Source organism: Podarcis bocagei (assembly GCF_964188305.1).
Source record: "Podarcis bocagei genome assembly, chromosome: Z".
Classification (NCBI taxonomy): Eukaryota; Metazoa; Chordata; class Lepidosauria; order Squamata; family Lacertidae; genus Podarcis; species Podarcis bocagei.
Window position 1 is genome coordinate 49529666 of NC_138140.1, and position 69204 is coordinate 49598869.

Genomic DNA, 69204 nt, shown 5'->3' on the forward strand with positions numbered 1-69204 from the left:
AGGCAGCAGCTTTAGAACGAACAAAAAAAGGAGGGGTATTAAAAATTTGCAATTATATCCTGTCTTTTGTGCAAGAAGCTTAATGTGGCACCATAGTTCTCTCCCCCCTGCCCTCCCCACTTTTACTCTCACAACAATGCTGTGACTTAGGTTAGGTTGAGATAAGTTGACTGGCCCAAGGTCACTCATTGCAGAATAAAGATCTGAAAACGAGTTTTCCCAGGCCCTAGAACCAAAACTCTTAACTACTACCTCTCTCTTCCAAAGTGCAGTTAGGTTGCAGAATTTTAGGTGGTGTGATCCTGCGGGACTTGACATCCTTCCACAGGGCCTGCAAGATAGAGCTGTTCCGCCTGGCCTTCGGTCTGGGCCCAGTTTGATCCCCCTCCATGGGTCCCTGTAGGTTATCTCTTTGCCCTTTTATCAGCTCATGTGGGACCAACATGGACAGCTGGCCCTGATGAATACTTGAGGTTCCCAACCCCTAAGGTTGTAATTCGTGGTCAGTCATTTAAGTTTATCCTGATTCTAATTTTTAAGCTATATTTTAATCAGTTGTTTGATTGTGTTTTAATGTATTTGATATTTGATGTTAGCCGCCCTGAGCCTGGTCTTGGTCAGGGAGTGCGGGGTATAAATAAAAATTTGCTAACTTACTACTTATTTACTTAAATGAGAGGAAAAAAATACAAAAACGAACAACCAGTGCTTATACACGTACAAGTTACCAATTGCTTTTATGTGAAATTATTAATACATAGGCAGTGGGTTTAACTGCAGGTTGGAAAGCTAGCGGTAATACTTGTAGGTATTAGACAAGCATGAAAATGGCTGCACACTTCTTGTATATGACCACAGCCAAATAGAAACTGATGAGGAATGTCAGGGAGCATCCATCACTTTTACCGTTCTTCCCCAAGGAAAAGGACCTCAATCGAGTCTCCTTTTTAAAAAAAAGAGAGAGAGAGAGAGATTCCTGTGTATAACTAGGGTCAATGGGCTGTGTGTGGCTTCCTTTCCTACTGTCCTGACGGGTTTGCCTGCTCTTGGAAAAGTGATGGGGCTGGGCTGGGGGCGTGGGGGTCGGAGTTCCTAGCCAGAAGTCCCACGGTATACTGTCAGTGTGACAGCCTTAGATAGCTTCAGCTGCATGTACACCATACATTTAAAGTGTATGGCTTCTCCCAAAGAATATTGGGAACTGTAGTTTGTCAAGGATGCTGAGCTTTGTAGCTCTTTGCACGGTTGCCTGCAGATCCTAGGATTGGTTTTTTGGGGGGTGGGGAGCAAAGGTGCTTTAAATGTGTGGTGTGTATGCAGCCTTCCTAATTGTTCACTTTACTCCTCTCCTGCTGGGTGGGTGCATGGCTGGTGCTAGCAATTGCCCCGTGTTGTTGTGGGTGGGGGCACACACTCTCCTAGCAGGCCAGTGCTCTAAAGCAGGCAACACCAGTCAGGGCTGGATATTCAGCTGACCTGACCAGGTGAGGTAGTTCCCACGGTATTAAGGACCACAAGGGAGACCTACAGTGTAAAATGAAGAAGGCAGAGAAGCAGCCGTGTCCTTTTCCCACTTAACTGATGTGAATGATGCACAAGAGTGCCCCTTGCATCTATAGGGCTTTGTTGAGAAATGGAATTCAGAACTTAAGGGGTGTTCACTGTAAACACGACTAGGGGCATTTTCACAGACACTAAAATTGGCTCTTGCCCCCACCAGCTGCATTGCCTGCACCCACAATTCAAATGCACCGCCTTTGTTTGGTTTGGGCTGGAAATGCACAACCTACAGTGAGGGGGGAAAGTATTTGATCCCCTGCTAAATTTGCCCATTTGCCCTCTGATGAAGAAATGACCAGTCCATAATTTTAATGGTAGGTTTATTGAAGCTGGGAGAGACAGGGTTTTGCCAACAAGTACTAAGTCATCTTTTGCAAAGGGATCAAATACTTATTTCACTCAGTATAATGCACATCAATCTCTGACTTTTGTCTTCTGGTTTCTGGGGGTTTACCTGTTGTTATTCTGTCTCTCACAGCTACAATAAACCTACCATTAAAATTATGGACAGGTCATTTCTTCGTCAGAGGGCAAACGGGCAAATTTAGCAGGGGAGCAAATACTTTTTCCCTTCACTGAGCTTAGAGATCCTTGCGGGGAAAGGTGGGGCACAATAAATGCATAAATAAATGAATTAATAGTTTCAATTTTCTGGAAAACATCATGTCTCAAGGAGTGTGTGTGGACAGTTCCTTGGGGGAGTCGTGGGTGGCAGGATACGATTGATATAAGAGACAAACCCCAGATGAAGGTAGTATGGGATTGAGATGAGACTTTTGAGGGGAGAGAGGCTTTTGTGGCCGAGAGGGAAATGGGGTGTGGGAGGGTGTGGGCTTTTTGTGTGTATGTTTTTGCACGGGGCCGGATTTCTCAGGACCGTGAGGTGGGGGGAAGTGGGAATCAAAAATATACGCAAAGCAGAGCATGTTCCGAAGGGGCACGGACCGAATGCGCGTGGGGCATCCGTGGGGAGGAGGTAAGGATAACGCGGAGTTGGGGCTCCTGTCTTTTTGTTCCGGGGAAAGGGGGACCTGGTCTTGCTAGGGGCGCCCTCCCCTACACATCTGGGGTTGTTAGAGGGGGGCATTTATGCAGGGGAGAAATATTGTGAACTTGGGGATCCTGGATCGTGCCTTTGGGTGGGTGGGTGGTGGGGGTGGGCGTCTGGCTCCGCAGTGTTCCACCACGGGGCAGAGACCACCCCCCAGGAGGGGAAATAAGAGGAACCTCCAGGGGAGGGCGCTCACAGATACGGTCCGGATGGGGGGCGTTGCAAGGGGGCGGGCCCTTCCCTAAGGCGGGAGGGAGGATAAAAGGTGGAGGGGTCCTCTGGCGCCGGATCCCCAGCACCCGTCCCTCCCTCCGTCCGTCCCGGAGGCGGTGCCCGTGCCTGCCCCACCCTGGACGCGCGCTCGCTCTCTCCGTCACTCGCCTCCCCGGGAGACGCTGCGGCGGGGCTGCTGGTGGCGATCGGGGAGCCGCGCAACCTGCGGGAGAAGAGGTGAGGGGGCGCCGGAGGACCCCGGAGGTGTTTTATGCGGCGGGTAGGAAGAAGGAAGAGGAGATTCAACAGGGGCAGCCCCACTTTCATGTGTGTGTGTCTGGTGGGGTGGGGTGGGGGGTGGCGGTGCTTGGGGAGGGGGCGATTTCTTTCCTCGCGACCCCTCCTTGGATTTCGGAGGTAACCGTTGTGCTTGTTGTCGTTGCTCGAGATGGGGGAGGCCGGAGGGACCCCTTCCCGTACCTTCCCTCCCCGACCCCCCAACCCGCACCAACCCCCGGCGCCGTTCCGCGTTTCTGCCGTTCCGCGTTTTCCATCTCGCCCCCCCGCTCCGGGCAGCCGTGTAACTCCGCGCCGGGTTTTGCGCGCCGCCGGGCCGGTCTCGCGAGCCCGGAGCCCCGAGCGGCCAATCGGGGCGCGGGGCCCGAGCGCCGGCGGCCAATCGGGGCGCCGCCCTGGCTCGCGCCGCGGCCAATCGCAGGCCTCCCCGGACCGTCCCCCCTCGCTCGGGCTGCGGCGCGCTGAGGGCTCCGAGCGGCGCCTCCATTTAAAGGGGCCGCAGCAGCCACCCGAACCTTGGGCGGGCTCCGAGTTAAAGGCAGGGCTGGCGGGCAGAGAGAGGGAGGGGAGCTCGGGGAGGCCGGCGGCGGCGAAGCTCGGGTCGGGGAAGCTGCGGCAGGTGAGGGGGCGCCGGGCGGGGCGTGGGGGAGGGGGCAGCCATCGTGGGCTGGGGGAGGGGCGGCGGCGCGGGACCTCGTGACAAAGGGCGGGGCCTGGCTTGGTTAGGGGGGCCCGAACCCGCACTGGTGGGCGGGGCCTGTAGCGATTGGGCCGCGTCACGGGGTGGGATCCTGCAGGTACTTGCTGTTCATGGGAAGGAGCCAGGCCAAGTCTCACCTGGAGCCCTTGGAGGGAAAGGGAAAGCGAGGGAAGAGGGCACTAAAAGGAGGCGGGCCTGGGATTGGCCAGGCCTGCAGTGGTGAGGTCAGGATCCTGCAGGTACTTGCTGGGCAAAGGGGAGGAGGTTGTGGTCGAAGCTGGTGGCAATCCTGGCCAAGTGTCACCAGGCGTGGGTGGGAGGGTAGCTTAAGATCTGTGCAACAAGGCAGGTCCGGGATGCACCGAAAGGGTGGGATTCTGCGGGTACTTGCTCAAGGAGAGGAGCTTACTTGTGGGTAAGGCCATCAGGTTGCAGCAGCAGGCCGAGATGTGCTTGGCATGCCACTAGAGTGTGCAGGGAAATGCAGCGGTGTTATGCTTGTTAGGCTGCCTCTGAAGTGGGTTGGAAACTTCAGCTGGTGCAAAATTCGGCAGTGACACGAGAACGGGCCTTTTGTGTGGTGGCTCCCTGATTATGGAATGCTCTCCCCAGGAAAACTCGCCTGGCACCTTCCTTACATATCTTTAGGTGCCAGGCAAAAGTGCTCCTCTTCTCCCAAGCTTTTGGCCAATTAAACAATCTATGGCTTTTAAAATGTGTTTGTTGGAAGGGGTATTGGTTTGCTTTATTTTATTGTGCATTTTGTGTTGTCATTTTTTATTTTATGTTGTGAAAAGCTATGTTGTGAAAATCATGAGGGATTCTGCAGGTACTCGCCTTGCAAGGAGAGTTCTACTGTTAGCAGGGATGGACTACAAGCTCAGCTCAGAGAATTGTAGACTTTGAGGTAGTTTTGTAGGCTACAGGGTAGCCGTTTTCCTGTCTAAGCCAACATTGGGGAATCTGTGCCCCTCCAAATGTTGTTGACTGCAACTTACATGTGCCCCTGACAGCATATCCAGTGGTCAGGGATTTGTAGTCAAAAAATATCTGAGGAGTCAAGTTGGCAACCTCAATTGTAGGCCCACCTATCTTAGCCTATTGCTCAAATTGGGGAAACCCTGGTCAGATCTCACCTGATACTTAGAGGACAGGGTAGTGGTTTGCCCTGGGATGTATTTACACTACGGAATAGTCATTCATGTCTTTGCTGTGAAGGGGAGGAGCAAAACCCCTGAACTGGGACCAGTTCAAGCTATAGTAGCTGATTGGCTTAAACCAAGGTACCTGGAAAGGACCATAGATTGCAGGTTTGGGTGTTGGACTGTACTAGGAGAAAGGATCCTGTAGTTACTTGTAGAAAACAGAGGCAGTAATTGGATTGAGCTGCACCAAGTCTTAAGGAGAGAGAATGGCTTAGAAGGTTTGGGGGCAGCGGGGGGGGGAGAATCTTGGAGGTCTGAGCTGGGACAAGGCAAGCATGACTAAGTTGTACTTGTGGAGGGAGGGGAGCTGGTCTGCAGAAAGGCAGATTTGGTTTGAGTTTGGAAGACATCAAATAGCATGCAGATATTTGCAGAGGAAAGGGGGAGTGATGGCTTGAACTGGACTAGTTTTTGTTTTGTCTAACATCAAACGCTGGATTGTGCTGAGGAGTGACCAAGGCTTGTGGGAGGTGTATGTCCCACAGCCCTTATCCTTGGGAAGAGCTTTTTTCAGTAGACAACATGCTTAGGTTTAGAGTAACCAAGGAAGGAATCCAACATGAAATTGTTGAAGATTAAAGAGCAAATGGCTTCAGCTCTGTTAGCTGTTTTTATCGTACCACTGAAATACTGCTGCTTTGAACTTCTCTGAGATGCCTGTCTGAGGGAGAGCAGTTATTTTGAGTTCTTATGAGCAGGATGCAATTAAAACATTAAAAAGATGAGTTGCTTCCCTAAAACCCAGGGGTCTTGTTCTGGTGCAGATTCTCTACAGCTTCCAACCCATTGGGTTTAATCCTGGCTCTGTGTGTAGGTTCACCAGCCAAATAGGAAGCCTGTAGAATGTGTGGCTTGGTTATTGCATTTGGTCTTTTGTCCTCCCCACTGCCCCTCCAACTAAATGATTGGCAGCACCTGGCTTGATGTCAGCATTCAGAGTCCCAATGACTGAATATTAAATTGGACTGTTGATTGGATTGGACCAAGGAACCTCTGCACCCTGCATTCTGATGTGGGTTCAAAGCTAGCGAAAGGCAAGAACTACACATTAACACTCATTCTCTGCTCCAATGTTGGGATGGGACTTTTGTAATATTAGCTGTTCTACTTGATTTGGAGAATTAAACTGTGGCGTGGAAAGGTTCCAAAGGAGTTGCAGACAGAGGGAGAGGAGGTTTTGCTTGTGATGTATTCAGAAATAAGAAGCGTGGAAAAGCTGTTATATGTCCCCATGGGGGGAAGTAGTAGTGACTTCTGTTATTAGCCCATAGAGTGGGCTAGAAGACTGTGGTGGGTCCCTTCCTGACAGGGGATAGAGCAAACAGTGAGGGTGTGTGTGTGTGTGTGTGTGTGTGTGTGTGTATACCTCTGTGTAGAGCAATTATTAAGAGACATACATTTTCTCAAAGGATGGAATCTTGTTCCTAGGAGGTTTAAAAAGACTTGAGACCACTGAATGCAGAGTTTCAGAAAATCTGACTAGGTGACCTTTGGGTCCCTTTTGTGTCTGTGTATCAGCCATTCTTGCAATGCACTTAGTGCTCCTTGTGTGAGAGGCCCCTAGCTGAGAGAAAGAGGGGGGGGGGATTCTCTTGCTACAATCTCCCACCATTCCCAGCCTTTTTACTTTCCTCCTAAAAGGGACATTTGCTTTTTTCCTAGATCAACACATAGCTTGTGTTTCACAGACTGTTCCTGGAAATAGATGCCCTGCAAACCTGTGTGTCCTCAACATCACCTGGCACACGCTGTTGGCTTGTTGTCTCAGAAGTGGCTTTGCTTTTTCCTTGTGGCTGGGTTTCCAGGGTGGGCCTCCGTGAGCAAGCCCAGAGAATTGCTAAGTGGGGCCACTTGAGTTGTATACTGACTGAGCAGGAGGCAGATCCACAGGAAGTTGTTTGTCTGTCTAGGACTTCAGAGCCTTCCCTAGGTTCAGATAGTCCACCTGTTCCCAGACTAAGGAATAGCTGGTGTTGTAATTGCTCAAAACAGAGATCTTCACTTGGAGAAAGCTCATAAGGTCTGCTGCAGATTCAGTACATGTAATATATTGATAACCCAGGCGACCTCTGTAAGGAAAATGCACCCGTTTTACAGATAGGGGAACTGCCCATTGCAGGTTGGTCTTCAGTATACCAACATGTTTTTGGACAGCTGCCCCATCATCCCTGACCATTGGTCATACTGGCTGGGGCTGAAGGGAGTTGGAATCCAACAACACCTGGAGGGTCTCATATTGCCTGCCCCTGTTCTAGCTCATAGCTGATGTACCCACAGTGCTGTTCAAAGGAAACCAGGGTTAACTGAAAGGCGATGGGAGAGGTAGGAGCTTCTGATTTCTTGCAGATGTTTGCTTGCTAAAGAGCCTTTGTTAATTGTCCAAAGAAGCATTTGGGCTTTTTTATTTTTTCCTGAGTCCCACTAACACAGGTGCTGATTGGTTCACATCCAGCTCTGAAGTCTTCCATGAGGCTGTGGCTACCTTGCCTTTTTCAGATTTACATATTTGGATTTGTAGCCTTGTCTCTCCTATGCCTCAGAGGTAGCAACAGGATTTAGAAACAAGCAATCAAAATGCTTAATTGGATAGCTGCTGCTTCTTTTTTGACCCAGTCATTAGAAGTCCAGTGTTCCTGATCACCAAAAACCAAACCCAGATTTCTGTGAAAAAAGGCTTTCTCAGGCATGGGTTGCTGTAAAGCTGAAGAATTCGGTCTGGGAGGAACAGCTTTTGCAAGGGCCCCTCTCTGCCTGGCTTAGCTGTGTAGAATTGTCTGGTGGTAACACTAAGGGGCTATTCTAGACTAACTGGATCCTAATGGTGTCTATCATCCTGAGAGCACCTTGCGTACTTGGAATGTGTATTGTCTGTTGATCTTTTTAATAAACTGAGCAAGTGACAGGCGCTGGTGGAAAAACATGACACTTCACTGAGACTTCAGGGTTGGTGTGGGGTAAGGTCAGGGACACAATTTCAAATTACAGTATACCTACTCATCACCTGATTCCTTTTGTGCGAACATAAATTTTCTGAACCCTGACTAGTTCAGAATTGCTCCCCTGAGTGTGAAAAGGCCTAAGTTGTGTTGTGTGGGGTTTTAAGGATTATGTGTCTACTTCTCACAATGCTTAAAATATCTTCTGTCTTCTGGACCACTTCCAACGGATTCCCAGTATTTGCCATGAATGAATCAGTTGAATTTGAAGTTAGAAATTTTTGGTTTGTGTTAGTTCTGGTTCACGAGGGGAGGCACCCTTCTGAGCCAGTTTTGGGGTCTGATTCAGTTTGGCTCCTTGTTGCTGGCAGCTGATCTCCAAGGCCTCACACGGTTAGTTGCTCAGAAGAGCTACATCCCTTATATTCCCATATGTGCTTAAACTTGCTAACATTCTATAATCTCCCCTTTCTGCCTCCTTGTTTTAAGCCTTTTTCTGAATGGAGTCGAATGAATTTCCTGGCTCCTTGGGGCCAATGTCGCTGCCTGATAAGCCACTGATTGGAGACCTTCCTGCAGACATGGAGTATGGAGAGGATCTGCTAGCGTCCCAAACAGCCTCCATCCCACAGGCTTCAGCTCAGCAGCCCCAAGAGATGGAGTGGGAAGCACCTAAGCAAGCAACTTCAGATGCAGACCTGGACCCGGGCTTGGTAAAAACAGCCGGATTGTCTGATCTGAGCAAATCCAACAGTCTGACCCTCAGCAAGTCTGGTGCTCTAGATGTTACAGAGAAGCCCAGTCTTCTTGGTAGCTTGAGCAACAATGACAACCTGGTGGACCTGGATAAGTCTGAGGACCTGGACAACGTGTACAAGACACAAGGTTCTGCAGATCCTGTGCCAGGAACCGAAGCCCTTGTGCCAGAAGCATGGAAAGAAGCATCAGCATCGAAAGTAGACTTCAAAAGCACAAAGGATGATGGAGAGGAGAGTGCAGCCTCCCTTCCCGACAGCCATGTGGTGAAGTCGCCTGACGTGGTGGAGATGAGCAGCACTTCCTCCTCACAAGAACCAACAGAATATTCCGAGAACTCACCGAAAATTCCGCGACCGGTTAAGAAAGCCCGATTGAAAGCCCCAAAGAAAAGTGCTCCAGTGCAGAAGGAGGAAGTGGCGACATCTACAGATGAGGGGAAGGAGCCTGTTCTCAACAGTACTCCAGCTCCAGCTCCTGAGCCCATGAAAGAGGGTGTGACTGAGGCTGAGAAAGACAGCAGTGTCAGCCAGAAGGACCCTGCTGAGCCCAAAGCACAAGAGGCTGAACAATCGCTCCAACCTCCAGGTGGGTAAGCAGGAAGGCGGGCTCTCCCTAGAGCATTGCCCCAGCCCCACTTTTGCTTCTGCTCTGAGGCCAAGCGTGGGGAGGGGTGCCAGGAGCTGCTCCCACTGTTCTTCTCTTGGGTAAAAAGCTGTTGCAACTCGTTTCTGTTTATAACTAGCCAAACCTAGAGAATGTGATACCTGGCCAATCAGGAGATATAAAATCAACTATATATAATGTTGATTATTTTGTTGTTGCTGTATATAAATCTTTGCTTATCTAAATTAATGAAATTATGTTCATTTAGTACCTTTATTTATTCTTTTGCATCTTTTGTAAATAGCCCCTGCTTTGACTTTGCTCGGCAAACAACAAATTAGAGGTTATGTTATGTTAATATTTTATTTATCATTTTCAACAAATTAGATGTCTGGCCATTCTCCTGTTCCTTGCAAGATTATACGATTACAATTCACATTTATACCCAACCTTTTCTCCATTGTTCTCCTCCTTCATTTCATCCTCACAACAACGTGCCATAGTAGTTTAGGCTGAGAGACTGTGACTGACTCCAAGGTCACCCAGCGTGCTTCATTGCTGAGTGGGGGTTTGAACCCTGGTCTCTCAGGCCTAGTCCAACACTCAGACCACTACATCACACTGGCTCCTTTCCTTTCTTCCCCAGCTTCTTCCCCAGACAGAGCTAGAGAGCTTGGTCAGCTGTCTGAATGTTGCGCCAGTTGTAAAGGTGTTTCTACTCTCTCTTCCTCTCACCAGCTATACACACCCATAGATGGTTCATTGATAGCTTTCAAGCAGCACCTTAACTCAGTGATGCTTTCGGCATTAGTTTGTTCCATTCCTGACCCTCGTTAGAGTGTAAGACCATAAGAAGATCAGGCCAATGTCCCATCTAGTCCAGCATAGTGATCCCAGAGTGGCCGACCAGATGCTCTAATGGGAAGCCTGCAAGCTAGCCATGAGCACAAGAGCTCTACCCACCTGTGAGTCCCAGAAACTGGCATTCAGAAGCACAATGCCTCTGACAGTAGCCGTAACAGCTAGTACTAATTGATAATAGAATTACAGAATGGTAGAATTGGAAGGGATCTCAAGGGTCGTCTAGTCCAACTTCTAGTCTCAACATGCAGTTCCCCCATCCAATTTGAAACCATACTGAACCCTGCTTAGCTTTGCAGATGTGCGAGCAGTTTTCCTGCTGCACCACTGTTCTCCCTGAATTTGTCCAGTCCTCTTCTAAAGCCACCTAGACTGGCAGCCTCACAGACAGCTTTGAGGTCTCTCTTGTGTTTCTCTTGCAGGGGAAGACCCTGGCGCAAAAGGGAGCGAGAAGCCAGTTGTGAAGGTAAGGGAGGAGGCAGCTGAAGCAGCCGCCACCCAGTTGAGTGTTTGTCTTTCCACTAAGACCCTCCTAACACTTTCCTCGATCCCCTGGTTTTTGTTTTTTTGTTTTTTCAGCGTGGGGGAAATTATTGACATGTTCTGTTCATTTCAGGCTTAAAGTTTCTTGCACTGTACGTTTCCTTCCTCCTCCTTCTCCTTTGTGAGTGGGTGTGCATCACTAAACCAGTGTCCCCCAACCTGGTGCCCTCCAGTTGTTTCGGAATGTGATGTTCTGGGCTTGGTCAACAACATCTGTATGGCAGCAGGTTGCAGGAAGTTGGTTTAGACTGTGGACCTGTGGGCAGGGGTTACTCTCAACCATACCTGCCATTCTTAGGTGTTCAGTAAACAATTTCAGAGATGGGGGTTTCCCTGGGCTGCTTGCCATTGTCTGTTTAGATGGTTCCTTGGTTCGTTCCAGGAGCAGAAGAGAAGCGAGCGTGCCAGGAGGGCAGAAGTGTCTCGGCCTGAAACAGTGAACTCCTCTGAGAGCAGTAAGTTACCTCCTTGACTGTAAGAGGACCATGCTTTACATATGCTTTACGTATTATAAGAAGCTGTGTTATTCCAGGTTAGACCCTTTCTTCATCTAACCTGTTGTTATCTACTGTAACGGGCAGCAGCTCTCCAGAGTTCAGGCAGAAGAGGGTCTTGATCAACACTTGCTTCCCTGGAATATTTTAAATCTAGGCGTACTGGAGCTTTCTGCATTCAAAGTGAGCACTCTGCCACAGAGGTGTGGCCCTTCTCCCAGAAGAGTAGGCCATTTTGGCGTGGTGGGTAGAGAAAGGTTTGGAGGGGAGACTCCTGGGTTCAAGTCTTGCTCAGCCCTGCAGCTCAGTGGGCCGTTGACTACCTCTTAGGATGGCCCACCTTGCAGGGTTGTTGTGTGGGTTAAAGAATGGGTTGAGGAAGAAGTATGTGCAATGCCTTGAGCTCTTCAGTGAAATGGGAGAGCGAAACATAGCAAATGTAGTCAGATATGTGTAAAGAAAGGGTGGAATCTGCCTTCTGTAGGATTTGGAGGCAAGGCTTAGTAACGGATCTAGTTGCACAGTTAAAGAGGATCCTGCTCCAGTGTGGGAGTTGACAATCCTTGTTGTCTGTTTTGTGTATGTGGAAACTGTGCAGGCAGGATCTGCCCTTCTCTCGCTCTTTCCCCCCAGTTTCTAGACCCCTCCTGTGCAGCAGTGGCCAGCAAGAGCCAACAACCTCTTGTTCTCTCTTGTGCTCCACAGTCCCCGTCTCGGATGAGGATTCGGATGCCATGGTGGATGACCCCAACGACGAGGACTTCGTTCCCCACCGTACCCGGCGCACCACACGCCTGTCCCTGCGCAACCAGGCAGCCCAGCGAGCTGCCCGTTCCACCGTCACCAAGATGACTTGCGCCAACTGCCGGACCCCACTGCAGAAGGGCCAGACGGCCTACCAGCGCAAGGGGCTGCCCCAGCTCTTCTGCTCCAGCTCCTGCCTCACCACCTTCTCCAAGAGGCCTCTCAGCAAGAAGTGCTGCACCTTCTGCAAAAAGTGGGTGCCCCAAAATCAACCAACCCTCCCTCTTGCTGTAGCCAAGTGCCCTTTTCCCAATCTGTCCCTTCTGCTTTGGCAGGCCACAACTCTGCAAGTACACTTTGCCCTCTTCTACTTCCCTACCGCTTTCGTTGCTCTTGGGCCCCCATGTCACCTCTTGCCCACACTTACTGGGATAGTCCAGGGCGTGGCCTCCAGGCCCTAGTCTGACCAGTGTCTTTCTGCCCCTTAGGGAGATCTGGAATGCCAAGGACTCTGTGGTGGCTCAGATTGGCTCAGGCAGCTCTTTCCACGAGTTCTGCTCTTCTGTGTGCCTCTCGCTGTACGAAGCCCAGCAGCAAAGACCGACACCACAGTCGGCAGAAGCCTCAGACACTGTCCGTTGCAGTGTGTGCTATAAGGCTGGAGAGGTGAGCGCGTCGGCTGTCTGAAAAAGTATTGCAGGGTGGAGGGGAGATTGGAATCCATGTGAGTAGTTGAAAGCTGCCAGGCAAGCAAGAGGCCAGTTGAGGAGTGCAAGGGACAGACAAAAGGGTGCAGATCTTTGCTGAGCACATGGTTAAGCTATGGAATTAACGTTCACAAGTGGCAGTGATGGCCAGCAGCTTGAACTTGAAAAAGAGTGCTAGACAAAGTCATGTGCTACTAGTCACAATGGTTATGCTCTGCCTCTGCTGCCAGAGGCATTATACCTCTGAAGGCCAGTAGCTGGAAGTCACAGGTGGGGAGAGTGCTGCTGTTGCCCTCATGTTCTGCTTGCAGGCTTCCCAGGAGAGGCTTCTGGTTGGGCCACTGTGAGAACAGGGTGTTGGCCTGGTCCAGCATCCTGGCTCTTCAGATGTTCTTCAGGGACAGGCCACAGAGGACTATTTGTTTCGCATGCAGAAAATCCCAGATCCAATCCTGTTGGTAGTATTACATTTCAGGTAGCAGGACTGGGAAAGGCTGCTGCCTTCAGAGTCCTGAGTCCCAGTAGGTGGTGTGGACCTCTATAAGGACCTGTTCATATCTGTAACTTGTATATCAAGTAAGGTGATGTTGGTGGATGTGTGGGAAGAGACAAGTATACTGGACAGATTCCAGAAAGGTAGCCATGGGGCAGATGGGACCTTGGAGACTTTAACAGATCCATTGAGTGATGGATTGCACGAGCATTTACAACCTGGTTCACTTTGTTCCTGAAAGACAATGTCAGGGGGAAAAGGGAGAATGGAGTAGATTATATGGGGATGTTCTGAACCAGAAAAAAACGTGATTTTTGGGAAGGAAGATCTGTTAAATAGAGGTTTCTCAAGTAGCAAAACAATCATATACTAGTATAGGGTGTGGATCTAGACTAGAGATTCGTCCCGCCTGACAAGCTCACTGAGAACAGAGAACTAAAATTCAGCAGCACGTCTTCCAAGATGCTGCAATTCCTGGTGCAAAGTGGAACGTCAATGCAGGATATTATAAGGTTGGCTGCTAGGTACAGCCTCCCCCACCCACAAAACGTTCAGCTGTTTCCTTGCACCTGGGCCCAGCCACCTCCAGTCATTACTTAGGGGCTGTAGAGCACCGCTGCTCTCTGGGGATGGAAGCTAATGCCAGCCCTGGTGACCCACAGTTCTGCTTTGCCTGCAGATCCAGCACGAGGTCAGCAATGGGAATGTGGTGCACCGCATCTGCAGCGATGCCTGCTTCACCAAGTTCCGTGCCACCAAGGGTCTGAAAACCAACTGCTGTGACAACTGTGGCCTCTACCTGTACAACAAGGGCCTGCCACTGGAGTACCTCTTCCACGAGGGGCAGCAGAAGCGCTTCTGCAATACCACCTGCCTCAACAGCTACAAAAAGGTGCGAATGGGTGGAGGGGATGTCCCAGAGCTTGGGTCCAGACCCTCAAGTGAACCTCTCTTTGAGCCAGGCCATGTGATGGACCTTGCCCTGTCTCCCCTCCCCAACGTGAGATTGTGTAAAAAAGTTATTGTGGGAAAGGTGGTAAGGATAGCTTGGCTTGGGTGACTGAGTCTCGTGTGTGTGTGTGTGTGTGTGTGTGTGTGAGAGAGAGAGAGAGAGAGAGAGAGAGAGATGTTTGATGGGGAAGGAGATGCTTGTGAGGGAGAGAGGTGTGTGTCAGAGAGAAAGACACACACACACACACGAGTGCAATATCCGTTAAAATCCAGGGGGGAGTGGGACATAAAGGGTGCCCTGCAGTGAAAGAGCCTGCGTGGCAGCTGTCCCTGCACTGTGTTTCTGCAGAAGAACACCCGGGTTTATCCATGCATGTGGTGCAAGACGCTCTGCAAGAACTTCGACATGCTGTCCCACAAAGACCGGAACGGGAAGATGGGCCTTTTCTGCTCCGTCTGCTGTTCCACCTCCTACAAAGTCAAGCAGGCTGGCCTGACAGGTAAAAGCAGAAGGGTGGGTGAAAGAAAGAGCTCCTTGGATTCTGCTTAACCAAGGGTTGCTAGTCCATTAGCGCAAATGGGACACTGCCCCACCAACCTCAGCTTGCCCTCACCTGGCCTGGCTTCTTAACAAGCAGCCTAGGAGGTGGCACCACCAATCAGCTTCCTCCTCTTCCTCCTTCTCCATTTCAGTGTTGCCATTTTATAACTTAGCAAGGCAAGAGGATGAGGACAAATCTAGAATTAGTTGGCTCTGCCTGCCGTTGGCTCTGGCTTCACCTATTGTTGGGCTCCTTGACTTCTGTCCCAGCTCTCTGATAGCACCATTAGGTTTACTAGCACTTGGCCAGTCTCAGAAGGGTGGTGGTTGGCCACAAGTGTGGCAATTGCTAACCTTAGCACGTGGGGAACGGGAGGCAGCTGGATCTGTGCTTCAAGACACACGAGTTTGCTCCACCTGACTTGCTGCAAAATTCCAGACCAAGATGAGACCCCCAACTCCCATTGGGGTGGACTGTGCTACATGGGAGTGGAGAGAGAGAGAGGTTAGGTCTCTCCATGCTAAATATTGATTGCCCTGCCTGGGGTAAGAGTAGTTTGGACCAGGCGGAGGAGAGCATTTCTACTCATTTTCTCTGCTTAATGTTACATCATAGAACTGTAGAGTTGGAAGGGACCCTGAGGATCTTTTTAGTACAACCCCCTGCAGTGCAGGATTATGCAGCTGTCCCTTATGGGGATCGAACCTGCAACGTTGGCGTTATCAGCACCATGCTCTAAAACCAACAAGGCATCTTCTCTCACCAACCTCTGCCTCTCCTCTTTTCCCCAGGACCCCCTCGGCCTTGCAGCTTCTGTCGGAAGAGCCTGTCTGAGCCCTGCTACTACAACAAGAACGAGCAGGTGGTGTACCAGTTCTGCAGCCCCAGCTGCTGGACCAAATTCCAGGTACATAAGGAGGCTCTGCCGCCGTCACAGTGACGGGACCAAACCCAGGAACGTGGGTTTTCTGCATGGCTGAGATCTGGTGCATCCATCAGACTCCTGAAAGTCTCTTTCTCTTTCTCTTTCTCTTTCTCTCTGCTGTCATATTTATTTTTAAAAAAGGGGGGGGAAGCATCTAGCTCGTTGTTTGCCAAGAAGAGTGTTGGAAGGCAAAAGGCATGCCTGCCAAGGGCTCTAAGGCTAAAGAAGACATGGGGGTGGGGGAGTGGGCTTCTGTTGGCCAGGAGGAGAGGAGAGGAGGGGTCACGTTGCACTTCACAGTTGTCTGCTCCCTGCCAGGATTCCATGCACTTTTTTTAACCCTGCCCTAAATTGCTAAAGTAAAGACATCCATGGCTTGTGATGTAAAATTCATCTTCTCGACCTTTTGGCACTGCTTAGTAAAAAGGAGCCCATTCTGCATCCCTCGTTCTTGGGTCCCGTATATGTGTGTGAAGATTTGCCACCTTCCTTCCTGGACCTGCAGCCCGCAACTGCCTTGCCTTCCAAGCTCCAACTCTCCTTAGCTGCCCAGTCTGCACACAGCTCCTCCTGTCTTAAGGCTTGTGTGAGAGATTCCAAACCACCACCCTCCTCCCAGATCAACCTCCCTTCTCAGCAGCTGCCCTGTATATCAGCACTGTATGGCCTCACCTCTCCCTTCAGAACTTAGAATGTCCACCAGCACAACGCTCTGACATCACAGAAGCCCAACCAATGGCCAGAGGATGGGGCAGGGCACGTTGGTGGAGCTGGTCGGGGCAGGGGAGGGAGGAGGGCGTGTAAAGCTTGCACACATCTACTTACCTTATTGATATATCTCTATATATGATGTCAAATCTATCGTGGGGGTCATTGTCTCGAATAAAACTGTTTCTGCTTCTGCTGACGTGGAAGAGAGTTTGTGTCTGCTATCCAATAAATAGTCAAATTTATAACATTTGTGTGATTTGCATAATTTATTCTACTCGCAGAGTGTTGGTCTTGTACTGCCACTGTCCAATGGCCAATCCCTGTTCCCTCCCAGGAGCAGCTGCAGTAGCTGGACGTCCCCTGGGAAGAACCTGTATGGGGTGCCTACTGGTTACTGTCCCCCTCTTTGTGGAATGGGGTTCAGTCAGCCCTCTGTGTTGGGGGAAGCAGCGGGGACTTGTGTTTTACACTCAGTGGGTTGGGGTCATGGGCAGGTGATGCTGCTGGGGGTATGTGGTGAGAGGGTGGATGTGGGCTGGGGGGGTAACGCACGGAGAGGGTCAGGAGCGTGGTGAATGCTGTGGGCAGTGCTGGTGGCGGTGGGGAAGTGGCAGGCAGGGATGTGGTTGTGAGTGTGTGGCTTGGGAGTGTGCAGGTGGTGGCAGGGTCGGTGCCTCTGCTGAGTAGTTGTGAGCCTGGGCAGCTGCAGGCCAGCCAGAGTGGGCAGAGGTTGATCCTGTGTCCCCCTACCCACCCCTTCTGAATCTTTCCCCTTCCCTCAAAATGCAGCGCACCAGCCCAGAAGGTGGAATCCACTTGACTTGCCATTCCTGCCACAGCCTCTTCACTGGGAAGCCTGAGATCCTGGATTGGCAGGTGAGGGGGCCTGCAAAACAAACAGCAGAGGCAGAGGGATTGCCAGGGAGGGAGACGTGGAGATGAGCAGGACATGGGACCTCACAGCCACTCCTACAGAAAGATAGTCTGGGGTTGGGCTGGGAGTTGCTGCTGATTTTTGCTTTGTATGTATGTGTGCGTGCAGGGGGTGGGTGGGTGGGCAGGAATCTGGAGCCTGCCCTTTGAAAGCAGTGGGGGTCCAGTCCAGCTGCGCAAGATCCTGTCTCGCTGCTGTGTTGCCCGATGGCCGAGCGTGGCTTCCTCCTCCTCCTCCTCCTTCTCTCTGGCAGGACAAGGTCTACCAGTTCTGCTGCCGAGACTGCTGTGAGGACTTCAAGCGCCTGCATGGGGTGGTGTCCCAGTGCGAGCACTGCAAGCAGGAGAAGCTGCTGCACGAGAAGATCCGCTTTTCTGGGGTGGAGAAGAACTTTTGCAGCGAAGGTACCTGGGCAGCTACGGGGGGAGCAGGGCCCTGTGCTGGAGAGGAGGAAGAAGGGGGCCTTGTGTGTGGCAGAGAGTCGTCCAGGGGCTGAAGGCAGGGCGGGGGGAAGGCGCCCCTTCTTGGAGGGGCCCTTCCTGCTGTGCTGGCGACCAGCTGGCCCTGCCACACCTCTGGGTCCTTGCATGCGGTGGGCGATCGTTTGGTCACTCGGAGCAAACTCTTCTTAGAACCAGAGAGGTGAGCGATTGGTGAGTCCCCACCACCCACCCCTGTTGTCAATTCCCGACCCCCGGGGGCCAGTGCAGGACACGTTTTGCTCTCAGGAATATCTCTCTCTCTCTTTCTCTCTCTCTCTCTGTCTCTGCCTTCCTGTGCTTCGCTTGTTCCTCCAAGCCTTCGCTCTAGGCTTCCTGCTGGCATTGGTGTGCCCACACGTTGCTCACTCTTTCTCTCCCTGCTCTGGGAAGGTTTCACCCGTCTCGTTTCTCCGCAGGGTGTGTGCTTCTTTATAAACAGGATTTCACCAAGAACCTGGGCCTGTGCTGCATCACCTGCACTTACTGCTCCCAGACGTGCCAGCGAGCCGTCACCGAGCAGCTGGAGGGCAGCACCTGGGACTTCTGCAGCGACGACTGCAAAAGCAAATACCTGCTCTGGTACTACAAGGTCAGTGCAGGGGCTCCGCTGGCCTCAGTGCCCACCTGCCGCTTGGCCCGCAAGGGGCCGGAGCGGAGCCCTGGAGCCCAGGTGGCCCCCTCCGCAGCCTTGTCGTATTGTTTGTTTTTCAGGCGGCTCGGTGCCACGCCTGCAAGCGTCAGGGCAAGCTGCTGGAAACCATCCATTGGCGGGGGCAAATCAAACACTTCTGCAACCAGCAGTGTCTTCTGAGGTTTTATAACCAACAGAACCAGCCCAACCTGGACACCCAGAAAGGGCCTGAGAGCCTGCTGAACAGTGAGTCGCTGGGTGCTTCGGCTAGCTGAGAGCTTCAGGGGTCTGGCTTGAGCGCTAGGGAACGATTCTGCACTGGCCCCGGGGGGTGGGGGGTGGGGGTGGGACGGGACCTGGCGGGGAGACCCCTTCCCCCTCCATCGCTAACCTCTCTGGTTCTATGACACACAGGGCCAGCCACGAGAAGCCGGCGCTGCCTGTAGCTCCCAGGCTGTTTCCGTGGGTGGCTCCCCTTCTCCAGCGGACAGTTCCATGTGTAGGGGTGGGGCCTGGCCTGGCATGTGGCTTGCCCATGCCGCTCCCCAGAGTCCAAAAGCTAAGCCAGTGTTGGGCCAGGTCAGTTCTGGGATGGGAGACCCAGAAATATGAGCAGGAAGGGAAGATCCTCCCGTGGCAGGAGAAGTGTCCAAGGCAGGTGCTGGAGGCCGTGGTGTTGCCAAAAGGTCTGCTGCTGGGAACAGGCAAGAAGCCCAAGGACGACTCCTCCTCTCCCATTCCAGTTTTCTTTCTTTCTTTCTTTCTTTCTTTCTTTCTTTCTTTCTTTCTTTCTTTCTTTCTTTCTTTCTCTCTCTCTCTTTGTCACGCTCTCAGCATCACTTTCTGTCCTTTGGGTTTCTGCTCTCCCCTCCTTCCTCCTGGTCCACCCACCATCCTCTTACGGATTTCCTAGGCAGTGATCCTCAGCCGACATCGGGGCGGCAGATGCCCTGTTGAGAAGAACCAACCTTTCGTTTATTTTCATTTTTATTTTACAGCTGTTGAGAGCGGGATGCTGTGACTGTTGTGTCCAATAGATTACGCATGTTTATCTGAACTCATTAGCCATGAGGGCTAGGAACGTGTTTTGTTTCTGTTTTTAAGGAAAGGTGGGGTTCTTGGATGCTGCATCCACAGTGAATATCAACTTCTGTGTAGGGGGCTTTTGCACTTGCGCAGAATAGCAGAATTCTCATGTGGGTGCTGACTTGCAGAGAGTCCAGCGAGTAAAGGTGGGTCTCCCTTAGAGGCAGGCAAAGGCAGCAACTTGGCAGTGCACAGACAGCACTGTTTTCCTCCCGGTTTTTTGTCCTGACTGCACTGCCCTGACTTGCACCCTTCCTCTGGAATAAGTCACATCACTCCCCTGCTTGGCCTGTTAATGGATTTGCCTGAGCTTCAGTGGACGGCTCTTGCAGGGGAGGGGGCTTGTCTAGTTCCTCCCTACCCCACGCCAACACTTCTGTGATATTCCACATATCTGCTAAGACCTGGGAGCCTTGCCTCAAACGTACTACCTGAGCCCTGATGAACTCCTCCTTGCCTAGGTCTTTCTGTGGCTTCTCTGCCGGCAGACGGGCCAGGCCTTAACTCTCCAGTGGCGAAGACTTGCCAGACTGAACCTGGAGGAATGGGAGATAATGAGGAAAGCTCCCCTTTATCCCTTCGGCACCAAGCGAAAGGTGGCCCGCAGGACTGCCTGCCTGCCAGATCTGGGCAGGTGGCGACAAGGGGGAAAGCATCTCACTCCCCAAGCCCTTTTTTCTTTCCAGGTCAGACCCCCGAGCCAAAGCAACCCTCCTCTACCACCACCTCGCAGAAAGCAGAGACCAGCACGGTGAGTGGCCTGAGCAGGGATTTCCCACTGTTTGCTGGGCTGCTCCATGGAGGGAGGTGGTTGGCAGTGTGGGGCTTGGAGGCTAAGATGGGGGAGGAGGGCAGCATTTGACCCCCAGGCAGCAGGTTGGTCTCTGTCCCTTCCCCCATGCCCTGCATTGCTAACATAGCCTGGCAGCTTGCAAGGAGTGGGGGCCCACGAGTGGCCCTGCCAAGACGCGAGATGTACAGCAGAATGCCTTGCAGGAGCGAGGGGTGGGTGGGGCACCATCTCCCTCTGGAGTGGCTTCTGACACACGTATGGATCTGCCCAGGTACCTGCGAAGAACAGCTCTGCCCCGGCAGCCGCCACCTCTGCTGCTGCGTCCCAGCCGTCGTCTCAGCCAATCACCCCGCGGAAGAACAAAGCCGCAATGTGCAAGCCTCTCATGCAGAACCGAGGGGTCTCATGCAAGATAGAAATGAAGTCCAAGGGCTGTCAGACAGGTGAGGGGGCACAAGGGAGGCCGGGGCCAACACAGCAACCTGCTGGGGAGATGACTGGTCAGGCGTTCTCTCAAGTGGCTTGGTCCTGGACTGTGTGCAGGGCCCGTAGATGTTAGCCCTGCAGCTTTAAACTTGGCCCTGCTGCAGATTGACAGCCAATTCGGTTTGCACCCCATGAGCAGCGTATTTGCTGTGCATCTGGGGACTGGAGGACCTGATCCAACACCTTTGGGAGCAAGTGGCATCCCTGTCCTGGAGGGCTGTGGAAGCCAGGCAAGGAGAGGCTCTCCTGACGGTGTGTGCTTATCTTTCCTGACAGAAGCCGACTGGAAGCCCCAGGTGGTTGTGCTGCCCATTCCTGTGCCCATTTTCGTGCCTGTGCCTATGAACATGTACTGCCAGAAAGTACCTGTGCCTTTCTCCATGCCTGTCCCGGTAAGTGCGGTTCCCTGTGTCTCCCGCACACCGGCCCATTCAAGCTTTCCTGCATCCCCACCACCGCCACCACGTTCGCCTTAATCCCCCTTCCCTGCTGCTCATAGGTGCCTGTGCCAATGTTCCTGCCCACCACGCTGGAGAGCACGGAGAAGATTGTGGAGACCATAGAGGAGCTGAAGGTGAAGATCCCTTCCAACCCTCTGGAAGCCGATATCCTGGCCATGGCTGAGATGATCGCAGAAGCAGAGGAGCTGGACAAAGCCTCTTCGGACCTTTGTGGTAGGTTTCATGATTGCAGTTCTCTGGGAGCAACAGCACCTACTTCTACTAGAAGGGTCCCTAGCTCAGTGACGGATCATCTACCGTATTTTTTGCACCATAACACTCACTTTTTTCCTCCTAGAAAGTAAGGGGAAATGTCTGTGCGTGTTATGGAGGGAATGCCTACGGGTGGCATGCCTACAGATTTTCCTCCTCTAAAAACTACGTGTGTGTTATGGTCGGGTGCGTGTTATAGAGCGAAAAATACGGTACCTTGCATGTAGAAGGTCCCAGGGAGGGTTGGGAATGGCCCTTTCCTAAAACCCTGGAGAGCTGCTGCCAGTCAGAAAAGGCAGTCCTGAGCCGGATGCACCCAACAGCTTGGGCTCCTCCTCTGTATCTGCTCGTTGCAGCAGCTGGTACTACGATGTTAACATACCCAGGGCTGGGAGCTAGAGAAGCAATGGTTTGCCTAGGCCAACTTCAATGAGTTCAAGGCAGAGATTTGAAGCAGCGACTTCTTTGTTCACATGCCTGACCCGCTTTTTGTATTCTTAGACCTAGTGAGTAACCAGAGTGCAGAAGGCCTCCTGGAGGACTGCGACCTCTTTGGGCCGGCAAGAGACGACGTGCTCGCCATGGCGGTCAAGATGGCAAATGTCCTGGATGAGCCGGGTCAGGACTTGGAGGCTGACTTTCCCAAAAGTAAGTGCCAAGGCAAACTCGAGGTGTTAGGCATTTGCTGGTGCAGGTGGTGGTGGTGGGGGATGCAGCACTGGTCTCCTCTGAGCTCTGGCAGGTGCCAGTTTGGTGGTAAGAAGGATTGCTTGTGTCATGCTTGTCTCAGATCCTTCCTGGGCGCCCCTAGGGCAGGCGTGGGGAACCTTTGGCACTTTAGGCATTGCTGAACTGAGCATGACCAATACTGGCTGTCTGCCATTTTCAGTTATGTAATATGTTGCAAGGGCCCTCAGTTTCATCTCTGCCTCCTCAGCTGGGAAGAGTGGCTGGGTAACAGGTGCAGGGCTTTCTGAGTGGTGGTTCCACCCTCATTTCCCAATATCCCTTTGGGGAAGCTCCACCCTGCCCCTTCTCCGTGTTTTCAAAGGGCACTGTGGTCATTCCTGACAGAAGCCGCTTGCTGGGGATGATGAGCATTGTAGACTCTCAGAATTGTAGAGTTGGAAGGGATCCCAGCATCCATGACAGGTGGCCATACAACTTCTTCTTTAAAACTTTAAACTTAAAAACCACCAACAAGTGGGAGGCTGCAGGTTCCCCACACCTCTCCTGAAGGAGCCCTAGGAAGCCCATTGGAAAGAAGCTGTCTCATTGGCTCGCTCTCCCTCTGCAAGGAGTGGGGGTTTGTTCTCTGCAGGCTTGGTCCTGGAAGGTTATTGTGTGTATCTGCTTGGGGGCAGGAGAGCTCCATAACTGATCCACTTCCCATACTGCTTCATTCCCTACCTAGACCCATTGGACATTAACCCCAGTGTGGATTTCCTCTTTGACTGTGGCCTTGTGGGCCCAGATGACGTCTCTGCTGACCAAGACTTGCCTCGGAGCATGCGCAAGGTGAGTCTGCTCCTCAAGGCCACCCGCTTGCCTCATTTCATCTAATGTTGGCTGATTGATTGGATTCGGGGTTGAGTAGCCCTGTGATAAGTTTCCCATTCTGGGCTCAGAGCAGCCAGCCCTTCCTTCAGCAGAATGGAACCGTTAGGCATAGCATCACCATTTGGAGGAAGGGTTGCAGCTCAGTGGAGGGTCATGCATCTCCAGGTAGGATTTTGGAAAAGGCCCTGGCTTGATACCCTGGAGGGCCGCTGCCATTCAGACAATGCTGAGCTTGTTGGGCCAACAGTCTGATTCGGGATAAGGCAATTTCCCGTGCTCTGTTAAAGTTAGGATACCCAGCGTGGTGTTTCGGGATAAGGCAACTTCCCGTGCTCTGTTAAAGTTAGGATACCCAGCGTGGTGCCTTCCAGATGACTATGACTACAACTCCCAGCATCCCAAACAGCTTGGGCTACAGTCAAGGGGGCAGTGGGAGCTGCATTCCAACAACAGCTGGAGGGCACCATGTAGGAGTCAATTGTTCACAAATGCATTCTCCCCAAAGGTTTTTTAATTGGAAAGGAATGGGATGAGCACCAGGGGGAGGGAGGGAACTGGTGTGAGGGGTCCACTGCAGAAAAGATTAAACTAATGCAGATATTTCCAACCCTTTTGGGTCCACGGCTCCCTTGATCAACTACATTCTTTCTGTAGCCCCCCTGTGGGGCTCAGGAGCCCAGTTATGCTATCCCTTGCCTGCAGAGCTGGCAGCTCCTCACCCCTTTTTAAATGCTGTCCCTGGTGGGGTGTGCCCTCAGCCTCCTCTCTTCTCCCCTCTTCCTGGGAGTCCTCTGGGCTGCCAGCTCCTGGTCTCTGAGCTCCCCCCTGCCCCGCCCCGCCCAAAGAGAGGTGCCTCTGCGATGGCTCAACGGCACTTTCTCACCCTGGCTCCGTTGGGCCGGCCCTCAATTAAATATAGTGCCACCACCTCACGGTACACCAATCACACGCATTTCTACAATTTACTCCAGATTATTTAGTGGGGGACTTGTGTGAGGGAAAACTTAATGATTTAGAGCAGGGGTCAGCAAACTTTTTCATCAGGGGGCTGGTCCACTGTCCCTCAGACCTTGTGGGGGGCCGGACTATATTTTGGAAAAAGAAAAAAAATGAACGAATTCCTATGCCCCGCAAATAACCCGAGATGCATTTTTAATAAAAGGACACATTCTACTCATGTAAAAACACGCTGATTCCCGGATTGTCCGCGGGCTGGATTTAGAAGGTGATTGGGACCCCGGGCCTTAGTTTGCCAAACACGAAAAGTTTTATTAAATTTATGACACAAAGTCGGTCAGGAAACGAGTTCTTTCAGGTAGAATTCAACTTAGTTACTTTAACTATAAGATGTCTCAGGCTTAAACACAGCATTATAGGTACAACTCTTCTTAAATTTCAGTTACTAAACATCAGTTGGCACACTCCAGGTAGATAAATATTCAGGTTTCCAGTAGAGATGGTAAAATGTTCAAATCAGTGTCTGTCACTTAGTAATACAATACTTTCAACACTATACCACTTCCTTCACAGCTTAATCCTTTGGTTCATGAGAGAGTGGCATTTTTCCTCAGTTACCCCCTCTTTTAACAATCCCACACCTGAGGTATTATAAATGGTATTACAGACCCAGGGGGTCTCCTCCCCCCTTGTCACTGGGTTGGGAGTCTTCTAGGTACTGAACTCTCCCCTCCTGGCTAGACTGACACCCAGGGAGCCCGAATTCCCACAGGATCTGTCTCTCCTGGCTCAGACTCAGCCCTCCCACCATACTCCTTCCCCAGACCCTCAGCCTGGTCTCCCTATCCCAGCTGCGAGACTCTGTCCTCTCCCTAGTCTCCTCAGTGCGTATCTCCTCCTTCCCTCAGAGCCCCTTCACCCTCTTTTCCAACCTGAAACCTGTTTAACCTCTCCAAACTAATCATATTCCTCCCCCGGAACTTTGGCCAATCAGACGACCATTTGCTGATAGGGAAAAAAACAACACTTGGTGACTCAAACTGACCAGCAAACAAACTTTTCCATCATACCTCTTCACACTGCCCCACAGGGGCCTGTGAAGCACCCCCTAGCCAGCCCCAGAGGCAGCATTCGCCTGGGTAGCTCATAGCCAGAGCTGCTGCAACAAAGAGCTATGAGATGTGAAAAGGCACCTGAGGGAGGGAAGGAAAGAGGGACAGAGGCCAGTGTTGCCTGCGGCACCCCTGACCATCATTCAAGGCACCCCAGGGGGCCATGGCACACAGGTTGGAAACCACTGCACCCAAGGTAAAGGAATCCAAGGGTGTGAGATGGAAATGGTGAACTGTGTGGACTACCCTCCTTCCTCAAGCAAATGTCATGCAAAGCAGATTCTGGCTACGTCTCCCCACCCCCACCCCAATTTAATGTGGATGTCCTTCTCCCTTGCTGACAATTGTCTTACAAGACAGACCTTCCTCTCCTCCTCCCTTCCTCCCCACCTCCCCCAGGGCCCGAAGCGCCTGGTTCTCTCAGAGAGCTGTTCGCGGGACTCCATGAGCAGCCAGCCCAGCTGTACAGCCCTCAACTACTCCTATGGTGTGAACGCCTGGAAGAGCTGGGTGCAGGCCAAGTATGCTGGCGGCGAGACCAGCAAGGGCGATGAGCTGCGCTTTGGCCGTAAGTCTGTGCCATGTGGAGGGGCAGTTGCAGTTCTAGGAGATGGGGATGCTGGAGTCAAGGAGGGAGGGAGGGAGGGAGGAGGAGGAGGAGGAGGAGGAGGAGGAGGAGAAGGAAGGTGTGCCCCCCCGGCACTCAGAGGGGGTTTTCTTGGTCGTTCCTCTACCCTCAGAGACTTGAGTTGGGAGGTTGTGGCCTCTAAGTTGTGGAACTCCCCACAGAGGTACACTCCTGACACCTTTGTTGCACTGCATATAGCAAACACCAAAGACATACTCTTTGCCCTGGCTTTTGACGCCAGAGGTGCATATTTTAGGGCTTCCCTTTAGTTTTGTGGTTGTAAGTTTGTTTTAGGTTGCTTTTATTAGTTTCATTTTAGTGCTATAGCCCAACTTGGGGACCTTAATTGATGACGGTGGTGATGATGATCACTCTGCTTTGTTGCTGTCCTGCAGCCAAACCCATGCGGATCAAAGAGGACATTCTGGCCTGCACAGCGGCAGAACTGAATTACGGTCTGGCCCAGTTTGTGAAGGAGATCACTCGTCCCAATGGCGAGCGCTATGAGCCTGACAGCATCTATTACCTCTGCCTTGGCATACAGCAGGTAAGGAGACCTCCCACCCTCTCCCAAATCTTACCTTCTTTCCATATGCCCAGAAGCAATTGGACCAGCATCCTGCTGCCGAAACACCTGTTGGCTGGCAAGAGAGCTTTCTCTGGGACTGACACATAAGGCTATTGTGTAGGAGGCCGTGATGCTTTTGAATACCTGTTGCTGGAAACCACAGGAGGGGAGAGTTCTCGAATGGGAGAAATTCATGGAGGAGAGAGCTGTTGGTGGCTACTAACCACCATGGCTCGGCTCTACCTTCAGAGCGGGAGACAGGAATGCTTCTGAATACCAGCTGCTGGAAACCACAGGCGAGAGGGCTCCTGTGCTCTAATCCTGCTTCCTGGCTTCCCACAGGCATCTGGTTGGCCACTGTGAGAACAGCATGGCATTGGCCTGATCCAGCAGGCTCTTATTCGGTTCGCACGTTCTTGCCAGCCTAGCAAGTGTTCTGTATGGAGCTGGGGGGAGGTAATGAGAGTGTGCATGGGAGAGAGCAGGTTTTGCAGTTTCCTACTTGACTTTGTGTTTCCCATCTCCCCGTTTCAGTACCTGCTGGAGAACAACCGCATGGTGAACATCTTCACGGACCTCTATTACCTGACCTTTGTGCAGGAGCTCAACAGGTTGCTCAGCGGCTGGCAGCCCACCATCCTGCCCAACAGTACGTGCCTTGGGGGGGGCAGAGGGAGGGAAAATAAGAGAGGTGTTTTCCTCTTCCCTCGGCATCCTGGGAGAAGTTTCCAGATTCTGGGAAAGAGATATATATCGGGCTGTCCAATTTTCAGCGGGTAGCACTAGAGCAGGGAATGGGCTCTTGCCTTCCTGCTTCACTCAGGGGCTTTTCTTGGGACACCCTCCCAGGCACCTAATGGATCTTTTGAGGCTCTCATCTGGACTTAATGCTCATAGTCACTGTCAAGCAAAGGGGCCAAGTTCAGAGGCTTCCAGGTCAGGCTTTGGGCATTTATTTCTTGGTGTCCTCCCCCCACAACAATCACAGTTTGTGGAAGCAGGTTTAATATTTATTACCCACCCTTCACCCCAAGGTCCTGGGGTGGGTTACAGCATTAAAACACAATATCGAAAGCAACTTGTAACCATAAACGTTAGGTAGGTCCTAAAACCACATGTCAGAAGCCCAGGGTAAAGAGGTGTCCCTTAAGCATTCTCCAAAAGCTGTATGATGAAGGCACCAGATGCACCTTTGTGGGGAGGGAGTTCCACAGGCTGCCACACCTTAAGCCTCTGAGGGTGGAGGAACCACTGAGAGGACCTTCTCTGCCCATCTTAGCACCCAAGAGGGTCTGTGGTGCTTTGTGCATAGGATATTGACAGCTCTTGGTCTTTTCAGTGAACTGTTCATCAGTCTGTTTTTATAGCCATCCCAGGAAGCAGGGCTGTTTTTCATCCTCTTTTCTTCATTCTTAATTTTGGCCCAAGAAGGCGATGGCCAAGCCAGGATTTGAACCCAGGCCCAATCTTTTTGGTATAGCTGCCGAGCCAGCCCTTGCCAACTTGTTGCTCTCCAGATATTTTGGACTTGCTGGCGAGAGTTCCCAAACACCTGGAGGTCAACAGCTTAGGGAAGGAAAGAGTTCAAAAATTATTAGACCAGGTGTTGGAAACCTTTAGTCCTCCAGATGCTGCTGAACTACAACTCCCATCATCACTGACTATTGGCAGATGGGAGTTGTAGTCAGAGAACCAAAGGTTCTCCATGCTTTTATGGGGCCAAAGAAGGCGAGCAAAGAAAGAATGCAGCAAACTTACAGAAAGATGAGGAATGGTTGAGGAAGTTGGCAGTGTTTAGCCTGGAGAAGAGAAGACCAAGGGGAGATAAGATAGCCATCTTCAAATAACTGAAGGTCTGCCACACGGCAGATGGAGCAAGCTTGTTTTCTCCTTTTCTGGAGGGTAGGACCTGAACCAATGGGTTCACGTTACAAGAAAGGGGATTCCGGCTAAACATCAGGAAGAAACTTTGGGCACTAAGAGCTGTTTGACAGTGGAATGGACAGCCTCAGAAGGTGATGATGGCATCTCCTTCATTGGAATGGAGGTGGTGTGGTCGTCTGTCATGGATTATTTAGCTGTGATTCCTGCATTGCAGAGGGTTGGACTACATGGTGCCTTGGGAGCCTTTCAGTGCTATGGTTCTATTCAAGTTTTAAAAAAGATGGTCTGGAAGCCGTAAACCAATTTCCTCCAAACTGGTGCCATGTCCGGTTGTTTTAGATTCCCCCCAGCCTGTGTTGGCCGGGGCTGATTGGAGTTGGAGTCTGAAACATCTAGGGTGTCTGGGTTGGGGAGGGCTGCACTAAATGATAGGTTCATGCGTGTAGTGCAGAAAAAGAGCTAGAAAATATGCTGAAATGAATATATGTATATAACAAACACTTTCCCCTCTCCAAAGTAACAATTGATGGGTTTCTCGTACTGGTTTCTTGCCAGCCGTGTGCTCGATTGTGCGCACAGCAGAAAACGAGCAACTGAGTTTATTATACTAAGGCCAGTTCTAAATGCGTCAGACCTGAGAAAAGGAGGGGGTCCCATGGCAACAGGCTACTTAGGTTTCCTGGTATTGCACCAGATGCAGCCTTCCTAGCCTCTTAGCGCAGCACTCTTCAACCTGATGCTTTCTGTATCTTTTAATTAAAATATATGTATATATAAATAAGCCACACCTTCAAACTGAACATCAAAAGGCAGTATGCAGCTTAAAAGCACAACAGTGTAATAATAAAAAAATTAAGAATGTCAGATATATCAATAAAAGCTTGTGGTAAAGAATGTCAGGTTTGAAAGGCCCACCTGAGTAAAACAGTTTGCAGAAACAATGGCTTCAAGGTACAAGGAAGGACTTTCTGATAGCAAGATCTGTTTGACATGGAACGGTCTCTCTCAGGAAGCTGTGGGCTCTCCTTCCTTGAGGGTTTTTAAGCAGAGGTTGACTGGCCACCTGTCATGGATGCTTGAGCTGAGATTCCTGCATTGCGGGGGGGGGGACTGGATGACCCTCAGGGTCCCTTCCAGTTCTGCAATTCTATGATACCTACAAGTTGAGCTTGGATGACTCTTGCCAAACCTCTGTTCACAAGGAGTTCCACAGGGCAGGGCCAAGGGAACCTCAGGAGCATGTTGGACCACCCAGAGTTTCCCATCAGAAGGCTTAAGTGATCCAGGTGGGGCATAAGACATCAGGGGCTTCATAAAGCCCAATCGACTTGATCTGCAGCTTCCATGAGCCCTAGCCAGTGCATCAAAGCACAGTTCTTGGCTCTGTCTGTTGCCTTGTGGCTCACTATGCCTGTGACAGTGGTGGCTTGTCCTTTTGCAGACACCGTCTTCTCCCGCGTGGAAGAGGAGCACCTCTGGGAGTGCAAGCAGCTGGGCGTCTACTCCCCCTTCGTGCTCCTCAACACACTCATGTTCTTCAACACCAAGTTTTTTGGGCTGCAGACAGCTGAGGAGCACATGCAGCTCTCCTTCACCAACGTCGTGCGCCAGTCGCGCAAGTGCACCACAGCACGGGGCACCACCAAGGTGGTGAGCATCCGCTACTATGCTCCCGTGCGGCACCGGAAGGGGAGAGGTAGGGAATGCTTTCTGCCCACATCCATTTGCTGCCCATCTGTTTTGGGGATGCGCCTGTCCTGACTGCACCTCCACACTCTTCCTGCAGATGGCGGCCTGGGCAAGCGGAAGCGAGAGGAGGAAGCGCCTGTCTTGGAGCAGCGAGAGAACCGCATGAACCCTCTGCGCTGCCCGGTCAAGTTCTACGAGTTCTATCTCTCCAAATGGTGAGAGCCTTTTGCAGCAGCTGACTGCCAAAGGGTGCAGGGCTTCTGAATGCCAGCTGCTGGGAAACCGCAGGAGGGGTGAGGTGGCTCTTGTGCGCAGGACTTGCTTGCGGGCTTTTTGTTAGGGCGTCTGGTTGGCCACTGCGAGAACAGAGGGCCCTTGGCCCATTCCGACAACAAGGCCCATTTGATATTCAGTTGGTTCCTGAACGTTAGTTGGCTGGGCTCTGGGGTCCCCAGTATGATGGCAGTAGGCCATGGACCTCCGCAGAGGCTTTCCCTGGTGCTTGGAGGGTCGTCCCTGACCCCAGTTTTCCTCTGCGGATATTAAGCTTGGGGAGGTTGACTGTTGCTCACTCCTCCAAAACTTGCACCCTCCAGAAAGATTGCACCATCCTCTCCCTCCCCCCCCCCCCGACACCCATTAGGCTTAAGAAAAAGAAAAAGCCCCCTTTTGAAGCCTAAATGCATTGGTGGGAACGAACTCCTAGTGGTGCAACAGTAAAGGTGCTAGCACATTTGCAAAGCTAAGCAGGGTCTGGTATGGTTTCAAATGGGATGGGGGACTGTGTGTTGGGAATCCTTCATTGTAGGGCACTTAGCTAGATGGTCCTCAGGGTCCCCTCCAACTCTACAGTGCCTCGTTTCTGTGCACAGGGTCGCAGTGCGCAAGATTGCAGCTCATGCATGGTGGTGCTCATGACAGTTTCTCTGCATTGCCTCAGTACTCGAAGGACCCAGAAAGCTTGGCTACAACCCCCCGCCCCCGTTTTGCTGTTAGGTAGATGCCGATGGCAGGGGGAGGCTAGTGCCGTTGCTGCCAGCAGTGGTGGTAGTCATACGCAGTGGTGTTTTACCCATTCATTTTTTTAAACGGGCATCAAGGGTGGTGGTGGCAGCAGGACGCAGCAGGCATTGAGGCAGCCATTGTGAAGATGGAGCAGGTGGTGTTGAAAGGTTTTGGCCAGAGCAGAAAGCCGCTGCTCTGCAGTCCTTGTTCCTCAGTGCAGCTTGGGGTCCCCTGTCTCTTGGTTCAGGGCTTATGTGCTGAACCTGAAGAGCGGGCAGTGGAGGACCAGGGAAGAGTGGGGTTCCCGCCTAGGCCAGGAGCCCCTTCTCTGGCCTCATTGCTTATCTCCTCTTGCCTTCCTTCCGGCTGCAGCCCTGAAAGCCTGCGAAACCGCAATGACGTCTTCTACCTGCAGCCTGAGAGGTCATGCATCGCCGAGTCGCCGCTGTGGTACTCCGTCATCCCCATGGACAAAAGCATGCTTGAGAGCATGCTCAACCGCGTCCTGGCTGTGCGCGAGATCTACGAGGAGCACAGCCGCGGAGGCGGAGGCGGCCTGGATGACGAAATGGACTGAGCAGGTGGTGCCGGTCTTGCCAGAGGGAGATTGGGGGCCCCCAGCACTACTCCAGTCAGCTAGTGGGTGACTGTGGGGTGTGTGTGGCTTGCTGCCCCTTTCCTGCCTGGTTTGGCAGGCACATAGGGCTCTAGACACTCCCCACTAAGTGATCACTTTCCCTCTGACGAGGAGCCACCCCCACGCTGCCTAGGAGTGCCTGCTTGCCTGCCCCTTTCTCCTTGCTATGTGTTGGCTTGGGGGGAGTGTCACAGGTAGGCTCTTCGCCTGGGGAGGGAAGGGTGCAGGGCGTGTCTTCGCTGTTGCAGGAGAGCTGGGCTCTGGGGGTGCAGACCCTGTGCCTGGTTGTGCTAATTGGGGCGGGGTGAATGAATTGGCTCCTTGCCATGCACGTTCTCTTGCATGGGGTGGGGCTTCTACAGTTCTCCCCTCCAGTAGATGGCAGTCCTCCCTCCCCCCACCCATCCCCAACAGTTGAACACTCTGTTCTCTCTCGTATTGGGGGAGACTAGGCCCTAGCATTGCACCCTGAGCCTCCTTCTCCCCTGCTTCCTCGACGCTAGCTTGGCCGCCCACCCCACCACGCCCACTGCCCCACGAGGCAGAGGCTGCTCAGCATCCCACCAACCCTTTCCTCACCCATCTCTGTGTGTTGCGTTGAACTCTGAGCTATGGCTGGTGCTGGTGCTGGTGCTGTCTGTTGAGCCTGTATATATTGTTCTGGCCCAGCCCCTGTCTGTGTCCTTGTTGCCAGTGAGCCAGTCCGCGGGTCTCGTCGTCGTAGTGATGCCCAGGGCATTAGGACCTGCCCTCCCCGCGTCTCTCTGGAAACCATTCATTTCAAATAAAGGCACAAAAACTTTGCCGACTTGTCTCTCTTCATCTCTTATTCCAGGGCTGTGGTCCTTGTCTCTGTGCCCCCAAAATGTGGTGATGCACAAGAACAGGGTTGGAGGCCCCATGTCCCAGCGAGGTAATTTCCATTGGTGGGTGTGCATGTGGCAGCCAGCATGCCTTACCAACTTTTATGCCCCCAGGGGAAGACCTCCACCCCCTTCCCTGACTTGGCTGCTGTGGGTCCCATTGCATCAGCTCTCTGCTCCGACTGAGCCTGCCTTGAAGCGTGCTCTTTCCACTTCCTGGCCACTAAGGGGCAGCAGACACCAAGAGAATCTTCCAAAGTGCCTGGCCATTGTCCACATGCCCAGTGCTCTTCTCTGCTTGTGGCTTTGCAGCAGCTGCTCCCAAAAGTGGCTGAAGTCTCTGCTTCAGGCATTTGGGGCTGATGCCTAGAAGAAGAGGGTCTCGAGACTTAGGACCCAGCCTGGGACTCTCCCTCAGAGTCCCCCTTCTTCATTGGAAAGGGAGCTGTGAAGTCTCTGCTGCTTCTCCTAGCGTGGCAAAGTTGCTCTCTGATGAAAGGGCAGGCTTGAGAGGTAAAGGAGAGAGGCCTGAGGCTTCCTAATTTCTGAGCAGGTACAGGCTACCTTTCCTCCAGCCCAGGAATTCTCTGTCTGATCAGGCATTGGGGTAGGGATTTCAACTTGGTGGTGCATCTAACGCCCGTGGGAACACTTGGGTCTTGCTATCCAGTGTGAGGTTAGCAAAGTCCCTTGGCTAAACAGCCAGGTCACTGGACCTCCACTTGTTGCTTGATTTGCTGGACTTGCTCCCTCGCTTCTGCCCTCCGCCCCAAGCGGGGCTCTCGCTCACTCCCTCCGTCCGTGGACTGGCTTTCTCTGCAGGCTGCAGAGAGGGGCTGCTGGGAGGCGTAGCACTGGGGCAGTGAAGCAGGCGGTGGCGGTGGCTGGCAGGCTCTCCTTCCGGCTGCCCTTCTGGGCTGAGCTTGGGCTCATGACCTTGCCTGCACTTAGTGGTGGCCACGTGGTACAGCTCCACCATGTTGAGCAGGAGGGAGAGGCAGGCGACGGCCAGCATGAAGAGGATGAAGATGGTTTTCTCGGTGGGCCGGGAGATGTAGCAGTTGACCGTGTTGGGGCAGGGCCAGCGGCTGCAGGTGTAGAGGGGCTTCAACTCAAAGCCATACAGCACGTACTGGCCCAGGATGAAGCCCACCTCAAAGAGAGCCTTGAAGACAACATTGCAGAAGTACGTTCGCAAGATGGCCCCTTGCAGGCGGATCCTTCCGCAGGCGTCCCGCACAGGGGCTGTGCCAGGCCTGGGCTGAGCTGCTGGGCTGCTGCTGCTGACCTCCACCTGAACCCCCGGGGAGGCCCCCAGCTCTTTCTCTTCCATGCGCACCAAGTGCAGGATGTGGCCCAGGTAGATGAGGCTGGGCGTGGAGACAAAGATGATTTGCAGCACCCAGAAGCGGATGTGGGAGATGGGGAAGGTCTGGTCGTAGCAGACGCTCTGGCAGCCAGGCTGCTTGGTGTCGCAGGAGAAGTTGGACTGCTCGTCCCCCCACACCTTCTCTGCTGCTGCCCCCAGGACGAGGATGCGGAAGATGAAGAGGACAGTGAGCCAGACTTTGCCCACCACCGTGGAGTGCTCCTGTGCGCTCTCCAGCAGCCTCCCAAGCAGGTGCCAGTCGCCCATGGGTGCAAGGCGGGCTTGCCCTGCAAGAAAGGGAGGCTCAGACAATTGGGGTGGGGTGCTGGCACTGCTGCCTCTCTTCCCCTCCCTGCCAACGGGGAGAGAGGAGGGGCAGGACCTACCTGTGCCAAGCAGGCTGCCCTTTGATGTATGAGGAGTCATTGTGCTTTTGTTCTTAGGGTAGGGCCCATTGTGTGCATGTCCCTTGAAAAGCCAGGCATTTAACCGGATAAATAGCTTAGTGCCTAGGAGTGGAGCTGAGCACCTGTTGCCTGCAAGGACAAGCCTTGGCCCCAAAGCACAGTTCTTCCCCTCAGATATGGGCACAGCTGGGAGATGGCCAAGACCCCCTTTCTGCCCCTCCAGCCCTATGGTATGGCCACAGCTCAGGCATGCAGTTTCAATCCCCAACATCTCCAGGTAGGACTGGGAACATCCCCTGCCCCAACCCTGGAGAGCTGCTGCCAGTCAGTGAGGACAATACTGATCTAAATGGAGCGGTGGTCCGACTTGGTTTATAAGCAAGCCTCCCATGCTACACACCACCCCTAGCACCACCTGCGAAAAATAAGTAAATAGCGGACCAAGATTACTACCGGCCCAAGCTGGGGTTGTGCCCAAAGCAGCATGTTCATAGAGCCAAGGTGGCTGCTGGGGGTGGGGTGGTAAGCCCTTCCAAAGTCAGACTCCGCCCAGGTGCAGCAACACTCACCCTGTCTGCGTTTGGAGGTCCTGGCATCAAAACACTTCACATCCTGGCCAGCATCCCAGGTGTTGTCAGCTCCCTTGGGTGTCAGCAGCTCCTCCTTCGAGCCACCTCTGAGCGCCTGTCCGGCCGTCTCTTCCGCCGGTGACCACAATGGAGCAACGATCTCTTCCTGGTGCCTCTCCTCCCTGGGCTGGGGCTTTGTTGCCATTGGGGCTTTGCTGCTCATTGGCTGTTTTCATGACTGACCTCTGCAGCATCCACTGGGGGGTCACTTCCAACACTCTTATTTTTGGACAGCACACTTGGTTAATTATAGCCCCTCCTGCAGGGCGAGTGCGAAGGGTGAGTGGGGTTATATTTAGGCAGGAGCTCTCTGGTGAGAGGGACCTTGGAATGACCTGCGGACGAGAGAGGCTATGCTCTGGGATGGTCGTTCTGCTTCCTCTAGCCAGTCACCACCTCATCGCCCTCGGAAGCCTCAGCATTCCTCCCTCTTGTGTCTGTAGCAATGGTAGGGAGAAAGTCAACAAAGAGAAAGGGGAATTCCCCCCCCCCCCCCGCATGTGCTACTAAAACTTTGGACCACCCGGTGAAGCTGAATGTTGGAAACCTTAACAGACAAAAGAAAGGACTTATTTATGGTGTTCCCACCTGGTGATGGCCACCTACCTGGGTGGCTTTAGAAGATTAGACAAAATCATGGAGAACAGGCTACTGGTGGGCACTGACCCTGATTCCTGTGTTCTCCCTCTGCTTTGGAGACAGTAAACGAAAACCAGTTGCTGGGAATCCCAAGCAGAGAGAATTGTGTTGTGCTCATTTCCCAACTGTGGGTTTCCAAGAGACATCTCCTTGGCCAATTTGAGAACAGGATGCTGGACTAGATGGGCCCCTTTGGCCTGATCCAGGAACCAGCATCATCTTACATTCTGAATGTGACATTTTGAGGAATGCAGTGCCTCTTGTGCAGCTTCTTGCAACAAGCCAGTATGCTCCCAACTCAAGAGAGCTGCTTCAGAAGTCAGGGAGAGTAGAGTGACAGGTTACCAACCTCCTTTGTGACCAACCTCCTTGCCCACATCCCAGTCCAGTGGTCACTGGAGCAGGTGGTACGCAGTGGCTTATATTGGGGAAGGGAAATAAATATATCTTGTGTTCTTGCACAATGCATTTTCCTGTGCAGTGTACAAGCCAGTGTGTTGTGTGGTTTGAGTGCTGGACTAGGACCTTGGGAGACCAGGGTTTGAATCTCCTCTGAAGCTCCCTAGGCGACATTGAACCACTCACTGCCTCTCAACCCTAACCCACCTCACAGGGTTGTTGTGGGGATTAATTGAGGAGGGGGGGTAACCATGTCCTTGAGCTCTCTGAAGGAAAGGTGAGATGTAAATGCAATGCAATGCAACCAATCAATAAAACCACTCAGTGTTTATCAGGGACCACTTGAGGTGAAGAGGAACAAAACATTTTCAAGGTGAGCACAGCACAAGGTTCATCTGCCATGTGGACCTTAGCAATTTACCCTGCACACTTACATACCATAAGATAAGCAGGTGGTGTCAGAAGGCTAGGCTTCACTTTATGCATTTTAAAGTAAAAAAAAAATAAGTCAACTGCATCATACGGAGTCAGGTCTTTGGTCCATGTAGCTCAGTATTGACAACACTGGCTCTCCAGGGTTTGGGGTAGGGAGACAGTCTAAGTTCTGATCTGGAGGTGCCATTGGATTTGAACCTGGGACCTTCTGCATGCAAAGCAGATGCTCTGCCTCAGACCTGCCTTTTTGTTTTCAGTTTTCTAAAACTAGATACCTGCATTTGTTTATAAGCCAAGGTTAACTCATTTAAAAGTAGGAACATTTTAAAAATAATTGCAAGTGTGAGCTGGGGATTTTGGGGAGAGCAGTGCACGGATGGGAACAACCTGTCCTCTGGCAGCTTTTCCTCATCCAGGCTGAAAAACCTGCAGGAATTTCCCTTGGATCTTGTTCTTTGAAAGAAAAAAGGGTACTGGTGGATGAAGCACAGCTTCCAAACCTCCCCACCCACCTTACTCTGCAAATGTTTGACCTTCTTTGAATCGCAGCCCTGTCCCTCTGGCCTGAGCAGAGCAGCCTTTCTGTCAGCAATGTCCTTCATGCAGCAAGTTTTGATAGGCTATGCTCTTACCTTCACTGTTGGAGGCAGTATGCTCCGAAATCCCCACTGCTGGAAACTACAGGGAAGGAAAGGCTGCTGTTGGATCAGGTCCTGCTGGCAGGCTTCCCATCTGGTTGGCAACTCTGCCGGATTAGATGGGCCACCAACCTGATCCAGCAGTGCTGTCCTTAGGTTCTTCAGCCTCAAGTCTCCAGCGGTGGCTGTTCCCAGCCAGCTTAGCCAGTGGCCATCTTGGACACTCAAGGTTGAAGAACACCAGAATAGACTATATAAGAGCATGAAAACTTGCCGCAGTGTGGCCATTGAGGATTAGTGCCCTTCCTGAGCTCCCGATGAGAAGCGGTTACTCAATGGTCAGTACATGGGGCTATTCTCAATTTTGGGATGAAGCAGGGGCTTTCCCCTCTGGGCATCTTGCTCAGAGCCGTTCCCAACCCACTGGAGATTTGCCCTGCTCTTCTTGCATGGAGCTCCAGACCATTGGTTGAATGAAAGAGCCGCCCTACCTTGTTAGGAAAGAGGCACAGCTCAGGGGTAGGTCCACCTGCCTTGCACGCAGGAGGTTCCATTTGCCATATGTCCCGTTAAGAAGGATCAAGTAGTACGCAATAAGGAGGACCCTGCAGAACTACTGTCAGGAAGTGGAGAAAAATCCTAGCTGGACAAAGAAGTCTGCCTTAGGATGCCAACTTCTGAAATATTGCCGGAATTATGCCGGAAGGATTGCCCCAGTTGCCAGGAGGGGCTTAATTTGAGTGTGTGGTTCCTACAACCTACTACTATTTGTAACACTCTGTGTGGGGGCGGGGCGGGACACAGACAAACCCCCAGATGAAAAAGAACTCTTGAGTCGAGAATTGCAAAACCAGCTTTTAATACTGTGTGACTGCTTTGGCAAAATGAGGTGTAGCAGGTGATGAAAATAGCCTGGGAATGCCCCACCTCTCTGCCCCCAACCCAATCTTCTTTGAACCCTGGCTAAAGGAGAGCAGCAGTGATGATGCAGAGGTGGGGGTTGCTGGCTTTTTTCCCCCAGTGGGAGGGTTTCCCATCCTTTAACCTCTGCCTGGCTAGCAAATCAGGTAGTTGCAGTGAAAGCAGTGGCATTTTACCTTTCTCTGTTGTGTTTAAAAGGCCCAGGAACACTCCCAATACAAAAAGGAGGGGGCAGGAAAGAGGTGGGCCCCCCTGGCCTGCATGGGTTGCTGCTGCTGCAAACCTTTTCCTCCAAAGCACTAGCCAGGGCGGTGGAAACCAGCATGAAGTGCCGGCTAGAAACAGCAGGGAGAATTCAAAAGACGCAGACCAATGTGCATGAGCTCTTGTCTCGCCTGCCGGTGAATCCTGGGCCACAAATTTCCCTGGACTACACAGTATGGATACAAAGTGCTTCCAGGATGTAGAAAGCACGTCAAATAATATAATATTCGGGTTTAGCATCTTTTATTTTTACTTTCCTTTCTTTCTGGTGTAGGTTAGGGTGATAAAGAGCAGGAGATGTTGGGAGGGCAAAAGGAAAAAGGGCCTGGCCAGACAAGGAAAAGGCACACAGGCCCCCCAATGCTGCAATATTTTGATCCCCAGAACGGGGCCCAGCAGGGGAGTCTTAGTGCCTACCCAATCATCCCTAGGCTGCTGAGGCCTAGTTAATCACAACCAGAGGCATATTCAACAGAGGATCTGCAGTGGGCAAATTGTGTGATTCTCAATATCAGAGGCCATCCTGTCCACAGGGACTGTGCCTGGAGGACATTATGTGGGCTAGCAGTAGGGAGAAAAAGGCCACGGCTGGTGGGGCATCTGGCAACGGGAAAATCGGAGGGAGCCCGGTATGAGGTCTTGACAGAGTGATGGTGATCTGACTTGGCAGGCCCACAGCTGCGGCCCCCCCTCTCCGCACCAGGCGTGCTGTGCTGTAACCAAGTTGTGAACACCCCTGCCCTCCGGTCCTGAGACCCTTAGCAGGCTGAACATCGGTCACTCTTCTCTTGTATCCCTGAGTTCCGCCGGAGAATGTCTTTGAGGGAGCCGTCCTGCTCCGTCAGCAGCTGGTTGATTTCGTTCTGCTTGTACTCAGAGAGCTTGTGGCCCAGGAAGGAGCCCTTCTTCGACGAAGGGTTGTGGCTCTTGGATGCGCGGCGGGCACAGGCCCTCACCAGCAGGAACACCACCTCTGTCAGGTTGAGGATGATGCAGATGCCCGAGGTGGCCAGCATGAAGACGGTGAAGACAGTCTTCTCGGTAGGGCGCGAGATGAAGCAGTCGACCGTGTTGGGGCAGGGGTACACGTCGCACTTGACCAGGCGGATCATCTGGTACCCTGGGTAGATCATGTAGAAGATGTACATGAAGGTGCCTTCAAAGACGATGCGGAAGATCACGCTGCAGATGTATGTCCACCACAGGGACCCTGAGATGCGCATCTTGTGCTTCTTCACCTCCTCCAGGTGCTTGGGGTCTCCGTGGCCCGTCATGACCAAGAGCTTCTTCTCTTGGTGCTGCTGGTATGCCACATGCATGGCCACCAGCAAGGCCGGCGTGGTCACCAGGATGAGCTGTAGGGCCCACAGGCGGATGTGGGAGATGGGGAAGTAGTAGTCGTAGCAGACGTTCTTGCAGCCAGGCTGCTGCGTGTTGCAGGTGAAGGATGACTGTTCATCCCCCCAGACACTCTCCGCGGCCACGACCAGCACCATGATGCGGAAGATGAACACCACAGAGAGCCAGATGCGGCCAATGGCGGTGGAGTGGCGGTTCACACCAATCACCAGGGCATAGAAGCCTTCCCACTTCATTCTTCCGCACTCCTACAAGGGAACAGCAGAGCCGGGTCAGAGCAGGATGTAGGCAGGTACAGGTTCCTCCTACTCCACAACCACCATCACTGTGCTGCTGGTAGGGATACAGGTGGATGCATAACACGAGTTATGCCATAGAGGTATATCTAGTTCAGTATTGTCTACACAGGCTGGTAGCAGCTCTCCAGGGATTTAGGAAGGAGACATTCCCAGCTCTACTTGGAGATGTAGGGGATGGAACCTGGGGCCTCCTGTGTACAAGGGAAAAGCTTTCCTACTGAGCTACGGCACTTGCCAGAAGGACCGAGAGTGTAGGCATCACAGATTCTCCTAAGTAATATTTTTCAGAGAAAGGCCCATTTCCCTACCTCCGTTCTGCTAAGCAAGGCAGGCGTGTATCGACTGCTCCAAAGCCGTGCTGTTGCCAGACTTCTGAAATCAAGAGTCAATGCTCCTGTGCCCACCTTTATCGTTTTATTTTAGGGCCTCCTTTAGTTCAGCCTTTACCTGCAAGCACTGTGGCCGAAAAAAAGCCACATTTTAACAATGGGCGGAGCTGCAGTGCCTGACACCCAGTTTGCACAACCCCTGTTTTCAAAAGAAAGACATGTTGAGTTTAGCCCCTGGACTTGGGTCTGATGGGAATTGCTCTGACCTGCACAGTCCAATGCCTTGAAAAACAAGTGTGTAAAAGGTAATGGTGCTACTCAACAATTTTTACTCAGCATAGACCCATTGGAAGGAATGAGCATGACTGAGGTCCATTTCTTTAAACAGGTCTAGTCTGACCAAAACGTAGCTGAATGCCACCCCATGATCATCCAAGGAAATGCCAAGTTGCAATCCAGACACATCACAACATTTCCAACACTGTTTCAACACATCCAGTTCTAGAAGGGAACAGAGGCAATGCCAATTCTGGCTGAGACTTCTTGTACAGGCACACGGAGGCTCAAGAAACAAGTCTGCAAACAGAGGGGCTTCTTGGGGCAACAGGCAGTCACAGAGGAGACCACTTTCAACTGCTCCCTTTCTGCTGCTGCTGCTGCTGCTGCTGCTGCAAGGCAGTCTTCACCAACCTGGATCTCTCCAGTCTTGGGCCATGCTGGGCAGGGCTGATGGGAACCGTATGCCAAAACAGCTGGAGATCACCAGGGGCGAGAGATCTTTCCCCTGCCTGCTTTTGTTGGGGGCTACATTCCCTGGGAAGGCAGCAGAATCTTTCAGGGGCTGCATGGTGGCCATGAATGGGGCCAAAGGCAAACTGTTCATAGGGGGAAAGTTAGGATCAGAGGTGCCAGCTTGCAAGGGCAATGGGGTGGGGAGCAGTGTCACATGCAAGCATCGTGCCTTCCTCCCTAAGCTGGGAAGAAGCTTCCCAGGCTTTGGGAAGGAGGCGCCAGTGGAACATTGAGGGGACTAGCCTACTCCACTGCCAGCATGGCACTGGGCAAAGCCTTTAATTTCTGCCAGTCCATTCCCCCCCGCTCACACCCTGTTTGAAAGCTGAGGGCTGCCCCAATTCTAGATAGTAAATGAAAACGTTCGCTCTGAAACCCACAGGTGTGTCTTCATAGTCTCCTGCTTTTTAGCCATGGAGCTTTTCTCAAGGGAGCAGCACAGCCTAATGATGTCTGTCTATTCTCCCTCCCTTCCTCCCTGCTTCCCTGACCACCTCCCACTGTTCCTATGAGAGGCACATGACATGCAGCAGAACAGAGTGTTTGATGGGGAGGTCCTGAATTCCATTGGGGGCAAAGCTTTGCTGCTTGCTTGCTAGCTGGCACCCTCATTTACTTCCAAAGATGAGGTGCAAAACAAACAATGGAGGTTTTCCAGGCATAGTGTGGGACCAGAGATGCATGGCATCTCCTTTACTGACGTCCACAGCACTTTCTGCTCTGTCACCGTGCAAGCCAGCCCAAAATGGGCCTTTCAACATGATGGTTTGGAGAGCGACAGAAGTGTTGGTCAAACATTACATTCAACGAGGGTTTAATTAATGTAAATGTGAACGCTGCTTAGGGAGTCAGATCATTTGTCCATCTAGCTCAGTATCACCTGCACTGACTGGCAGCAGCTCTCTGGGATTTTGGACCATGGCCCACCTAGAGATATCAAAGGTTGAACTTGGGACCTTTTGCATGCAAAGGGGATGCGCTCCCACTGAGCCACAGATTTTCTAAGAGCCATAGCTTAGAGGAAGAGCACCTGGTGTGCATCCAGTAGGTTCCAACTTCAGCTTTTGGTACCTCCAGGCAGGGCTTGGAAAGACTGCCCTGTCTGAAATGCTGGGCAGCCGCTGATGGTCAGTTTCAACAATACTGAGCTGGATGGGCCAATGGTCTGACTCCACAGAGGGCAGCTTCCTTTTCTGCCTCTGCATACGAACAGCTGAGCTGTAAAGCCAAACAGTTACTCACATGGAGCATTAAAGTCTCTGAACACCAGTGGAGCTGCACAAAACAACACAGGTAAGCTCATCCATGCACACATTTGTACACGTGGCAAAGGCAGGTTGTACCTGTGTTTGAACAAGCCTACAGCCAGAAAAAGAGGCAGCACTGCAGATGCCCAAATGCCTTTCAAGCAAAAAAAGGGGGTTTTCTTTCTGTCAGAGACAGGATGAGTTCCAGGAGGTGAAGAGGTGCAAGTATCACCCAAGAGGCACAATGATCACCCAGCCTGCCCCAGAGGCAAACTCCGTGTGAGCTAACAGAAGTCAGAAGTCACCACAGCCCCAAACTCACTAGGTGGACAACTAGGCTCTCCGGACCTCAGGCGTTCAGCAGTGATCCAGAGATTGCTGTAGTGAGCAACCTTGCAAGGTTAAGGATTGTTAAGGAATAATACAGCTATAAACAAAGCATTTTGATTTTTAAAAAATTCCTGGGAAAGAGCTTTCCCAGCTTCTGGGCATCTCTTCACACCCATTTAGGTTTAAGTCTTATCTGGAAGCAGCTGCCATTGCGCACTTCTTCTGATGCTACAGCCATTGACGCTTCAAAATGGGAAGGAGAGCTGCAGAAGAGTGGGTTGGGGTACTGTCTTTTTAGATTGAATCCGTGCCCTTTGCTTGCTTCTGGAAAAATAGACAGGTCCTTCCCATCCCACCACTGAGGACCACCACCGCTGCCCTAATCTAGACTGCTACCCACCAAGTCATTCCTGCTTCTACAAAGATCTGGGTCAGGGGAGGTTTCACAGCCGGGACTTTACCTTGCCGCAGGTCCTTCCCAAGGCAGCCGCAGGCTCCCTCTGCAGGGTCAGGCCTCCCAGCAGACTGCGCCCAGCTCGGGGAAGTCATACGCTGCTTTATAAACTGCTTTGCATACAATGAGGCCTTTATCGGCCCCCAAACAACACACTTTAGAATTCAGACCAAGCGCCCGGACTTCCGCCCACCCTTGCCAAACAAAGTGTCTGTGTACGGCATTCCAGGCCGTTCTAACCAAGCACCAGCACCTGGTCCCAGGCTCTGCCAGGGGCCAGAGACCCCACACAGTGACCTCTCCCCTCTGGACATCAAAGGATAGAAGCTGGGGGTGCTAAACTTTGTGGAAGAAGGAGCCAGGAGTTTGACTGGAGGCGGCCGCTCTGCTTTCAGGCCAGTGCACACAGGCATGCCTTGGAAAGATCTGCAATGGCCCTGGAGGAAGTGGGGTGGGAGAAGGAAGAGTTAAGGCTGCTAGTTGCTGCCCCCGGGGGTCAGAAGGGAGGATGCTCAACACGCCAGCTGCCTCAGCCATGACGCCTTTTGGCGTCAGCTGTACCATGTCCCACGAAAAGGGATGGTGATTTGCGTCTCCTTCCGGGGTGCAAAGTCAGTACCGGAATCCGGTGCCAAGCCTGGCAGAGCACAATGATGCCTTCAGTCCTTTGAGTTAGGAAACCGAACCCTGTTCCAGTGCATCCTTCCCTACACACTCACACACCCACACACCACACCCACACACCCACCCGCCCACACACTCACTGCCCTTCATGAGCTCAACAGACAGAGCTGCCTGCCTAGAGCACAGGAGGTAACTGCTGGGCAGAAGAGCTTTGCTGCGGAATAAGCTCACAGAGCATAAACTCGGTCCAAGAGAGATTCCTGCCATATGCATGAAGGAGTGAAGGCAGGGAAAAATCACATGGACTGAAACTGGGGCAACTGCTGGCAGGTGCTGGGCTGGGGGCTGGGCATGGAGGCAGTGCTGGATTAAACCCTGTGGAGGCCCCTAGGCAGTCAAAATCCGGGGGGGGGGGGGTTGAGCCTTGCTAATTATCTCCTAGTACATTTTTGCTCTTTCAAGATCAAATCAATATTGTTTTGCTCCGTTGTGGGGCCCATAGACCAGCACCTACTCTGCCTATTGGTAATCAGGAACTGCATGAAGGACTTATCAAGCAACTCAAGGCAGCAAATGGATTCCGTGTCTGGAGTATTTGTGGGCTAAGACCTTTCAAATGCAGACCCGTAGGAAGGATGGTGGCTGAGGACAGCTCCCAAAGTTCATGCAATGCTACAAGGAGGCTGGAAGGACTGAGCACTGTCCCAACTGGATGGCAACTTGATCCCAGATCCCAATCCAGTACTTGCAGTGAAGGCGGGTGGGTGGAGGTGCAATGAAGCAATAACACAGTGATTTTTCTGTGGGAAGGTAACCATTAAACCAGTTCAAACATAGCTGGACAAGGGGCCACGGGTCTGGAAGGAGCAAAGGTCCTATTCAGGGCACCAGAAAGCTTTGGAGAGGAAGTGGCTCTCGCTTGAGAACCAAAGGTGAGTCATGTTGGGGATGGGAGTGAACGTTAAAAAGTAAAATAAAATGCATACACTTTTCCACCAACGGAAACAGCCTTCCTTAGAGCACAGTGCAGTTCATGGAATCATACAATCTAGGAGTTGGAAGGGACCCAAGGGTCATCTTGTCCAACCCTCGGCGATGCAGGAATCTCAGCTCAAGCGTCCATGACAGATGGCCACCCAACCTCTCTTTAAAAACCTCCAAGGAAGGAGAGTCCTCCACCTCTCGTGGGAGACCGCTCCACCGAAGAACAGCTCTTTCTGTCAGAAGGTTTTTACGAATGCTTAGTCAGAATATTTGTTTGTTATAAAACATTCTCTTTGGGTGTTGGTATGCATCCCAATAAAACAAGGCAATTAGACAATGGAAAAATAAATACTGGTCAGCACATAAAGCAGATCTAGGAAAATGACCAAACCGCAGCAGTAGTTGGTGGTCGAAGGAAAGGCAAGTGACGTCCAGTGATTGGATAGTTTTAGAAAGTTGCTACAGCAACGTTGTACTGGAGCTCTACAAAAGCAGGCTGACTGAGCCCTTCAGTTCAGTTCTGTTCTGGCCTCTGAATAAACAAGAGCTGTTTGAAGAATCGCTGTGTCGTCTGATATGTTCGCCCACAACTTAACACTGGTGACGAGGATGGGATCGATGGACATCAGAGCACAGCCAGATGCGGCCACCCTCTGAACTGAGCTGAATCACTGAGCAAAATCACTGAACAGAACCAATTCAGAGCTGACTGTTCTGGCTAGAGCACTGTGTTCCATCCATCGCCCTTCACGCCTGCATTGGAATCATGGCTTCACTTGTGCCTCTACCGCCGTTTGCGCCAGCCTTTGAATCATGGGACTCCTACCTCACTCGCTTCGACTGCTACCTCCAAGCCAACAAGCTGGCAGAAGTATCAAAGAAGCAGAAGCGGGGCCTATTCCTCAGCCTCTGTGGGCCTGAGGTGTTTGAGACGGCCCGGGCATTGGTTGCGCCTGAAGCAGTCCAAGCAACACCATGGGACACGATTCAAAAGAAGCCCCGCAACCACTACACGCCAAAGCCCTCCAAGATTGCTGCCCGCCATGCATTCTACCACCGGAACCAGTCAGAGGCGGAGTCAATCAACAACTACACTGCTGCCCTCTGACAGGCTGCAATGCACTGCGAGTTCCGAGACTTAGACGATGCCCTGATGGATCGAATCGTCTGTGGGGTCCGGGACATCCATCTGCAACGGCGTCTCCTCGCCAAGCCAGACCTCACGCTACAGAAAGCCATTGAGGAGGCAGTGGCCTCGGAAGCTGCCGAACACTCCGCCCAGGAGATCCGCAAGGCCAGCAGCCCGCATCTTGCTAGGAAGCCAGTTCCAGTGCATCATTAAGAGGCCAGCAGTGATGAGGCATCCTCCAGTGAAGACGATGACGTGCACCAGACAAAGCGGGAGTGCAGGAAGTTCCAAAAGAAGTCCAATGGCCAATCAGAATGTGCCGGCTGTGGAGACAACCATTTCCATGCCAAGTGTCAATTCAGAGATGCCATCTGTCAGAAGTGTTCCATAAGGGGCCACATCGTTAAGGTCTGCCGTTCGGCTCCGTCTGACACCCCCCCTTCACCGACTCGCAAGTCCAAGTCTTCACTCCAGTCCGCCAAAGAAAGCTGTTTCGCTCTCACCAACTGCCGCTGCCCGTCTGGAACCACGATTGGCCAAACCGACTCGCCTACGCGACACAAGCTGAACGTCACGGTGCTCATTGAAGGAGCTCCATGTGACATGGAGATCGACACCGGGTCTGCCCTGTCCATCGTATCTTGGAGCACCATCAAAAGACTGGTACCCATAGTGTCCAAAAGGCAACTCGACCCTCACCACGTACACCTGAGAGACTACCAGGGAAACGACATTCCTGTGGTAGGCGTCGGCCGGTTCCGGATCGCCTTCAAGGATTTTTCAGGCCTGCTCCGACTGGTGGTGGTCGAAAGTCAGCGGCCAAGCCTTCTAGGGCTAGATTGATTTGATGCCCTCGGCCTGGAAGTCACCGGCATCAACTGCATCTCTAACACAGAGACTGAGGGTCTGGTCAAAGATTTTGCCGAGGTTTTTGACGGCACTTTGGGGCAATATACAGGTACACCCATCTCCTTTAGCCTTGATCCACAAGTCGCCCCCATCAAGCTAAAGCCACGCCGGGTTCCCTTTGTTCTCAAGGCTAAGGTGGACGAACAACTGGACAAGCTGATCGCCCAAGGAGTTTTGGAGCCGGTTGCCCACGCCAAGTGGGAAACCCCCATTGTCACGCCTGTCAAGCCAGACGGGTCAGTGAGAATTTGCGCTGACTACAAGTGCACGATCAACAAGGCACTTCAGCAGCACGCTTATTCGGTTCCTGTTGTCCAACACCTGCTGCATTCCCTGGGTGAGGGTAAGGTCTTCGCTAAGCTGGACCTTGCCCCAGCCTATCAACAACTGCCCGTCGAGGATGCCACTGCTAAAGCCCAGGCGATCGTCACCCACTGAGGGGCATTCCGCTGCCGCCGTTTGCAGTTCGGGGTGAGTGTGGCTCCTGGCATCTTAGAAAGCCTTATGGAGCGTCTCCTACAAGGGCTTCCGGGCATGGTACCATATTTTGATGACATCTTGGTGTCCGCAGACTCACACCAGCAGCTGTTCGAGCGCCTCCGTGCCATGTTGACTAGGTTCCAGGAGGCCAGGCTCAAGGTAAAGAGGGAGAAGTGCCAGATCGCCATTCCACAGGTAGAGTTCCTGGGCTATCTTATCGACGCCTCCGGCCTTCACCCAACCACATCCAAGATCCGCGCTATCCAGCAGGCCCCCATCCCAAAGAACAGGACGGAGTTGCAGGCGTTCCTGGGACTGCTGAACTTTTATAACATGCTCCTGCCCCACAAAGCCACGGTGGCTGAGCCTCTTCACTGACTCCTCAGCACAAAGACGCCTTGGTCCTGGGGTCATCAGGAGACGGTGGCCTTCAACGCGGTCAAGGCTCTCCTTTCATTGGACAGTGTGCTGGTATAGTACAGTGAAGCCAGGCCGCTGGTCCTTGCCTGCGACGCCTCACCTTTTGGCATCGGCGCTGTCCTTAGTCACCGTTTTCCAGACAGGAGAAGCACCGCTCACCTACTTTTCCAGGACGCTATCTCTGACTGAACGGAATTACAGCCAGCTAGACAAGGAGGAACTGGCACTTGTGGCTGGAGTGAAGAGGTTCCATGAATACCTCTACGGCAGGACTTTTGACCTCATCACTGACCACAAGCCACTCCTGGGCCTCCTCGCCGGTGATTGTCCAACTCCACCGGTCCTCTTGCCGCGCATGCTGCGATGGACTGTTTTCCTGGCTGCCTACCACTACCGGCTCGTCCATCGCCTGGGGAAATCGATGGGCCATGCCAACGCCCTCAGCCGTTGCCGTCTTCCAGCATTTGTGGAAGACCCGGCTCCAGCTTCATCACTCCTCCTGATTGAGGCTCTTCTGGCAGCGCCTGTATCGGCTGCCACTGTGGCCTCCGCATCTGCCCAGGATCGCACCATCAGCCGTGTGCTCAACTGGGTGTGGAGGGGGTTGCCACAAGGGCCTTTTGCATCGGAGTTCCAGCCCTTCACAACCAGACAACGTGAACTCTCGGCTCATCGCGGCTGTCTGCTGTGGGGAGACCGCATCGTGATTCCCCAAAGACTCCGTCAACGTGTCCTTGAGGCTCTGCACGTTGGCCACCCGGGAATTGTCAAAATGAAGGCGTTGGCTCGGTGTTATGTCTGGTGGCCTAACATGGCCGATGCCATCACTGCCTGGATTTCCGCCTGTCAAGCATGCCAAGAATCAAGGCCTGGGACACACCTGGGAGATGCCCAAGACACCCTGGTCAAGGGTGCACATCGATCTGGCCGGCCCCTTTCACAGCCGGACCTTTATGGTAGTGGTGGACGCCTATTCCAAATGGCTGGAGGTGGCCCTGATGCCCTCCACCACTACCGAGACCGTCATCCGGGTGCTGCGAGGCCTCTTTGCGACGCATGGGTGTCCTGATGTCCTTGTCTCCGACAACGGACCACAGTTCCCGTCAGGCACTTTTGAGCGGTACCTTTTGGGACAGGGCATCCGCCATGCCCTAATGGCACCATTTCATCCATCCAAGCAGAGAGAATGGTGCGCTTGGCAAAAGAGGCACTGGCGCGTACAACACATCACCCCTCATGCAGCCACAGGGCAGAGTCCTGCCGAACTGCTTATGGGTCGCCGCCTCAGGTCACCGCTCGACCGGCTACATCCAGAGTTTGCAGTGGCCAAACCCCCAGGCTGTGCCAACGCGTCACGGTCATTTGTTCCAGGAAACCAGGTCTTTGCCCGGAACTATGTGGGGGACATTCCTTGGGTGCCAGCCACAGTAGTGGGAGTCACTGGACCTCGCTCGTACCAGGTGGCACTCGAAGACGGACGTTTGTGGTGCCGGCACATAGACCAGCTTAGGCGCAGGGTTGGGGACTTGGACACTACCGTGGTGCCCCCAACTGCGCTCGTGGCTCCGGAACAGACACTTACAGATGGTGAGGCTCCACCTACACCTCTCTCGCAAACTGCCGGCATGGAGCTGAACCAAGCCACTTCAGAGGGTCTGCCAGACTTACCACAGACTCAGACCACTGCCATGCCTGACATTCCGCCAACTCCACTTGCGGAGGTTCCACCCACAGCAGCGGATCCAGGGGACTTGGTTTCAATGCCACCTAGGGTCGCACCACAGCCTCAGCGAGAACTGTGTGGCCCCCCGGACTTGGCTACCAGTCCCCGGCGGTCTGGCAGAGTTTCCAAGCGCCCAACTTATTTAAAGGACTATGTTGTTGGACATGTAACACTGTTGGTCTAAGTATGTGGAAGTATGTGAAATGTAACCGATATGCTTTTGTGCCTAATTGAACCAATACGTGTAGTGCTGTATATTAGGAAACCATTACGATTGTAACTAACACCTTACCTCGGTGGGGAGGGGTGTTATGTAGTGTAGTTTCACCCTGGGCCAGCAGGGGGATACTGTAGATAGTTATGCAAATGAAGGATCAAAAGTGACGTTCAGTGACTGGATAGTTTTAGAAAGTTGCTACAGTAACGTTGTACTGGAGCTCTATATAAGCAGGCTGACTGAGCCCTTCAGTTCAGTTCTGTTCTGGCCTCTGAATAAACAAGAGCTGTTTGAAGAATCGCTGTGTCGTCTGATATGTTCACCCACAACTTAACACTCCTGACTATGGAGAACACTGGCTGGAGTCTGAGGAACAAGAGGAGGCACAGCAGGAATAGCGTCCACCCATTTCTGCCACCACCTGAACACGCCCCCCCCCCCGTCTGCTGAAACTCGGTGAGGATGTTCTGCAAGGCGTTCTGCCACTTGTCTTCTGCGCCTCAGATGTGAGGAAGACAAGCAGCAACACCACACACCAGAAGCATCTGAGTGGGCAGGGTGCTGCCTCTTGCGCTTCTGCCACCTGAGGCAGCTGCTTCATCCTGCCTCATGGGTGGGCCGGGTCTGAGGCACAGAGATTCCCTATCCCTGTGCTGTCTTTAGCAGCCAGGGAAAAGATTTAATGAAATAATAGACCAGGCAAATTTCCTGTGAGAGTTCTGGAATTTGGGAGTTGCAACCAAGAAGACTATGCCCTGCATGTAAAGGGACACAGTTCAGTGGTTCAACATCTGCTTTGCATGCAGAAGAATCCAGGTTCAATCTTGGGGAAGATCCCTTGTCTGAAATTCTGGAGAGCTACTGCCAGTCAGTGTAGGCAGTACTGAGGCAGAAGGCAGCTTCTTATGTTCCTAATGTAGTGCCAATGAATTGTTTGCTATGTTGCCATAGAAAGGAAGAGCCCCAGCTCAGTGGTAGAGCATCTGTTTGGAATGCAGAAGGGCCCATGTTCAAACCCCAGTATCTCCAGGTAGCATTGGGAATGTCCCCTACCTGAAATCCTAGAAAGCTGTTGCCAGTGAGTGTAGTCAGTTCTCAGCTAGGTGGACCAATGGTCTGACTCAGAATAAGGCAGCTTATTATGTTCCCAAATGGCCACACCAGCAACAGCGGTGGCAAAACCAGGGCAGATGTGTTTGGGTGCGGCATGCAAACCAAGATAGCAGCCGTTTGTCTCACGGTGAGCCAGAACAATCGCCACCCCTTGGCAGAGTTTACCTAGTGGGAGAGGACCAGGGTGGGCTGCAGGGAGCTTGATGCCACAGGTCAGCATTGACGGCAATGAGCCTTGGCTGAGCTCTTTTCGGGGGGTGGGGCCTGGCAGAGGTGGCCGAAGAGGGACAAGAACAGCCAGGACTGGACAGGGGTTTGCAAGAGAGAAGGGAGCACAAATCCAGCAGTGAGCCTGAGCCCAGCAAAGGGTGCTTTTGGAGGGGGTGGGGCTCTGCGTCAAAGGAGCATTAACCCACTGCTTGCAGGATAGGAAATGGCACCGTCCTCATCAATTGTGAGTTTATTTGTATGCAGCTTTCCTTTGGTAAACACATGCTCAAAGTGGCACATAACACCATACAGAACAAAACAGAGCAACATTTCAAGGTAATGAAAGGACAGTTAGAAAAAAAAGAATACAATTTAAACAGTTGTACTATTGTTAATAAGGCAAGCAAGCAAACATCTCCTATTAATAAACATTGAAGCAATGCCTAGTAATATAACAAGAAACTTCCAAACAGCAGCAACAACTGCACATTTTATCCAAAACTAAATGCTGCCGGAGCAACATCCCACTGGAGCTTGCTCCAACTTAAAGCAGCCTTGGGACGGCCCCAGAGGATGCACCTGTTTTTGTCACAGCTTCCAGGTAGGGCATTCACATTCCCTAAGCAGCACAGGCATTGCTGTTGCCAGCTGACACCATGGCAGAGTTTACTGGCCACTTCAACATCATGGTAATATTTCAGCAGTTGCAGTCAGGAGGTTACGTGTGCATTTCTTGGGGTGGGGAAGACAGCTTCCTAAGTTCACGCATACATTTCATGCGCCTGTGAATTGCACTTCTGGACAAAACATATTTTCGCAAGGACAAGAGAGCAGAATCTTGAAGTTCACATTCACACTTAACTCTTTCTTATCATTTTCTCTCTACAGACCGCTAGGCAGAGAGGCCAGGGGCTAAGCAAAGCATAGCAGTGTCCTTCTTTTCCTTTTTTAAAACCATATTTATTAAAACTTGAGAAAAGAACAAAAAAGCAATATACAAAATTAACAAGAATACCAAACAACAAGAATTTTTTTAACATATAAACTAAAAGAAAGAAAATATAGAAAAAGAAAAGAAAGAAGAGAAAAAGAAAAGACATCCAATTCTCCGTCTATTAACTTTCTAGACTTATGCAGCTCCATATTAGCTCCATAATAGCCTCTAACTCTTCTGCTTTCCATAAACAAATCTTTTTTAGTCTTAAAACCCAGATATCACAAGATCATTTTCCGTTTTGCACACCAAGTCCCTAAGGGGTTTCCAATTATTCATAAATGTCAACAAATTTTCTCTTAATTTTCCTCTAATTAAGCACATCAACTTTGCCATCTCAGCCAAATCCACTAATTTCAATAACCATTGCTCCATAGAAGGTAATATATGTGTCCTTGCATCCTTTTACAAATAACAATCTTGCCGCTGCAAAGCATAGTCATGTTCAACTTCCACAGCCCAGTTCCCATCACTGCTCGGCCTCCAAAGTGCATAAGCCCTGATAAGGGCTAGAAACTTGCACTTGGCTTTTAAACACAGACACACACTAAAGGAGATTTTCTCAGCTTGCTGTAAAGTTTACACCCAATACTGATTTCTGCAGTGCTGCAGAAGGAACATTATGCTGGAACAGGGCAGGATTTCCTCCTTATCCAACAGCCAGCTCTGTTGCTTAATTTCTGGCACTAACTTCAAATGTGAGAAGTTCTGTTGAACGCTGAAAATTTCAGATACGAAATGGCATGAATCAGAAAACGTAGTAGAAAAACAAACGAAAGGTTAGGGTGGGGGAGAAAGAGCATTTGGGTTACAATGCAACTTTGGGACTTGGACGTTTATAGTCTTCCATTTGCTCTGCATCAAGCGAGCTCCCGCTGCTGTTTTGCGAATGTTCCAGCCATTGCTTATTAAATAACTGTACGGTATTTTGAAGTGTTCCAAGCACCACCACCCCAAAAAACCCAGCTTATATCCAAATTGAGAAAAAGAATGACCTAGTTGCATTTCAATGCATAAATAGATGCATAGTCTTCCTCATTAAGTTTAGATTCTGGATGTTGAAGTCTGTAGGCACTAACTCCTAGGAACTCCACACACTGACAAAACCAAAGCACTGCCTAGCCCCACAGGATCTCTGCCAGCCTTGCCCCTTGCTAGCACACTTACCTGTAGCCAATCAGAGGACAGTCACCAGCATAACCTTTCTGCAAAAAGCTTCAGCCCAGCTGCCCCAGCTGAGCAGTTTATACCTTGGGGCAGCCCCTCCCACTTCCCTCCCTCTTTCCATCTAGGGAAAACCAAAGGAAGGAGGGGAGACTCTTTTGCCCACCCTGACTTCGCCTCTTCTTTGCCGCCTCCTGCCCATATAAAGCACAAGAGGCACATAGCATAAGGATCTGTGGTTGGCACTGCCGGTTCAGCCCAGAGATTTCCGCAGGAGCAGTGCCCACTCATCTGGGTCAGATGCCTTGGGCAGATGCTCCCCACCCTGACCCTGCCAGACACAGGCATCTGGGTCAGATGCCTTGGGCAGATGCTCCCCACCCTGACCCTGCCAGACACAGTGGTGGCAGCAGTGGCAGAGTTTCATGGGCCAAATGCTCCCTTTCCCCCATGCAGGACCCAGAAGATGCCAGCTGTGAACAGAGCACTATGTGCCCACACCTCTCTGAGTTGGCAGCACCTGCTTCAAAACAGGAAGATGGACTCCTGGGTTAATTCCTCCAACCCACCCCATGTCCACACACCTTAGAAGCAGTTTTTGCAATTAGCTGTGAACGCCACAAACCAAATACTGTGCCCCCACAAGCCTTTCAAACTCTTGCAAAAGCCAATCCTGTATGTAAACATTAACTCACGTGTACTAAGACGCCCCACTCCAAGGTTCCGCTAACAGCTGTTGAAACAGCCCAAAGGTCACAAGACCCGGAGAAGGCAAAGCAAGCAATACCTTTGCACTAGGCTCACTGTCTGGGCACAGCTGGATCAAGAGTGCTTCAACACAGACACCAGAGATGATGGCAAAATCATTGGCCATTGCGATAGCTGGCCAGTAACCTTCCTCAGGGCTTGAAATTTACCCCAGAACCTGCTCTGGATGTCAGGGATCAATTCCAGAGACATAACATTTTAATACTGTCTCCTGAGCATGTGCAGAGTGCCTCTTTCCTTTTCCTCCACAGTAGGTGGAGAGGCTGAACTCCTGTCTCGGAGGAGCTGGAAGCAATGTGGAAGCGGCCCCAGCCTCACAACCTGGCCCACAACCCATTTCATCTGCGAGGTGGTCGGCTGGTTGAGGACAACAGAGAGAGGAACATCAATCCTTATTGCGCAAAAGACCTATCAAGTTTGTGGTGTGACCGTGGCAGTGACTCTGAGCACCTATAGCAAAGGCAGGCATAGGAAAAGCAGCTAGGACATACAAAGAGCCTGGCTGCTGGATCAGGCCAGTGGCCCATTTAGTCCAGCCGCCCTGTTCTCACAGCAGCCAATCAGATTCTGGACCTGAGCTTCATAGCTCCTCAATACAATTGCAATTCCAAGACCTTGTTTTCAGAGGCATCTGCCTGACAGTGGAGGCAGACCCTAGACATTGTGGCTGGCAGCTATCAATAACCTTGCCCTACATGCCTTTCTCCAGTCCTCTTTTAAAGCCATCCATGTTGGTGGCCGTAACTACTCCTTGTGGGCAGCTGTTGACAGCTGAATGGGAGGATCCCTCCCTCCCCTAAAGAGGTAGAAAAAAAACTTGCCAGAAAAAGGTTCCCGGTTTCTTCTGCACTGTCCTCTAGCTTTGATGGGCACAGAACTGGTGCCGCCTCGCGGGGTGGATCCTGTGTCTAACTATGCCTTTCTTGGGCAGTGCCCTCTCTGCAACGCTTTGGTGTCATAGAAGGCAATGATTTTATTTGTCCCTCCCTGTCTCAGTTAAAGAAGGGCAGGGCAGGCGGGGTGCCAAAGTACTTATCGCCTTTAGTAACAAGTACAGCTCACCCTGTACTCACCCAAGAACTGGGAGAAAGTTAAAACAGCCACCCAAATGGGCCGGATGGCCCTCGTGCAATGGACAGGTGCCAGGTGACTGCTGAGCAGGATAGCACCTACTGGGGGCTGCCGAGGGTGCTGGTAGACAAAGCCAAGCAAGACTTGAAGCCTCCTAATGAGGGCTAAAAGGGCCCATGACACTTAGGCATACAGGAAGCTGCCTTTGCAGAGTCAAGCACATTGAGGCCTGCACTGATTGGCAGCAGCTATCCAGGGTTTCAGGCAGAAGACATTCTCAGCTCTCCCTGGAGATTCCAGTGTGGGAAGTTGAACCTGGGACCTTCTGTTTGCAAAGAAGATACTTTAGCACTGAGTTATGACCCTTTCCTTGAAATATCTGTGTTGCTTATGTTCCAGTCTCAATGCACTGTCAGATTTTAGTGGAGAGTTGCATATATATATTTTGTTAAAAATCAGTAATTTCACATCTGGATTCTTTCACAAAGCTCTTGCCCAGGTTTATGCCATCTGGGCAAAGTAACCTTAAAAAAAAAAATCCATGAGCCAGTTTGCCCTAAAATGTCACATTTTGTCACCTCTTTCATTTGCTTAAAAATGATAAGACCTCCCTGAAAAAGTGGTTCAGGCACAGCTATCTGCAGTGAAGAATTCACCCAACTTCATTGCCATCTCCTTAGCCATAGCTTAGAAGTAGAACAACATGTGCTTTGCAGCAGTTCCTTGGTTCAATCCCCAACATCTTCGGGTAGGGCCAGAATATACTCCTTGCCTGAAATCCCATAGAGTCACTGCTGGTGACACTGAACTCTATTGACAAAGGATCTGAGTGTGCATAAAGGCAGCCTCCTGTGGGTGCCAATCATGTCACACCTTTGTCACCTCACAGTCTGGACCAGTTCCTTGGGTGCTCTCCTGCTCACAATGTATTTAAATGACACATTTGTTGCTTGTTTTTAATGTTGTTAACAATCTGCTGAGGAATTCTTTTCTCCACATGCTTCACTATCAACCTAAGATTTGTTTTGACAAGATTTGTTTTCCTAGTCTGAGCAATCCTTCTACTTCCCAAATAAAGCTTTCTTGTCTTTTATAGCTTCCATGACTCTACTCATTAACCAGACTTTACATCCTCTTGTGCCTTCCTGAACTAAGGTGTTTATTCTATCTGAACTTTATTGTAGTGGTTTGAAATAATGACCAAACCTCTGCAGCACAATGGCATAATGCGCTATTCTCCTTTATTTTAATTTATGTTAGTAAAAGGATTTTTTTTAAAAAAAGAGAAAGCATAAATCTAACTTCAATTTAATTTTTCTAAACATATAGAGCAGTGTTTCCCAACCGGTGTTCCGTGGCACACTAGTGTGCCGCGAGAGATTGCGTGGTGTGCCGTGGGAGGGAGGCGGGCGAGTCGGGCGGCGAGAGGCGGGGCGGCGGCGGCGAGGATCCGCGTCGAGCCGGGGGCGGCTCCGCGGTGGTGGTGCCGAGGTTTCTCTCTCCATTCTCCCCTCTCACACACCCACAGGAAATAACACAGGATCAGCTGACAGGACCCGGCCAATGGGGCGGCGGCGGGGCAGCGCGCGCAAAAGGGAGGAGCGCGAGACAGCGGACGAGGAGGAGGCCGGCATGTCCGGGCAGCAGCAGCAGCAACAGCAGCAGCAACTCCCGGCGACGGCTCCTCAAGCCCTGGGCAACCCTACTCCCTCACCGGCCTCGGCCGCCCTCCTGCTCCACCCGCCGCCGCCTCCCCCGCCGCCGCCGGCCACCTCGGCCCCGCCACCGCCCCCTCCTCCGCCCGCTATCGCCGCCACCACCACAACAGCCGCCGCCGCCTCAGCTGGGCCCATGCCTGCCGGGAGCAGCGGCGGCAGCAGCAGCAGCAGCAGCGCCCCGGGTTAGCGGAGTCTGTAACCTGAAGCGTATGTAACCCGAGGTACCACTGTACTTCCAAGTCAGCGTGCAAGGGATTGCAGGACCGGCGGACTTGGCGGTGGGGGTGGTTGCTGGAGCCTTGTCTGTCCTTTCAGCCCCGCACCCACCGCAGACCCCTTCCTATGCCACTGGTAGCTAGGCGAGGCGGGGGGCACTGGGCGCCACACCTCGGCGCCTGCAGCGTGCCTGAGCCATGCGTCTGCAGGCGAACTGCCCGCAAGCTCCGCTCTGGCCTCTGCCCACCGCCTCAGCCTCCCTACAGCTGAGGGGGAGGCTGCAGCGAGGCTCCACGCAGCGCGCCCTGCCATGGCTCACCCCCATGGCACTCGCCCCTGGTTGCAGGACGCGCGCGCCGCCCCGGGCCCCTGAGCGGCTAGCTGCGCTGAGCGCAAGGAATCCGTCCTCTCCGAGTTCGGCGTCCTCTTCGTGGGCAGCACGAACCGCATCTCCAGCTTCGGGTGGAACTTTGGCCAGGTAGGGGGAAGCCTTTGGGCGGGGGGGGGGGGGCTGGAGACCGGGGTGGGGAGGGGTTAGGAGAGACGCTACCGGTGCTGTCCAGAAATGCCCAGAGCAACTGGAGCTCAGCTACGCGCACACATGCGCCCTCCAAATCCCGTTTCCCACCCCTTTCTCAAAAGAAGAGAGAAAAAATGGGTCCTGGGTGTGAAACCAAAGGACCTTTCCAGCTCCTCCTCAATTCCAGGTGTGGATGGCAATGCCTCGTGTCTCCTCCCCCGCGACCAGAGCACACTTCCTAGGCTGGTTGGACGGTCCCTGGGGGTCTTCGGGTTGCCATATTTTGAAGAGCAAAAAACAGGACACATTTGTCGACTTCTGCTTTTAGCTATAGATCAGTGGCCTAGCGTGGGGGGTGCAGGGGGGGCCGGCCACACCGGGCGCAACATCTGGGGGTTAGTGTTAGGGGGCGCAAATCCACGGGTTAGGGGGTGCAAATTACTTGCATTGCCCCGGGTGCTGACAACCCACGCTACGCCACTGCGGCCCTGAACGAGCAGGAGAAGGAGCTCAAGTGACGCTGCGCGCTGACGTCACGGGGCTGTAATGGTGGTGTGCCTCGAGATTTTTTTCATCAAACAAGTGTGCCTTTGCCCAAAAAAGGTTGGGAAACACTGACATAGAGGACTCTTTGTATGTGGTTTTTGTTTATACTGTTCTGTTTATATTTTTGTTCATTCAAGGATGTGTTAACAGAGAAATCCGAGGGCTCCCTTGGACAAAAACAAAGACACCAACCAGGATAACTTGGAGCAAAACAGCAGCCTGTAGGCTTGGCCTTTATTGAATAGTGTCGCGGCAGGACTCCCACCCACAACAAGATGAAGCAAAATGGAAGTCCAGAACAAAATAAGACCCCACCTTTTATTAGTTGCTAATTCCCCAAACTACACCCCTAAGTCTACATCACAACTACATCACAAAAAGGAGGGGTTGAGGGAGGAGTTGTGGAGGTAACCTGAGTATCTTGTCACCTGGCTGGTTCCCCCTTTCCCCCTCCCCATGAGTGCTTTGCAGGTGACAGAGGGGAGTTTGCAGTTTCCTGCCCCCAGAGGGAAGAGCTGATCATTGTCCTTTGTTCCAGTCCGTGCTGAATCCACTCCCATATGCAAGTTCTTTGTGATCCTGATTGTCTTCTGTCTGAGACCATCAGGGTTGGCATAGCAACTGGGCAGGGCTCCTGTGGATGTGCTGGTATGCTCAAGGGATTATGGCTGGCCTGTATCAAACCTTCCCCATTTTGTAGTCCTTCCTTCATGGAGTAAAATAAAAGTGGAATGGTGCAGATCCAATGTATGGTTGATTTTCTATCAATTTATAACAGAAGCGTAGCGTATGTACTGTGTGTGTGTGTGTGTGTGTGTGTGTGTGTGTGTGTGTGTGAAGTTTGTACAAACTGAATGATTGGGGGGGTGTTCCTGCGACAGTTGTGTACATTATTTATGTTATATATGAATTTCAATAAAGTATATTTTCAAAAAAATTAAAATGGCAGAATGCGCACACCAGCACTGAAGTGGTTTGGGGCACATGCTCCTGTTCCTGGGGTGATCCAAAAGCCAATAATCACCTCCAGGGGTAGAAACATAGTAAAAAGTTTATTTCAAGCTGCAGCAAGAAAGGCACAGAAGATTGACACCAAAAGTCTGTTTGCCATCTAAGGCATGAGGCTGAGATTTATATGGTTTCTCTACGGAGTTTTCACATGAAACACAACATGTATAGAACATGCATTGGCTACTTCAAATGTGAGCAACACATGTGTCCATTTTCATTGGTTAATAAATACATGCTCCTATCTGCACATGCAAAATGCCATGACAATGGGTAACCCTAAGCAAAGTTGCATTTTTAGCTTTGCCTGCTGTCCATATCAGGTAGGTGTGACCTATTCCTGATTTACTTTGACTTACTGTTGCTCTTTCTCTGAAGACTCCTGGTCTTTCCCTGAAGGCCTTCTCATTCTTGCTGTTGCGTGCCAAGGGAGAATGAAGCAAGAGGCCCAGAGATGGGTGCTATGCTGGGAAAAGACAGAAAATGCAGTTTCTATTCAGGGTGCAGAGAGAAAAAGGGAAACTTGCAGTTTAAGCAAAAGGGGGAGAAGGCAGCTTATTCACCTTGCACCCCACCCCATCACCACCCTGTAGCCAATCTCCCTTCACTCTTTGCTGCAGTTATTCAAAGGGTGCCTTCAGAGACCCTGCTTATTGAGCCTTCATCCTGATATTACATGTAGGTTACACTGTGTCCTGTCTGTTACTGAGCACCTGTTCCAATTTAACTGCAGGGAGTTTTTACGACGATGGGCCTTCACAAAGCTCACATGGAGGTTAAACTAGGACTTAACTACATTGGCAACACTTTATATGTGTTATGTATTTATATGTATTATGTATTTATATGTATACACTGTGACACCAGATGACACTGTAATAATTTTTTTAAAGGTCTTATATATATAATAAATGTTCATAAATGTACCAAGCGAACACATATGTATATAAACCATGTGCCTGAGACAGAACTGGAGAACAATCCTGCAGCCATTTTTACTCTCCCAAATTGACCTCAAATAGTTCTCTGCAAGGGGGAAGGAAAGGGGAAAACCTCCTGTTGTCTCTTTGATCACAAATCCTGTCTTAAGGGTGTATCTGTGTATGAACAGGGTGAGCCTGTGACCTGGATTCAGGAACTGAGTATTTACCATCACAAAAGAATGACCAGACTGCCCATGTAAATGCAATCAGCAACCATTATCAGGTATCTGGCAGAAAGGATTTCTGCTGTAGACTGCCCTTCAGTGATACAATGTATTGGGTGGTCTTGAGCTACAGGGTGGCAATCTCAAAATCTATATGTAGATAGGTAGCCGTGTTGGTCTGCCATAGTCAAAATAAAAAAATTCCTTCCAGTAGCACCTTAAAGACCAACTAAGTTAGTTCTTGGTATGAGCTTTCGTGTGCATGCACACTTCTTCAGATATCTTTAAGGTGCTACTGGAAGGAATTTTTTTATTTAGTCAAAATCTATATAAGAGCTTGAACACCAATGTTTTTTTGGGGGGTGAGCACCCAGTTGAATAAAGATCAGGCTTACTAGCTGCTTTGCTTCTCAATATTATCTGGTTGGCCTCTGTTATTTTCTCCTACCAATGGAGAACCTAAAAAAACCCTCTATAAGGGCAGGTTTTGTTTACAACACACTGTGGAATCCTGTTTTTGCCAACCCGATTTCTCTTACAAATTTTACAATGCATTTAACCGAAATGCTTCTATGATGTGTCTAGATTCAGCCTATGTTGGGTCCATTATTGAGCATCTCTGTGTGCAGTTCTTACATGCAATTTAGATGCCTTTTTTGGAGGGGTGGTTCTTTTGACATTGAAGCCTGGACCACTCCAGGCAGGGGCCAAGGTAGGGGTGTGTGGTGGGTGCGGGCCGCCCCAGGTATTACCACTGAGGGGGGTGACAAAATGTGGGGCGACACTCACCGCAGGGCCTGCAGCATGCCTGGGAGAGACACGGTGGCTTGGGCGCATGCAGGCTCCGCGCCGCCCGCTGCCTCCCCCCCAGCTGTAGGGCGGCTGAGTGGGAGGAGGGAGGCAGACTCCGGAGGCCCCGCGGTGCGCCCTGCCCCTATGGGCGGCTCGCCCCTGTCCCTGGACACGCTGCCCCAGGAGCCCCAGAGGCTTCCTCCACTGCTGATTCCGGGGTTGACACAGACAATAGATAAATCAAAAGTACATATATTACATCAAGAGGGAATTAGCATGTTTAAAGACCTTCATAAAACAACCAGCTAAGTTTTAAAGGGTTTTAAAGCAATGTGAGACTGATTCTTAAAAGCATGTTTGAGAATAAAAACTAGAATGTGGTCAGGGAAAGAGGGGGTGTTGGTTGAAGGAGGGGACCTGGGGTGAAGGTGTTGCTTGGGTGGTTGTTGTGGGGAAGGGAGTTTGGGTAGAGATTTAGTGGTTGAGGAAGTTTGTAGGTAAAAATCTCAGAAGAAAGCTGGCACCTGTCTCCTTGATCCTTGCCCATCCTGGCTGATAAAAGCGAGCCGGGAAGGGCTGGGCAATGGGCTCTGCGGGGTGGTGAATGCTTCTCTCTGTGAGGGAGCCTTCCCAGACCTGCTGAAAGAGGCGGTCATTAAACCGCTTCTTAAAAAACATCTTTAGACCCGGCCAGTATGGCCAACTATCGCCCAGTCTCAAATCTTCCATTCTTGGGCAAGGTGATAGAGCGAGTGGTTGCTGAACAACTCCAGGCATGCCTGGAGGATGCGGACCATTTGGGTCCCTTCCAATCAAGATTCAGGCCTCATCATGGGACTGAAACTGCCTTGGTCGTGCTGGTTGATGATCTCCGGCAGGCTAGGGACAAAGGTGAGAGCTGTTTCCTAGTTCTGCTGGATCTCTCAGCGGCCTTTGACACCATCGACCATAACATCCTTCTGGACCGTCTAGAGGGGCTGGGAGCTGGGGGCACTGTTATACGGTGGTTCTGCTCCTTTCTCCTGGGCCGTGTCCAGAAAGTGGTGTTGGGGGATGAGTGTTCAGACCCCTGGGCTCTCACTTGTGGGGTGCCTCAGGGTTCTGTCCTCTCCCCCATGCTTTTTAATATCTATATGAAGCCGCTGGGAGAGATCATCAGGGGGTTGGGGCTGGGTGTTCATCAGTATGTAGATGATACCCAGCTCTACCTCTCTTTTAAATCAGAACCAGTGAAGGCGGTGAAGGTCCTGTGTGAGTGCCTGGAGGCGGTTGGAGGATGGATGGCGGCCAACAGATTGAGGTTGAATCCTGACAAGACAGAAGTACTGTTTTGGGGGGACAGGGGGTGGGCAGGTATGAGGGACTTCCTGGTCCTGAATGGGGTAACTGTGCCCTTGAAGGACTAGGTGCACAGCCTGGGAGTCATTTTGGACTCACAGCTGTCCATGGAGGTGCAGATTAATTCTGTGTCCATGGCGGCTGTACCAGCTCCACCTGGTACGGAAGCTGAGACCCTACCTGCCCGCGGACTGTCTCACCAGAGTGGTGCATACTCTAGTTATCTCTCGCTTGGACTACTGCAATGCGCTCTACGTGGGGCTACCTTTGAAGGTGACCCGGAAACTGCAATTAATCCAGAATACGGCAGCTAGACTGGTGACTGGGAGCGGTCGCCGGGACCACATAACACCAGTCCTGAGATATCTGCATTGGCTCCCAGTACGTTTCTGAGCCCAATTCAAAGTGTTGGTGCTGACCTTTAAAGCCCTAAATGGCCTCGGTCCTGTTTACCTGAAGGAGCGTCTCCACCCCCATCGTTCAGCCCAGACACTGAGATCCAGCGCCGAGGGCCTTCTGGCGGTTCCCTCATTGTGAGAAGTGAGGTTACAGGGAACCAGACAGAGGGCGTTCTCGGTCGTGGCGCCCGCCCTGTGGAACGCCCTCCCTTCAGATGTGAAGGAAATAAGTAGCTATCTTATCTTTAAAAGACATCTGAAGGCAGCCCTGTTTAGGGAAGTTTTTAATATTTAAAGCTGTATTGTTTGTAACACTCGATTGAAAGCCGCCCAGAGTGGCTGGGGAAACTCAGCCAGATGGGCGGGGTATAAATAAATTATTAAAATTATTATTATTATTATTATTATTATTATTATTATTATTATTATTATTATTATTATTATTTTGCAGCAATGGCTGAGACAGCAACGGCCTGTTTTTTTTTTAGGGAGGGGGTATGGATACTAAGGAAAGAGGGATCTGACATTTTGGGGCAAGACAACAAGGATGAAGAAATGAGCATAGCAAAAGGAAGAGAGAGAGCTGTCTCCCCAGGAAAGAGGGACCTGACTGGGCTGAAATCAGAGGGCAGGGGAAGGAGGGTCTTGCTAGCTGGTGGACTTGCCAGGTAAGAGACAGAAAGAAGTAAGGTTTAATAGCTTCCCTTATTCCTCCAGGCAGGGCTCTGCGTGTTGGAAGCAACAAAAGAGAGAGAAAGGAGGAGAAAGGAAAGGAGAAAGAAAGTTCCTGGGCAGACAGCTGAGGTTTCTTGAGTGTCAAAAGGTTCTCAGTTGGCAAGATAAAAAACATAATCCTTTATACCAGCTGTGGGCTTAAAAATTAAACCAGAAACAAAACAACAACAACTCTTATATTCCTGGCTGTGATCAGAGGGTTAAGAAGTTTTATGTGGTGCCAATTAGGAAGTGTTTGTCTAAAATGTTTGCAAAATGACTTTTAAAAAGGCTTCTTATCTTGCAGGGGAAGGGAGATTATTATATCTTCTGGGCTGGGCTAGCAACAGCCAGAAACTATGTGATTAGTAATTGGCAGGGAGGAAGGAGCGATACTCTGGTGACCATGGCTTAACACTTCTAGAAGGATTCTGATGCTTTACAATTTACAAATGATAAGGGAAGGGTGGCAGAGGTTTACAGTGAAAGGAGATGGCCGTCAATGGGCTCCCAGGAGGTCTTGTGACTCAACGTGCTTAGAACTTTTGGTCTGCGTGAGTCCTGTAATGACTCATGAGCAAAAGCTGGGGTTTTATATTCTGTCAGGTGGGGACCAAAGGTGAACAAACTACCCCAGAAGGAACTCAGTGTGTCCCCACCAGAGCTAATACTCTTCCCTTAACACCCCATAAACCCCAGCTTTGGCAGTAAACCCTGAGGAACAATCCATACTCACTGCCTTGTGAGACATCTTCAGGAGAAATAAAGGCTAAGGAGTAAACCCTAAGGCGGTTGAATGGTGCCTTGCACGTCACCTTCCGGCAACTCCTGCAGCCAAGCTGGTGCCAAATGTCTTGCTCTGCTTTCCTTTGGACCATATCAGTGAGGCCAAGAGGGAGGGGTCTTGCCGTCTGGGCAGCCCAGGAACTCCTTACACACTGCCCAAGCTTGTGCCCCTGAGGGGTCATCTGAGTGCTGCTAACGAAGCAAAAACAACACAAAAGGCAGTGTTTATGAGCTCTAAGCTCAACCTGATTGGAGTAAGCTACAAACGATATAGGTTGCCTTCACTGGTAGGAGAGATCATTGTGTCTCATAGAATAATAGAATCTTAAGAGTTGGAAGGGACCCCAAGGGTCATCTAGTTCAACCCCCTGCATTGCAGGAATCTCAGCTCAAGCATCCATGACAGATGACCACCCAACCTCCGCTTAAAAACCTCCAAGGAAGGAGAGTCCACAACCTCTCAAGGGAGTCCGTTCTACTGTCAAAGAAACTCTTGCTGTCAGAAAGTTCTTCCTGGTGTTTAGTCAGAATCTCCTTTCTTGCAACTTGAAGCCATTGCCTCGTGTCCTACCCTCCAGAGCAGGAGAAAAGAAGCTTGCTCCATCTTCCATGTAAAGGCCCTTGAGATATTTGAAGATGGCTATCATATCTCCTCTCAGTCGCCTCTCTTCCAGGCTAAACATACCCAGCTCCTTCAAGTGTTCCTCATAAAGCTTGGTTTCTAGATTCTTGATCATCTTGGTTGCCCTCCTCTGCACACCTTCCAGCTTGCCAACATCCTTCCTAAATTGTGGTGCCCAGAGCTGGACATAGTATTCAAGGTGTGGCCTGACCAAGACCGAACAGAGTGGGACTATTACTTCCCTTGATCTGGACATTAGACTTTTGTTGATGCAGCCTAGGATAGCATTAGCTTTTTTTGCTGCTGTTTCGCACTGTTGACTCATCACACTGTTGTCTCACTAGTCAACTACTGCCCACCATAAGCCAGGAAGCTTCTGGTCAATAAACTGCTGACCTGCCACTGTCTGCCTGCTGCAATGGGTGCCTGGAGATCAGAGTATCACTCCGCAAGCGGACTAAACTTCTGCACTGAACAAAAAAGAAAAGAAACAAACCTTCTTGCAACTAACAAGCTGGAATGTCAGGACCATGTTTCCTGGCTTGTCCACTGACTTGCTGCAAGTCAACGACTCATAGAAGGACCACCATTGACCGTGAGCTGAAATCTGTCAACACTGACTTTGTCCCTCTACAGGAGGCTGCACTCACTTCAAATGGCTGCCTCTGAGAGAAGAGCTACACCTTTTTCTGGCAAGAAGGCCATCCAGAAGAACCATGTATCCACAGTGTAGGCTTCACAGTGAGGAACTCTCTTCTGAACTGCCGAATGAAGGCTCAGAATGCTTACTTTTCCTCCACCTCTCAACCACCTCTAGTCTAGTTAACATTTTGAGGATTTTCACTTCCGCAACGAGCTCTAATGTGCAGTCCAAGGACCAGTTCTACGAGGAACTAGACCAGACTGTCAGGATGATCTCAGACTGGGAACACCTATTCCTGCTGGAAGATTTCAAGGCCAGAGTTGGCAAGGACTACCATACATGGGACAACTGCATAGACCGCTTTGGTATTGGTCGCATGAACGAGATCCAGTCACAGACTTTGGGTTTTCACATTTCAGTGGCACCCTGTGAAAATTTTGGGCATCACATGGCATAACCGAGTCTCAAACAATGGTGTTCTCATAGAATCATAGAATCATAGAATCCTAGAGTTGGAAGAGACCACAAGGGCCATCGAGTCCAACCCCCTGCCAAGCAGGAAACACCATCAGAGCACTCCTGACATATGGTTGTCAAGCCTCTGCTTAAAGACCTCCAAAGTAGGAGACTCCACCACACTCCTTGGCAGCAAATTCCACTGTCGAACAGCTCTTACTGTCAGGAAGTTCTTCCTCATGTTTAGGTGGAATCTTCTTTCTTGTAGTTTGGATCCATTGCTCCGTGTCCGCTTCTCTGGAGCAGCAGAAAACAACCTTTCTCCCTCCTCTATGTGACATCCTTTTATATATTTGAACATGGCTATCATATCACCCCTTAACCTCCTCTTCTCCAGGCTAAACATGCCCAGCTCCCTTAGCCGTTCCTCATAAGGCATCGTTTCCAGGCCTTTGACCATTTTGGTTGCCCTCCTCTGGACACGTTCCAGTTTGTCAGTGTCCTTCTTGAACTGTGGTGCCCAAGTCCACATTCCCAACATGTTCACACTCCTGTCTCAGTGATGTCTATGCTGGCTTAGTCATGTACACGGAATGGAGGATGGAAGGATCCCCAAGGAAGAGCTCTATGGGGAGCTGTCTTCAGGCACCAGGCCTGTTGGCAGACCAGCTCTGCTTTACAAAGATGCCTGCAAATGTGACATGAAGGCTGCAGTGGAGGACCTACATTTTTGGCGCCCTGAAGCTTGAACTGTTATGGGGCCCCTTTGCAACCAGCAACAAGGTCTGGGTAACCACTGTTATCTTCTTCAATGGGATTGTTCACAACAAGCTTCACAACATCTGTGCTACTGACTCTCAAACTTGGGGATTGTTGAAATATATACAACAGAAAATAAATCAGTTTGAGTCGTGCAACTCAAATTGCATCTACAGTCATACCTCGGGATAAATACGCTTCAGGATAAGTATTTTTGGGTTGTGCTTCGTGGTGACCCAGAAGTAACGGAGCATGTTACTTCCGGGTTTCGCCACTCGCGCATGGGCAGACGGTCAAAATGATGTCATGCGCATGTGCAGAAGCAGCGAAACGCGAGCTGCGCATGCACAGACATGCAGTTGTGTCTTACGTTCTGTTCAGGATGCGAACAGGGCTCCGGAACGGATCCCGTTTGCATCCCGAGGTACCACTGTACTAGATCCAATGTTTTTAAGCAACATGGACTAAAGTCACTTCTGGGGCCCCTCTGGGATTAGGGGCCCTGAAGATTAAGCTTCATTAGTTTCATAGTAGCTCTGTCCCTGGAAAGCTAGCAAAATCAACCCCACCATGTGGAATCTCTTGCAGACGATTGCAGCGTCTGGAGACAGACTGTCATGTCATGCATCTGTGGTAGCGACCAGCGGAGCAATGCCTGCTGGGAGGAGCACAGAGAAAAGAAACACCATAATACACCTGCACCAGCACAACCGGACGCCTTCATCTGCCCTGGCTGCAACAAAACATGTCTCTCCTGTGTCGGTCTCTACAGCCACAGTAGGTGCTGCAACCCTCCAATGTTTTGACCAGAAGGTGCGTTCCTCCATTGTCTCCCAAAACAGACAGATGCCAGCAACAGCAAGGCCTTTGACTTCAGGAACTTGAAGCACTTAGCACCTGACGTCATTTGGCACATGGAGGTTGATTCTGTTCTTGATAACAACAAATATTGACTGAGGAATGTTTACTGCAAAAAAGGAGAGGGCTTAAAAATTGTTGCACCTGTTTTCAATGGAGAACAGAGGTTCACAGGCATTGTTTCATTAATGAGCCTCCCACTCACCTTACTGTCTGGATTTCATTCTTGTTGTTGGCATCCGTCTGTCTCGGGAGACAATGAAGTCTGCCTCCAGAGGGGTGAAGTCAAACCTTGTTTTTGCTGCATTAGCAGCACTGAAGTGACCTCCCTGGGGCCCGGGCAGTGTGTATGGAGGATGTTCCTGAGGTGCCCAGATGACAAGACCCCATCTTGGCCTCACTGATGTGGTCCAAAGGAAAGCAGAGCAATCCCTTTGCCACCAGCTTGGCTGCAGGAGTTGCCGGAAGGAGGAATGCAGGGTGCCAGTCAAATGCCTTAGGGACTCTGCTCTGGATTTGTGTGGGGTTTACTCCATAGCCTTTTCTTCTCCCAAATATATTCCACAAGGCAGTGAAGGTTTAGGATCAGAGTTCTCCTAGATGGGCTACTTTCCCAGGTGGACGAGCCCCATCTGCTCTTCACTTCTCTCTACAGCATGTGCAGAAAACTGCCTTCTTGATCGTTGGACCCACTATTGGTCTTGTCCACTCAATCTGCTGCAGCCTGTCTTCACATGCGGGGGAGGTCCCTAACTCAATGAGAGTTTAAGACTCCTTGGCTACCAGGCTTAGCTGGCCAGTTGAAGCTGTTTGTGGGGTGTGGCCGCTGTCACATGCTGACACCTTCTAGGAGCCCCAGTTGAGAGCTGAGTGCAGGGTGGGGACCAAAGGTGGACAAAAGGCATAACATATCCCATGAGAGGTACTATCCTTCCCCCAATACACCCCCATTTTATTATAGTTCTTGGCAGTGCTTTTTAAAAAAGATAAAAAGGTGCTGGTACTCACAATGAAGTTGTTACAGTAAGTGCCACATTTTTAACATTTGGGGTGGGGAAGGTGCCGGGTGGTGCTGTGGTCTAAACCATGGAGCCTCTTGGGTTTGCTGATCAGAAGGTCAGCGGTTTGAATCCCTGCGATGGTGAGTTCCTGTTGTTCAGTCCCAGCTCCTGCCAACCCAGCAGTTTGAAAGAATGTCAATGCAAGGAGATAAATAGGTGCTGCTGCGGCGGGAAGGTAAACAGTGTTTCTGTGCACTCTGGCTTCCATCACGGTGTCCCATTGCGCCAGAAGCAGTCTAGTCATGCTGTCCTCGTGACCTGGAAAACACCGGCTCCCTTGGCCTGAAAGCGAGAAGTAGTAAAGAAAGTGAAATATTTGGGAATTTGGCTAACCCCAAAGAATATAAATTTATTTCAAGATAATTATACACCAGTGTGGAATGGAATTAAGAGAGATTTAGAAGTGTGGGGACATATGCAACTTTCTCTATGGGGTAGGATGTCAGTTATTAAAATGAATGTGCTACTAAAAATGTTATTTTTGTTTCAAAAGTTCCAATAATCAAAGGGACAGCTATATTTAAGGAATGGCAGAAAATAATTTCAAGATATATCTGGCAGGGGAAGAAGCCAAGAATTAAATTTAAATTGTTAACTGATACCAGAGAAAGAGTGGGATTTGCCTTGCCAGACTTGAAGTTATACTATGAAGCATCTTGCCTCTGTTGGTTGAAGGAATGGATGTTGTTAGAAAATACAGATTTGTTGAAGGATTTGATAATAGGTTTGGTTGGCACGCATATTTATGGTATGACAAAACAAAAGTGCATAAAGGATTTGGAAACCACATATTCCGAAAATCTCTATATGAAATATGGGATAGGTATAAAAACCTATTGGAAAGAAAAATACCACACTGGTTATCCCCATTAGAAGTGATGAGTGTAAAAAAGATAAATATGAGTAGAAATTGGGCCACATATGAAAAGTTATTAAGAGAAGAAGGAAATAATTGGAAAATGAAACCTTATGAAGAGGTAAA

The 69204-nt window shown here is 51.3% G+C and overlaps 3 protein-coding genes across 7 annotated transcripts; 1 reads left to right on the plus strand and 2 right to left on the minus strand.

Annotated features, from left to right (window-relative positions):
- The first annotated feature begins 2884 nt into the window (after positions 1-2884).
- Positions 2885-32263, plus strand: ZMYM3 (zinc finger MYM-type containing 3). Of its 4 annotated transcripts, none has more exons than XM_081180384.1 (25): positions 2885-3104; positions 8452-9306; positions 10608-10651; positions 11111-11183; positions 11928-12219; positions 12455-12632; positions 13846-14058; positions 14467-14617; positions 15451-15566; positions 17085-17171; positions 17483-17633; positions 18128-18300; positions 18423-18588; positions 20115-20179; positions 20493-20664; positions 20984-21099; positions 21207-21381; positions 21922-22068; positions 22835-22938; positions 25449-25617; positions 26073-26224; positions 26780-26894; positions 29571-29825; positions 29916-30033; positions 31196-32263. In XM_081180384.1, exons 2-25 carry the CDS (start codon positions 8463-8465, stop codon positions 31398-31400), a joined length of 4281 nt encoding a protein of 1426 aa, XP_081036510.1. In that variant the 5' UTR covers positions 2885-3104; positions 8452-8462; the 3' UTR covers positions 31401-32263. The 4 variants fall into 4 exon arrangements, with proteins under 4 accessions (XP_081036510.1, XP_081036507.1, XP_081036508.1 ...); XM_081180381.1 differs by having other exon boundaries at positions 2885-3061; XM_081180382.1 differs by lacking the exon at positions 2885-3104 and adding an exon at positions 3560-3740.
- Positions 32264-32419: 156 nt separating this feature from the next.
- On the minus strand, positions 32420-38099 carry LOC308579410 (gap junction Cx32.2 protein-like). Its single transcript, XM_081180514.1, has 2 exons — positions 34669-38099; positions 32420-33979 (listed from the first exon to the last, which is right to left on the minus strand). Exons 1-2 carry the CDS (start codon positions 34889-34891, stop codon positions 33018-33020), a joined length of 1185 nt encoding a protein of 394 aa, XP_081036640.1. The 5' UTR covers positions 34892-38099; the 3' UTR covers positions 32420-33017.
- A 151-nt stretch (positions 38100-38250) lies between these two features.
- On the minus strand, positions 38251-52912 carry GJB1 (gap junction protein beta 1). 2 transcript variants are annotated; one of them, XM_081180550.1, is made up of 2 exons: positions 52805-52912; positions 38251-39631 (listed from the first exon to the last, which is right to left on the minus strand). In XM_081180550.1, exon 2 carries the CDS (start codon positions 39617-39619, stop codon positions 38783-38785), a length of 837 nt encoding a protein of 278 aa, XP_081036676.1. In that variant the 5' UTR covers positions 39620-39631; positions 52805-52912; the 3' UTR covers positions 38251-38782. The 2 variants fall into 2 exon arrangements, with proteins under 2 accessions (XP_081036676.1, XP_081036677.1); XM_081180551.1 differs by lacking the exon at positions 52805-52912 and adding an exon at positions 42842-42893.
- Positions 52913-69204: the final 16292 nt, after the last annotated feature.

What these genes read in the sequence shown, in the direction of transcription:
- ZMYM3 (XM_081180384.1), top strand. Translation starts at nt 8,463, where the DNA reads ATGGAGTCGAATGAATTTCCTGGCTCCTTGGGGCCAATGTCGCTGCCT. An exon ending in AGTGAACTCCTCTGAGAGCA is followed by an intron (nt 11,184 to 11,927) that starts GTAAGTTACCTC and finishes TGTGCTCCACAG; the next exon opens with TCCCCGTCTCGGATGAGGAT. An exon ending in GCCTCAACAGCTACAAAAAG is followed by an intron (nt 14,059 to 14,466) that starts GTGCGAATGGGT and finishes GTGTTTCTGCAG; the next exon opens with AAGAACACCCGGGTTTATCC.
- LOC308579410 (XM_081180514.1), bottom strand. Translation starts at nt 34,891, where the DNA reads ATGAGCAGCAAAGCCCCAATGGCAACAAAGCCCCAGCCCAGGGAGGAG. An exon ending in GACCTCCAAACGCAGACAGG is followed by an intron (nt 33,980 to 34,668) that starts GTGAGTGTTGCT and finishes CCTTTCTTGCAG; the next exon opens with GGCAAGCCCGCCTTGCACCC.
- GJB1 (XM_081180550.1), bottom strand. Translation starts at nt 39,619, where the DNA reads ATGAAGTGGGAAGGCTTCTATGCCCTGGTGATTGGTGTGAACCGCCAC.